At 48.4% G+C, this 62,586-nt stretch overlaps 1 protein-coding gene and 2 long non-coding RNA genes across 3 annotated transcripts; all 3 read right to left on the bottom strand.

The window, feature by feature from the left end:
• Positions 1-8,969: 8,969 nt before the first annotated feature.
• On the bottom strand, positions 8,970-41,157 carry LOC122383124. Its single transcript, XM_043369273.1, has 3 exons — positions 40,961-41,157; positions 35,866-35,981; positions 8,970-11,246 (listed from the first exon to the last, which is right to left on the bottom strand). The coding sequence occupies exons 2-3, from the start codon at positions 35,952-35,954 to the stop codon at positions 9,626-9,628; spliced, it is 1,710 nt and encodes a 569-aa protein (XP_043225208.1). The 5' UTR covers positions 35,955-35,981; positions 40,961-41,157; the 3' UTR covers positions 8,970-9,625.
• LOC122383126 lies at positions 17,764-22,851 on the bottom strand. The gene is made up of 2 exons (XR_006256785.1): positions 18,321-22,851; positions 17,764-18,074 (listed from the first exon to the last, which is right to left on the bottom strand). It is a non-coding gene; the product is annotated as an uncharacterized LOC122383126 (long non-coding RNA).
• Positions 25,481-26,366, bottom strand: LOC122383125. The gene is made up of 2 exons (XR_006256784.1): positions 26,038-26,366; positions 25,481-25,791 (listed from the first exon to the last, which is right to left on the bottom strand). It is a non-coding gene; the product is annotated as an uncharacterized LOC122383125 (long non-coding RNA).
• Positions 41,158-62,586: the final 21,429 nt, after the last annotated feature.

Genomic DNA, 62,586 nt, shown 5'->3' with positions numbered 1-62,586 from the left:
GGGAGAGAGAAGAGAGAGAGAGAGAGAGAGAGAGAGAGAGAGAGAGAGAGAGAGAGAGAGAGAGAGGAGAGAGAGAGAGAGAGAGAGAGAGAGAGAGAGAGAGAGAGAGAGAGAGAGAGAGAGAGAGAGAGAGAGAGAGAGAGAGAGAGAGAGAGAGAGAGAGAGAGAGAGAGAGAGAGAGAGAGAGAGAGAGAGAGAGAGAGAGAGAGAGAGAGAGAGAGAGAGAGTTGGCGTTTATGTTTATTTATGCATAGGTGAATGTGAGTGTGTGCGGACGGTGTAGGTACATATGTGTATGTAGTGTTTGTGTGACAATCTCCTCCTCTGTACCAGGCGCGTTGCAAATCAACTAAATTGGAATGTATTTTTATTTAAGTATTTTTGTAAGATTACCCCATCGCTTTTCAAACTCTGTAAGATTATTATTTCGCTTCGCTATGATGAACTCATTTTTCACTTCAACTTTAAGGCTGTAGGACATCATCTGCAAAGACGGTATTGTTGATTTTAGGCGTGATTTATGTATGCATTTTTTAATAAGTGTGATAATCATCACCTCTATACTATTCAAACCTGTTAGCAAAAACCAATTTACACTGTTAATATGCAAGGTAATATTGAATCTATTTTTCAAGTGTGATAGAACTTCTTTGATAAATACTTGTGTTATTCGGCATTGCCAGAATAGGTGAACTATTGTTTCCGTGGTGTTGTCACAAAATGAGCACTTATCGTTCTGGATAACTTCAATGTTTGACAAATATTTGTTGGTTGCATAAATTCTGTTAATTATCCTAAAATGAAGATAGATAAGAAATGTTGATCTTGTGGCTTTGGTAACTCGTTGCACCGTTCCTTGTTCAAATTCGTTTATATCAAGTTTCCACTTGGTTTCAAGATGTTTGTTAGTTTTTTTATTCTCATCTGTTAATTTTTCAACAAATGTGTGATATGCAACCTTGGGTAGCTTGCAATTGCCTACAAGCAAAATTTTGAATGGTATATTTGGATAATTTATTAATGCTTTGTCCACCTTTGCGCTTATTGTTGTTGGTAAGCTACGCAGTAAAGCCGTGTAACATAAACAAGTCATTTGTATTCCATAAACGGTTTCCAGCTCTTCTTTTGAATATATTTTCCCGGTCATATTATTGTATAAATCACATATAAATCTTATGCCACTGTTGTCCCACCTTTTGACAATTGTTGTATCGTATTTTGTCCAATTGGAGAACCATGCTTTCTGACAATATTTGTTCTACTGATGGGTTATATTCATGACTAAACTTTATGAACTCTAGTAATTGGTGGAGATTGGAATTTTGTGTTCGATGTCTCGGTAGATCGGCTAAGCACTGCACGTAGAGTTGTTAACATTAGCGTCGCCACGGGGGGGGGGGGCAAGCGGGGCAGCTTGCCCCCCCCCCCAACCTCGGACCAGGCACCCCCTGAGATCGATACAGATCCGATGAGATTTTGGAGTCGGGAAAAAATGGGGGTACCTTTCTGAGAATGCCTGTGAGGTCAGACTCGGTTGGAGCGTGCAGTTCAAACCAGAGTCTGACTCGCAGTCGCCAAAATCTTCAACAAGACTCGGAAATGTCACTGCTGTGATTCATTCCATGTTCCTAGTTCGTTCTTTATTACATTTTACAGCTGATTTTGATAAGTTTTGGAGTGCTGACACAATTTTCGTTCAAAGCGTGAAACGAAATCTTCGAGGCCTTTCTCAACTCTCGTCAAATGTCTGCGACAGGCTCAAGTACCGTACAAGTGTCGCAGGGCTCATGAGCTTGCTTTAAACAAAGGCTCCTAAGGAGCTCCACTGAGCTCCTTAGTAAGAATTCCGCTTTCAGAGGGCCCAAACCGGCCTCTGAGAGTCCCACAGGTGTCCATGTTCTCTGAGGGCCCATACAGGGATCTTTGAGCATTCGAACATTTCTGAGAACCTTAACTGGCCTCTGATAGTTCAGCCAAACTTTTGAGGCGACAGATTTTGCTAACCCCAAGCCGGCATCTGAGGGGTCACAGCTCACGTGTCCCTCTGAGGTCCGCAACACATGTTTATTATGTCCCTACGTAGGGTCCTTAGGGATTCGACAGAGACCCCGAGGGTTCACACTGTTATCCGAGGGCTCCAGGCTCACCCTGAGCCTAGTCTCTTAGCGCCCGCCGTCCACACTGGCTTCTGAGGGCCCCACCTTTGGCTCGGAAAGCCCTAAAGCACCACTTACACGTAAATATTTGAGGTGACCCACGCCGATCTCCGGGATCCTAAGCATGCTTCTGAGAGCACTGACCCTGAGTGGCCTGAAATGGCCTGGAAGTCTCAAACCTATCTCTAGGGGATCCCTTGCCGCTATGCCGTGTGTAACTTTTGGTTCCGTTTAACAGTTTTTGTTCGCGTTTGCAGCGTTTCCCTTCACACAAAAACGAGAAACTTTTGTTCACACTCGAGTGAACAAAACACTTCTCCCTGGAGCAAAGATATTACTTCCGATTCACACTTCCGACATTCACTCTCCGCCGAATGCCCAACTTAGCTACGATCGGCGGCTGGGATAAGTCCTATGCATTTCACGTAAAACCTTTGCATGCATGGAGGTTTTAGCAGGGTGATCCGATTAAATGGAGCGTTTTTCACCCTTTTCTGGGTAATGATCATGAGCGTCGAGCGTCTGCACAGGGGCCCTCTGCAGTGCGTCGGCAATCGCAGCCACTATATACCATAATTCTACCAGTGGTTTATGTCATGAAATTTAAAAATTTCGAATTTTTCTGTTAAAAAATTACATGTCATAGCTAGAAGGAAACCTTTGTCACCATCGGATTCCTCGCACCGTTGCGCGTCGAATGATATGTAAAACGAGTGAGTAAAGACTGGGGAAAGGCAAGTTTTAACACAAAAGTTGATTTTGCCCCCCCCCCCCCAACCGAAAATCTCTGGCGACGCCTATGGTTGTTAACAACAACAAGTGTCGAGACTTTGTCCTTCAATTTATGGAGCACAGAAACCTTGTAGACGTATGTAGAGTAAATAATCCCAATGTGCAGCAGTACACCTTCCATCGAGAGAACCCCCCGAGTAAATCTAGAATTGACTTCTTCTTGATAAGTTCAAGTTGCCTACATATTTCGAGTGGCTAAGCCAGAGGTAAAAATTTTAGACGGTTATTTAACAGATCATAGGAGACTTGAGATTCGTTTGCAACTAGGCGAAGATGCCGTAGGGAAATCTTACTGGAAATTTAATGACTCGCTTTTGCTGGACGTAGACTATGTTAACCGAATTAGGCAGCTTATTGTAGAGACAATACGTATAAACGATACGGATAATGTGAGTAAACATACGTTGCTCCAAACTGTTCTCTGCGTGGTAAGAGGTGAAACTATTAAATATGGGAGTTACAAAAAGAAAGAGAGATACAAGACACTTAAGGAAATTGATAAAAAGATAAGTGAAATGGATAACGACAGCTCATTAAGGGACAGCAACGAGTTAAGTGAGCTAAAAATGGAACGCGACGAATTGATCAAACAACGGACCGAAAGGAATATGTTCTATTCAAAAGCAAACTGGCGGCAAAATGCAGAACGAGGCACGAAATACTTCCATGATCTTATCCGACGTAATCGGGGTTGTTTGTCTTACGAATCGTTAGAGCTAGAACAGACGGCACCAGGAACTTATTCAAACAAAACAAAAGACATGTTAGAAGAGTGCGTTACGCACTTTGAAGATCGATATCGTTTCATTGCTTCACGCAGTGATAACAATCTAAATTATTTTGCCGATGTTGAACAACTTTCATCTGGGCTGAAGGAAAAGTGTGAGGGTGCTATCACGGAAGAGGAGTTGGGATCAACTCTGCTAACGGTGAAAAATGGTTCTAGCCCAGGACCGGATGGGTTTTCTGCAGCGTTCTATAAAATATTTTGGAACGAACTAAAAGGTATATTAGGGCAGGTAGCAACGGATTTTTTTTTTGTAAACGGGAGCGTACCAAAACTATTCAAGAGCAGCATCACAACATTTGTTCCAAAAAAGGGAAAGGATAAACGTCTGGTAAGAAATCTAAGACCAATAAGTCTATTGAATGTTGCTTACAAGCTCATCACAAAAAGTTTAGCCATAAGGCTTGGAAAGGTGATCCAGTGTCTGGTTAATGAAGACCAAACTGGTTTTCTAAAAGGACGATACATAGGCGAGAATGTAAGATTGGTTATTGATATCATGAGAGAATCGAGTGAACGTGACTTACCAGGGCTGTTCGTGTTCTGTGACTTTGAGCGGGCGTATGATTGTGTGAGCTGGGACTACTTGAAAATTGCTTTGCACAAATTTGGTTTCGGGGAGAACTTTATAAAATGGGTCTCAATGCTTTACACGCAATGTCCGAACAATCCGGTAAGTGCGCAGATAACAATGAACGGACACCTGTCAAGGTCATACAAGATTGAGAGGGGGTTAAGACAGGGATGTCCCCTGAGTTGTTTATTGTTCGTCATCTGTATGGAGCCGCTCCTTCAGTCAATTCGTAGGGATGAGCGTATTAAGGGTATGACATTTAATGGCACTGAGGTAAAAATTTCGAGCTATGCAGATGATACAACATTAATACTTGATGGGTCTCAGCAGTCCTTACGTGTGTGTATGGAAATGTTTGAAAGCTTTGGTGGATTATCTGGGTTACTGCTTAACAGGCACAAGTCAAATGCAATGTGGATTGGAAAACATAAGCATAGGACTGACAAGATCTGTGATGACCTGGAACTTTGTTGGACACAAGGTCCGATAGAATATTTAGGTGTGCGGGTCGACCCAGTGAAATCAGATTTAGCAAGCCTAAACTATCCTGAAAAAATAAAGAAGCTTAAAAAAACGCTAAACCCATGGCTCAAGTTTGGCTTAACGCCATACGGTAGAGTCCATCTAATCAAATCGGTTGCATTGTCACAGTTGGTATACACAATGTCAGTAATAGAGAAACCAGACAAACAGCAATTAAAAGAGATTGAAAAGATAATGTTCAATTTTATTTGGAACAAAGGCAAGGATAAGATAAAGAGAACAACAATGAAAAATGACTATCACTTTGGAGGACTTAAAGTGCCAGATCCGTCAGTGCAGGCCGACAGCCTTAGAATAACATGGGTCAAGAAATACCTTGACGATGATACCCGAGGGAAATGGAAAGACGTGATGAAAAGCAAACTCAGTGTTATGGATACCCTTAGTATTTTTGAATGCAACATAGCGAAGAAAGAGTTATGTGATGTAGTGCATAATCCTTTCTGGATAGAGACAGTACTTGCCTGGCAGACTATCTCACAGGGTACCAGTTTAACTGAGTTGTCGATCATAAACGAGTCCCTTTGGCTCAATCAGGCATTGCGATTAGATAACCATCCCAGCATTCCGAAAAGAAGGATGTTATCGAATGGCGTATTGAGAATCAAAGATTTGTATAATGCCAGCGCTAGGCGTATCATGAACTGTGATGAACTACAGAGGAAGTATAATTGTGGTCACTTCCTTACCTGGCACACTATTTTGGAACGAATTCCACGAGATTGGAAACGCAAACTGAACAGGCCCGAACAAACAATGAATCATCGTGAGGTTGATTTATACGAGGAATTAAACAATACTTACAAAACGGCAAAGTGGTCATACAAACAAATGATAAATCTCACTGTGACAACTACTCCTAATAAAGCTCAAGAAAAATGGGAACGCGAACTACAAATCCAAACAGGCTCATGGAAAGAAGTCTTTAAAAGTATTTATGAAAGCACAAATGACTTCAAAATTCGCTGGCTACAGTTACGTCTATTACATAGGATTTTACCTACAAACAGGCTCCTGTTTTTATACCGTATTAGGGACGACGAAAAATGTGATCGTTGTTCATGGCCCGTTGAAAGCATCTTGCATATTTTTTGGAGTTGCGAATCCAGTAAAACCTTTTGGTTTGAATTCAAAAGAATGTTCTCGCTTGCCACGCCTCTTGTGCCGTCGGTGATAGTGCTGGGCACGTGTGAGCGCAACGGACCATTGGCGGCGGCGCCGCTGCGGGTGGCGCTCCTGCTCGGTAAAGCTTACATATGGCAGTGTAGAAATTTGGGGAAAAGACCAGATGCACCCGGTTTTATCACGTTTATAACAAATTACTTAAATGTGGAGCGATATATAGCAGACTGTACTAATAGGGTAGATGTCTTCTGTCGTAAATATAGCCACCTGTTGACCATGCTCGGTGGAGTGGGAGCGAGGACGGACAGTCAGCGGAATATACTACCACGCGAAGGGGTTGGCTAAGCGTTCGCCGTTCTGTCCGCCAGGCAGCGACGGGCAGTGGGCCGACGAGTGCAGTGGTGCCGTTCCACCCGTCGGTCGCGGCGTTTCGATCGCACTGTGCATCGCTGTCACCGACGCAATGGTCACACGTGACCCCTGTAAACCAGTTTCCGCCGCTTGCAGGAAGCGGGATTGTGTAGACAATGTAAGCGCATGTTAACACATCCAAAGGTCTGTAAACGAATGCATTGAAAGATGTACAAATAAACAAGAAAGTGTCACAAAAAAATAAGCAGCTCGTCAAATTATAGACACCGGGACCGACTTCCCACCCCTTCTGCCTAGCTAGTCGGATATGCATAGGCTGACAGATACATCGACTTAGGTATGTTAGGTATGTACCTAGGTCCTTTAGTCCTGTAGGCCGGTAATGACGCCTGTCGCCGACAGGGCTGTCGCCACGGATCTTGTGGTGGTCCGCCACCCGGTGGACCTCAGCCTGATAAAAGTCGTACAGGTACGGCTCTCGCGAGATTAACCCGCTAGTTGCTGGGGGGGGGGGCGTTAAACGCCCCCACTTTTTTCGCCGGGCCATAGCATAAAAATGGCGCGCCGCAGGCGCGTTAAATTTTGGGTACCTGTAGGGAATTGATTGAAGTTTATTTTGACAAAGTTTCAAAAAAAAAAAAATCGGTCGGAAAATTTTTGGGATATCGAGGCTTTAGTGACGTCATGATTTCTGAGTTTTCGACCAAAAACGGCATATGTTCCAAAAATCATATAAAATCACAGAATAGACATACAGACATGCCGTAAACGCCATTAGACTGCCAATACCATGAACAATCAAATGGCTATCTTCGATTATTGATTATCGTTCCGCATTTTCCAGAATCTTGAACTGAATCTTGGCAGTTTCTCGTGTCTACTTCACGACCATGATACATGCATTTCTTAAATTGAACTTTTTGAGCCAAACAGGTACACATATGATAAAATGAATGCCACCATCGTGTTCTACGCCCCAAATTACCCATTAAACATGTGTCACAGGCTGCGAATATCAGTTTTGATTTTCGGGGATATGTGCCTACCCGGTTGACCTGACCTTGACCCTGACCTATGCTTGACTGACCCCTACATGGAGCTGACACTCCTGTAGGCCTTATATGATGGATTGTGCACCGTTTTGACAGAGTTACTGACGAGAGGCGCCCATTGCGAAGTCCTGAAGTCCATGCTACTGAAAGCCCGATTTTAGGTGTTTGACCTGACCTTGACCCGACCTGCGACCTCAAAATTCAACTTTAAAGTACTCATCTGAGGCGTCTCGTCGCGTTCTTTCGTTTGCCGCCTCGTGCGTTTCGCTGCGCCTATTGGTTCTCGAGTTATCGGCTGGGGGCGTTTAACGCCCCCCCCCCCCCCCCAGCAAACGGTGGGTGGCGAAATACCCCAGCAACTGCCGGGTTAAGCGGTAGGTTTTGCACTTTTACATTTCCGGTTATATCTCGGAAACTAATCGATCTACGATGAAGCCATTTTACACAATCGTGGCCGACTTGTTACCCAACAAGTCGATCGCATCTTCAACACTTAAAAGCTTAAGACGACGAAGATATAGCCTGAAGTACACTAAATTTTCTAGGTGTAAAACCTGCCGCTAAAATCCGCGAGACCTGTACTCGGTGAAAACGTCAACTTGTAAACATTTTCTACAGGTTTTGTGTATTGGAGTGACTGAGGCACGCACTGCATAAGTAGGTCCGATCGCAACACATTGAGAGCGCCAGTAGAGCTGTCTACAGAACTACAAAAAATAGTTACGGAGCGAGCGAAGCGAGCGGAGTCTTTCCTTAGATTAACGGAAATTTCTGAGTATGAGCGGCCGGCCGGCCGGCCGGCCGGCCGTGGTCACGGTTTTGCGACGCTTATATCTCAGCAACCACTTGACCGATTTACACGCGGTAATTTTTGTAGGGTAGCTTCATTCCTTCTACCAAGTATTGGACTATTCCCGATGCATGTGGGTGACCCCTTATGCACGTGCCACGTGCAAAACGAAGAGGTGTCACTTTTGCAATTGCTGCAATATCTCGGTAACTACTTGGCCGATTGCGCTGAAAGTTGGCATGTAGGTAGGCACCCACTAGGCAATACATGTCCATGTGCCAGAGTTGGGGTGCTGCTGCACGTGCGCACGTGCAGGGGTCGTTTCCAGATCTCGAGAACGGCTGGACCGATGGCGCTCAAATTTGGTACACGGTTAGGGACCAGTTAGTAGGGTGCCGTGCACAAGTCAGTTGGGACCCATTTAGCACGTGCGCACGTGCAGGGTGCCGCTCCCAGATCTCGAGAACGGCTGGGCCGATTGTGCTCAAATTTGGCACATCGCTAGAAACCGGTCAGTAGGGTGCAGTGCACAAGTCAGTTGGAGGTACCCCCTCGAAATTTCGCACGTGCAAGACTCACCCCCTCGCTCGCTCCGTTAGTCGCCCCAAAAGGCGCTATACTGGTAATACTCAAGATCGTCTATCCTCACCCAAAGCAGGTTTGCGGGGATGAAATGATCGTACTTATAAATGGTTTAGTCGCATCGATACCTATTTTGTCTTCATATGCTGAACTCTGTGTAGGTATCTGTTATACGAAACAAAAAATAAAAACGTCATGCAATTGAATAAGGTAAATTCCGAAAAACGTCCCTAAGCAACACATGGGTGCGAACAACCACAACTCAGGCTTCACAAAAAAAAAAAAACACGAGCAATACAAAGAGATGTCGTGTACCAAATGTGTACCTAACCCATCCAAACGTGTTATCATCATATCACATCGCCTGCACATTATAGGTATATCATTATAATATACATAATGGAGTTGCAAAAACATCAAATGGTATATCAAATACGACCTGTAGGCATACACCTACGCTCAGTCACATCCAGTTCTCTGCTTGCATGTCATAAGCGCCTGCCGCTTTGCCGGTCAACCGGCGTTTGTGGTATTTATTTCTAAGGTCATCAGTCAGCATACGATACTCTCGATGGATGATTTACAGAAATTCAGCACCGCAGTTTGATCTGTGAATATCGTGGGCGCTTACGCATTATAATCGTGTATCACCATTATCATTTAATGCAGGGTATCTTCGATGGAACCGCATGTATGACATAAAATAACATCGAGCTGCATTTCGGCTCGACAGCCCGGTCACACACCTACAGAGTCATGCACCGTGTCCTCATTATAAATCACAGACTGGACCTTCCCTATAGAGAGCACCAGAGATGAGCGATATCAGCGTCTGGCGGCGATCCCGGCTCGCTACCGCGCCACGATGGCCGCTGGCGCCGCGGAGCGTCCGCTGAGCAGCAGCTCGGTCAGCCGCTCCGACTCGGCCGGCAGGAAGCCGAGCTGCACCAGCGTGTGCGTGGCGCGCGCCGTCAGCGTCTGCTTGTAGCGCCAGATAGAGGTGTCGCGCACCGAGTCGCGCCGGAACTCGGTCTCGCACGTCTTCTGCAGCGGCCCCACGCAGTCGGCGCGGTAGTGCTGCAGCTGCGCGTCGCTGGTGCTGATGCTGTAGGACAGACAGCCGCCCAGACACGCCAGCGGGAAGTGGTTGTGCAGCGCCACCACCCGGTCAGTCCGGTGGAAGCACTTGATGTACTGGCCCGGCTTGGTGTAATTGCGGCTGCGCTGCACGTGCTGCAGCATGTGCATGTAGCGCGGGATGTCCGGCTGCCAGGTGTGCTCGTGGCCCTGCACGTCGAAGAAGTAGACGTTGCGCGCGTTGTACGAGGCGATCTCCCTGCCGCGGAGGTGCGCCTGGTGGTCGGCGCGCGGCACCACAGAGGCCATCAGCTCCGACCAGCTGTTGAACGCGGTCGGCATGATCACCTCGTCCGTGTCCAGCAGCGCCACGTACTCGTAGCGGTAGAGGTTGCGGTAGAAGCAGTCGTTGTAGGGCACCAGCTCGCTCTGGCGCCGGTTGGTGATCATCTTGCTGAGGTAGAGCCGCTGCAGGGGCGACAGGTTGGGCTGCTCACCGGCCAGTGTCAGCGGCGTCACCTCGACCAGGCCCTGGCGCTGGTAGTAGCGCAGCACCTTGGAGATGTTCGGGTGCACCTCCAGCTCGTACAGGAACACCTTCTTGGCGCCGAGCACGCGCAGCGTCTCCAGCCACTCCACCAGCCGGACGGAGAGGTCGTGGTCGGGGAACGACAGGCCCTTGACGCAGACGGCGAAGTCCTGGCGGCGCTGTCCGGGCAGCGGCCGGTTGTTGACCACCTTCAGCGCCACGGTGGACTTGTCGCACGGCCGCTCCACGACTGTGACGGCGCGCGGCACCATCTGGCGGAACTGGCGCGGCACCTGGCACGCCATCAGGTACGGCTGCAGGATGCCCTGCTCGTAGTTGCCCCACTTCTCGTACCACACGTACTTGTACTCGATGACGGGCGCGATGATCGGGAAGGGCAGCTGATCGAACCACATCTGGCAGTGCGTGAGCAGCGTCGGCTTCAGACGGTCGATCATGACCAGCAGCCGCACCAGCGGGCCGATCGCCAGCGCCGGCCGGTTGTCGTAGTACGCACCGTAAAAGTTGTACGTCCCATTGCTCGTCTCCAGCACCTGCCAGTAGATGTTGTTGAACTTGATGTCGTAGAGCGACGGCAAGCGCGCGCACGTGCTGTTGACGCGCGAGGTGCGCATCACGCGGCGCGCCCAAAAGTCCATGGGCAGGTTGGGCACGGTGCGTTTGACGGTCTCGAGCGCCTGCCGCTCGGACTGGGCCGGCGAGGTGTCCACCAGCGGCTCTAGCTCCAGCAGGCGCTCCAGTGGCACCGCGTCCGTCGTGGACTCGGGGACCTGCTGCAGGATCTGTCGGGACGGAGACGCCTGGCCCGGCGCCGCGGAGCGCGCCTGGCGCTCCGAGCCGGTGAACCTGCCGGCAGACGCGGGGGACGGCGGTCAGAGTCGGTGACATAAGCTAGGTTTATGGTTAGAGCGGGTGAACCTGCCGACAGACGAAAGGGAACACTGCAGTGTGGCAGGGTATAGGTTGTGGCAGAGAACAGAACCTACGACAGATAACAACAACGGCGGTCACAAATTAACATATGAAGAAGACGGGAATACGAGCTTGTGATAAAGTTTGGACGGTAATCCGTTTAACTTTTTATTCAGTCTTATTTTATTTTTGAGCGTGTCTGCACCATGCACAGTGTACGGTGCTAGCTTTCCACGCCACCCACAGTGCAGTTACACCGGCACTATCTGCTGATTTTCACCCGGTGACGTGAATTGACGATAACTTCTGCGGAGGCTACGCTGACGTTGCCGTTCAGGCTGAAGACAGGGCTCGGCCGCTTCATTGGCTTCGGCCGCTTCAGGTCTGTGATCGCTGAAGAGACGATAGCTAGTATTTTCGACGAACGGAGATGGTCCATGGCGTTGCTTTGTTGGGGACCTGGACATGAGAGGTAGGTATGACGTCCGTTTTACGTGAGGATATCGTTCATAAGGTGTTAAACCGCCTCAACGTTCCATTTAAAATATAATTGTATGCAAACGTCGAACGTGAGGATGTGTTGCAACGTTTTACCTGGCGATGTTCTTACGCATTAAATGAGATGATAACTCTCGGGCCCCACACGCACGGGTCAAGGCCACCGTTTGCCACTATAGTAGCGGTGATGAGTTTTACACCACCCGGCTGCTCCTGAATAACAGATTGTGCCGGCGAGGTCACCGGGTGGACCGGCCCCGGAGGACGTGGTCCTTCCTCTCTGTCCTGCCCTCCTGGTTCTCAGACCGGCCCCCGGAGGACGTGGTCCTCTCTGCACCCCTGCCCTCCTGGTTCTCAGACCGGCCCGGAGTCGAGGCCAGCGGGCCAGCATCCACAGGAAATACTCCGGCCGCCCTGCTCGGCGCGGCGGAAGGACGGCACGGAGACGACTGGAACTGCGGGAAGCCCGCGGCGGCGTCAGGGACCTCTCTCCCCGTCCCTCCCTCCCCGCCGTGTGTGCGTCGGTTTCAGGGTGCAGCTGGACACCGCACGTCCGCGCAGCTGGCGGGGATGTGACGGCCGAGCGGAAACTATCGCTAGTGCCAACGTGTGTGTGCGCTGAGCTGAGTCTGAATCAGACATTTCCGTTCTGTGGCAGAAAGGCCTCGAACCGATCTCCTGGTACGCAGCCTAAGATAGCTTCGGATAGACGGCACTCGTTTGCCGGCTCAGCCGATTATCGACTTGCTAGAGCCTGCCGTTTACGTGTGAGCGCCTTGCTTGGACAATGTCAAACAATACGTAACTAAGACTTTATAGGTACTTAAGTTTCGTCAAAAGCACAGTCATAACGAATGTTAGGCTAAAGGTGAACAAACTGATATATTGGTACGGCCCTCCAGCAAAAGAGTGGTTGGTTAGCCTATGTCCTTTTGGTGTAATAATATTAAATGACAGGGACACCTCTGTGAAATGACTCAATAGAAATGAGAAGAGGGTTCGTGCACACACTTCGGCAATGGTTTTCAACAGCCATTATACGTATTCATCAATGCAGATCGATTATTTTGATGTTGGCAACCAACCAGGCAACCACTAATACCTGGAGGGCCGTACCTAAACTCTATGAGTTGAGGTCGAGATTACAGCCAAGTCGATAGATGCAAAACAAAATTAGCTTGTTCATTGTTCGTGCGACCCGCCAATGATCTTGTTATTATCTCGGTGCAAAATACCTTTTAATTGGAAACACATTTTAACTGCTGATCGGCACGAGAAGTGCGTAGCTAGCTGCGAACAGCTGCGGAACATTCCTACCGCGGCAATCAACACATCTGTGACAAGGTCGCCAGCTGCCACAGTTTGTTCTCGCCTCTGTTGAGGAGCACAATGGAACTGGGCCGCCCTTTAGGTAAGGCCGCGATCCACCTGGGTTGCGGCACGCGAGAAGGCACCGACGGCGAGGCCGCGTGCCACCGGCGCCAGTTTTGCAACGGACGGCTGCTCTCAGGACAGGGCTGGGCGGGGAGAGCACAGGTGCTCTGCGGCTGCGAGAAGGGTCAATTAGATCCTCGATACCGCTGCAGGTCTTCCAAATCGTCTGCAAATGAGGACCAGTTACCTCATTGCGCTGCAGGTAGGCATAACCGAGTGTATGTGTGGATTCTGTTTGATTTCTTATTTTGCTTGCATGCGATACGAGCATTTGCTTTGAGTTTTCCAGCGGTGTTTCGGGCTGCGTCCTCGAGCGATATCTTTCTCCTTATGGACCAGCGAAATGAGAACTGAAAAAACAACATCCATCCATCAACCCTGTCGCATCGTTTGGTTTCCGGCTAATTTCAGTCCCATTGCTCCATCCTTCCGGCCTTGTTCTGACAGTGCAGCGCGGCAGTTATAGTCCTGTGTCGCCGGCGGCAGGGTCAGGCCGGTCTCCATCCGACCCTGGCAGCCCCGCGACGGCCACTGCAGGCCTCGGTCAGCACACCGCCCCCGGCGCGAACGAGGCGCATCGCCGCGCCGCCAGGAACGCACTTTCACTGTCGGGGTCGGCGGCAGGCAAATGATATACCCACCGAGTATATAGATAACCGGCCTGTGCCGATGGCCGGGACAGGCGGCGAGCGCTGCACATAGGCGCGGGAGCCGGGGGGGCAGTGGGGGCAGCTTGCCCCCCCAACTCTGGGGCCGTGGGGGCGGTGCCCCCACAGCTTTGAGACGGAATACCACACTTTTTTTGCAAATGTTTTCTTTTTTTGTTGAAAAAGCCGAGGGGTGAAAAATAAGTGGCCTAAAACCGGTGAGAAAACTAGATTTGGGGGTACCCTAGGTTAATCTCTATTATGGTGTGCCCCCACAGTCGGAAAGTAGTTCCCGCGCCCCTGGCGCTGCATCAATGTCGAACGCAGCCAAGGGCGGCATTGACACGTGTGAAAGATTCTCATCGAATTAAGAAAATTAATGGCTGTGACAGCCAGGAAACAAAGAGTTCGTAATGGAATAACAGCCACATAGTCGTACCTCATGCATAAAACAACCCAAGGATACCCAATGATAATTTATTTTGTCTACCAAAGCGAAACATGGATCAAGTGAATTTGAAAACAACGAAGGGTTTTCTACAAATCTTCCGATGAGAAACAATCAAACCCTTGTTGAGGCGGTGATTCAAGCCGACCTTACACCTGCGAAGCACACCTGTGTGCCTTGCGTCGCCGTCGTTCGACCACGCCTCAGCGCCGGTCGCCAGCCTGTTCCGCTCGTCAGCTCACATGTGCGCCCAAGGCGGGCGCAGGTCGGCAGTGGCTGGCCATAGGGCCTTGGGCTGGCCGGTGAGGCAGCAGTTCAGCAGGCGGTACGGCCCAGCGGCCGCGGCCCAGTCATCTGCGGGGAGGCCGGCGAAAACCAGCTCGAGCCAGACACGGCCGGAGCTCGGCCGAGGCCAGTGTTTATGACGAGCGCGATCGGCGGCGCCGGCGCAACTGGCGACGAATGGCGGAGGCGGCGGAGCCTTCACATCTCGCACGAAGGCCACCCAGGCACTCATATTGGCTGGTGTTAATCATGCAAACAACAGAGATCGTCGTGATGTTCGATCGTTTCGCCATTACGAAACGTTTTCAATGATTTGATGGTTGGTATGACCCAAATGCAGCTGCAACATATGACTGGACACCGGCAGTGGCGGCGGATTCGATTTTGGCGTGGGGGGGGGGGGGCAAGATCCCAGTCGAGATGATGTCATAGGCGGATCCAGAAAGACGTTTCCGACACTGTAGGGGACATACCCCCCGAAAAAGTGTCCCAAATCCAAAAACTCCTTGGATTCCGATTCCTTACGGATCTACTGCTGAACAGTATAAAGCAAAAAAATAAAAAATCCTGATAAAAGTGTTATTATTAGGAAACATAACGTACGCTTTGTCTATTTCGGGCGATGCAGGGGCCAGGGGAGGGAGAGTAAATATTTGCTTTAAATGCCCGCTCCCTGGATCCGCCAGTGGACGATGTAACGCTTTTCGTATTGCTGTATTAGAAAAAAAGTTTCAATGGGAAAAGTTGTGCCATAACCCGATCCCATATTAGATGTTGAAGAACGGTTTCAAACCTTTTGAAGTAGGCGAGCGCTTTCCTTCAACATGAGGTAACTCGTTAGCATTTCCTCTGTTCATTTTACGTTCGATTTCCGTTTAACCTTCCTTTAAAAAGTATTTCTGAGACAGATATCAACTAGCTCACAGCGGGAGGAGACCGCTCAAACATTCAGAGACAGTCGGTCGCATCTAAACCTATTGGGACAGCGATCCGCCAGAAACCCTCCCCAAGGCAGTAGCTCGCCAACTAAGCCCACCGAGACGGGCTGTCTCGATGGGTTTATACAGTTAGCCTACAGCAAGGCTTAACTAAGGCCCAAATGCTCGTCAAGCTGGGAACGGAGGGCTGAGGTGAGGGAGCGTGGCGGTGGGCTGGGGTGAAGGAACGATGGACTGAAACGAGAATCCAGAAGCTCTGGGTAGGGCGTTTCTTTTAGGGTGCGCTGACTGCGGTAAGGTCCAAATTATCACACCAAATTTTGCCACGACATCTACCGATTCAGGCACTCGAGAATCAGCGGCCAGTGATATCTGCAAGAGCATTTCCAACCCAGATTCAGCCTGGTGTCAGGGTGCCTCAGGTGGCTTTAATTAAAGTTGCACATACCTCAGTGCAGCCAGTCTGTCGCCGAAACCATTCGGAACAGACTTCAACAAAAAGTGAGACAAGGTTAGTGCTATCGTTATAAAAGTGCCATTATAGCCTTGGGCCCCGTTGGCTTGACCCACCGGAAGGTGGTAGTTATCGGACGCTGCGGGGCATACTCATTTTTCCAAAATGCCTCAGATTTCGCTTTCGTGTTCATAGGCGGCGGAACGGGGAGGGCACCGGGGCACCGTGCCCCCCTTTGATTTTGGCATTTTAACGTTAGCGCTATGGGCGTTGCATGGAAAGAATGGAACCAAAAGTCGGCAGGCCCTTAATTGAAGGTGTTCCGCCGCTACTGTTCGTGTTTGATGCTCTTTATTCTATAGTCAGCCTTTAGACAGAGGGGGGCCCACTAATGATCAGTGCCCTAACCCTCAAAAGTTTCCAACACTAATTTTTACTTTTTTATAGTGAAAATTGAAATAAAGCGGATACTGAACTGTGAACATCCAGTTTTTACACTGGCCCCACACAAGCCTCCGAATGCCCAAAGCAGATCTCTGATGACTGGCCTTTGGGTGTCATACCATACCGTGCATTGGTCAATGTCGTCAATGTGTACGACCTCGGCGTTTACCATTTTATGCGCTGGAAACTGTTGCGCTCGAAGAAATCAGGGGAGTGGCTTATTATGAGCGCTCATCAGTCCTAACTACCCGCAAGCGAATGGCTAGCCATTCCGTCTCCGCTCGCTTGCGATTTGGCATTTATGTAGGTACAAAATAGAGGCAAACGACCACTGAAGGTATGAGTTGCGTCTCTTGCACACATCTATAAATCGAATCTGAAAAGACAAAAACAAAATGATATAAAGCGGAAATGGTTAGCATTTACACATATTCAAAAGGCACCGTTGGACATGCTGTAGGAGCGCATAGCTGCAATATCAGGTTATGGAAATTTTCCTCATGTTTAGGGCACAATATGGAGGGGCAAGAATATACGTTTGCCCCTCCTCCAAAAGTTTCTTAGGGAACGATGCCTCCTCTGCCACCCCGTATCCGTCGCTCCTGAAGCGGTCACTGAAGGCCTGGGTTTCCGCTGCGTCACGTTGACGCTTATAAAGCCTCCAAAACTAGGTTGAAGATAGGAAAACTTCAATTGAACGTGAACGCTTGCCATTTAACCCGCGCGGGGCTGGGGGGGGTAACTTTTACCCCCCTCGCGAATTTTTGCGATATCTCAAAAACGGCGGCGCGCAGCGCCGCCAAACTTTCAGTACCTTTTCTTACATCAATTTGACACCTTCCCTGAAAATTTGAGCGAAATCCGTCGGAAAATTTTTGAGAAATTGACGTTTTAGTGACGTCATGTTCGCCATTTTCGCCTCAAAAACGGCAAAAGTTCAAACGCCGCTAACATCTTCATTTTTAAAGGAATCAAGACGTAACAAAAAAGGTTATACGTAATTTTACTTTGTCTATCAAATGGCTATCTCGGTTTTTTGAAAATTTTGGATTTTGGCCTAAATTTTTTTTTCAAAAAACTGATTTTTTTGGGAAAATCATTGTAATTTGAAAGTTGTCCCTTTGTATATGCTGCTATGCTGCATTGCTGTCTTATCGCTAGATATGTCTAGGGGATTGTGTCCTTCACTATATTAATCTATGTGTTGTCTAGGGATATTAACTACTGCACTGAAAACAAGATCGATGTATGTGTGTGTTTCCTCTTCTTCTAACACTATCCATTCCACCAGCACACAGACATGAACAAAAAGTAGATATATTGAAATGAGCCGAAAGATGAGGTCGAAACCAAAATGTCAAAAGGAAGCGATCGAGTCATTAAACGAGACAAGGCCGAAAATCAGTCCTGCACGAATAGCCGTTGCATTAGCACAGGCTGATATCGAAGAAGACGGAAGAGTGTCGAAAGAAGACCGAAAATCAGTCCCACTCGAGTTGCTATCGCACTCGAGTATGCCGATATTGTAGAGGCCGGAAGAGTGCCGAAAGAACAGCCTGCTGCCGCCAAGCCGAGCCAATCGGCTCCCTGGTCAGCGTCATGATGGCGGGCAGGCTGAAACACAAACAGCGCAGTGAGACCGGACAACGGCGGTCAACGGTCACCAAAAAAAAGGGCGAAAGAGATAACCGAATGGGTAGCCGAAAGACAAAACAAACAGTTCAACCATATACCGAATAGTTCGGCAAGTTAAACGGACTTCCTAGAAGACGTCACGTCACCTTGTCCCCACAGCACAGCTCCAAGAGAGCTGGCTGGGGCAGACCGTCCGGTCTGAGTCATTCTTACGTAGGTACTTACTTGTGCATGTTGAGTGGAGTGTTGGAGAGTGGATGTTGTTGAGTGTGGTGTGGACTGTGTGAGTGTCGCTGCTGCGTCTGGCGCCCGTTTTATACCTCTCCGACAGTCGTTTGCCCTTGGTGTGTCGTCAACCCATTTTTCACGATCTAACCCTCGCCGAGTGTTTTTTTGGTGTGGGCGAACGGTGGAGGTCAGCGAGATAGGAGCCGAGCGAGCCGCCGCCGGTTGGGCGGCCTTGGCCTCCGGGCCGACTGACGGGGCGCTTCCCGTCGCTGGAAATAATGAGTGTCGCCGATTAGCCGCTCAGAGCAGATGGAAACGATATTTCTCACATCCCTCCCATTTTTATGGCGAACGAAGAACTGTAACCTTAGGGGGTGAACGGGTATACGTACGTAATAATAGACTTACAGTCTGACTGGGTCAAACCGAGTTTGACTTGTAGACAATGGCAAATGCGGCGTCTTTAACTGTTTTAACTGTTTTGTGCCTTTCGACAAATATGACAATAGTGCAAAATACATAATCACTTAATAGCTTGATAGATAAGATCACACGACTTTAGCTTCAGCTTTAGCATTGCACCGTGGTAGTGCTGCTGGATACAAAATCTTGGAGAAAGGCAATCACTGCACCTTTACATTTATATTATTCTGGGAACCACATCTCCTTGCTACTGACCTGTGGACTGTTTCTGGGATGGGAATTTCGTGGTTTACCGGAAACGATTTACAAAGGAGCATGTCGTCATTCGTGCAATGTAAAGGGTACGCTTGTTAACGATTCCCAATACGGGCTTCGACTTTAAAAACTCACGAGTGATAACGTGATGGGTCCATCCGTCTGCTTTATGGCCGCCACACCTGGAGGAGATAAGTTACAACCGACGGGCAAGTGATCGTTTGCCTCCGTTAGAACAGAAGGATGCGTTTCCGACTTCTGGCAGCACTCAGCATCGAGATGTTGGTCCTAAGGGCTCGGGTGAGGTGTTGAGGCTGAAGTCAATCTGACATGCCGAGAGATTGGTGGTGCTTGTAGACCTTTTGGTATCTCAGATACCTGTGTAGGACGCACTCTGCTGCTGGCTCCAATGACCTGAGGACATTGGGAGGGACCAGACGATGCGAGCATCGCAGCACACGAGCAGTTTGTCCTATTGTCTATGCCGGTTCTATGCCCGCGCATCTTTTGGTCTGCACAGATCCATGTCGCTGGATCTAGTTTCAAGGCAATGCACAAGATTGTTGCTTCACCACAACTTATACCTCGAGCACCAACTGACCCTTATCACGACCTTCATGCATACGCTGAAGCAGATTGTAGCAAACTCGTCTGCTTGACTTTAACAAGTGAGCACATGCCCGTTGGCTTTGATCTTTTGATCTCAAGGGTTGTTCTTACTTTTGTTCGTGACCCGACATCACCGTCGCTGGTCACTCACGAGACGGTGGCGCTCCATGCAGGGTTGGATAAATCCATCAGGACCTCCACTCGGCAGCGCGGTGTCTGTTGCAGACAATACAACGAAAGTCAACCACAGTAACTGGTACACCTTCCATTCAATATGACGTTGACCCTTCGTTCAGCTTTGGGATTGCCAAATGATTCACATGAGTGCTGAACGAGTTCACATAGGATTGCAGGTTCTAACTACATAGGCTTTCGGGTTCATATTTAAATCGTTCCACAGGAAAAGGTGTGGTCAGTTTGCACAGTTGATGCTACTCCAGAATCTTGCTATAAAACATTAACGTAAGTGTTACTCGAAAGTCGAGACAACGAAATCAATCCAATATTTCGTAAATTTTGCATTGTCCCTTACCGTTGCGGTTCTGCTCGGTTTAGCTTTACCGGCAAGACCTTCCCTCGGGACGTCTCGTGCCTCGTACCTGCGCTGAAATCGAAACCTTTCGGCTTCAGTCAGCTCACTTGGTAACTGCTGACGGCCGAATTACTATTTTTCTTTGCCTTGTTATCTCAACTGCAAGACCCACGCAGTAATTCACGATGAAGCAGGACATGAAGCATTTATGTCTATCTTCCTACTCTGGAGATGAGCCACGGGATGGACTCCTGAAGAGTTTTGCACTTGCTATGACTTGCAAAGTGCAGCTAAGCAAGGATTCGAGTCGTACTACCTCCTGCCATGGAATGGAGATAAAACGAGACGAAAACCACTTTCCGTCTTAAACACTATCTTTCCCTCTGCAGTCACCTGAAGTCTACTCACATTTCAACTGTTTGTCGGGTTTGCTGTTTTTGCAACATCTGTGCAACGAAGCACAGCAACCAAGTCACCTTTCTTATCGACGCTGCGGTCATCTTCTGAAACAAGTTAACGTCGATCGGTTTCGCTGCTTCTGCAACACCTGTGCAAACGAAGCAAAGCAACCGAGTCATCTTCCTAAGACACCTGTCTTATCGACACTGTGGTCAATTATCCGACACTGGTCAATTCCTGAAGTACCATTCCTAAAGTAATTATGGTGTTGGTCGGGTTTGCTGCTTCTGCAACACCTGTGCAATAAAACAAGCAGCCAATTAATCATCTAACCATCTAACCTTGAATGTGAATCATACCTTTCCGATCGACTGCTGCGACTACCTTCCAAAGTCATTAAGCTGTAAGTCGGGTTGCTGCTCCAGCAACTCCTGAGCAGTGCCAAACAAGTCAACCGAGTCATCCTATCTCGGATATAAAACAACCCACCTTCCTTATCGATGCTGCGGTCACCTCCTGAAGCAAGTAAATTGTTGGTCGGGTCCGCTGCTGGCCTCATCTCTCCTGTAGTCGCCGGAGTGTTCGACTCTTTATACTCCGGTAGCAGTGTATTTGCGGTGGGGTTTGCCGCCTTACACGCTCAAATGGTTCCGTTTTTCACATGCCAGGAACACCTCCTCAGCATGGATTGTCGCCTGTGCCAGTGACCTGCTGCTCCCGTCACTGCACGCCCAGCCCTTATGCCTAGAGCGTAAGCTGACCGAGAATTCCACCCATACCCGGCCGGTGTATGTTCGGTGGGCATGGACCCCCAGAGGACCACCCTCTGCCATGCTACTCACTCTGGTAGATAGGTGGGGCAGGCCCTATCACCAGTTCTCCTCAGCTCCTACGCGTCCGGGCCGCGACTGCCGTCCTGCTCCCCGCGAGCAGACGGTCCGGTGACGTCCTCCTCCAAGAGACGTCTGTAGGCTGCACGTCCTACCTAGCACTCGCCCTTCTCTCAGGGACGTAGGCAGACGGCACGACCTACTCAATAAACGGAAACCACATTTCTGGCCCAGCACATCACCCGCCAAATAACAAATGCGTTTATCATTCTGTCAAATACTTCCCAACTGGACGGGAGTATCACCAATGTTGACTGGGATTATCTTCACAAATCACAACCCTCAACTGACTGATGAGATGACTGTCTGTTTGAACCGAAGCAAAGTTAAAAGTATATTGCCGTCCAATGTTAACCAAAATAATGACTAATTAATACAAAATTTACCTATCAACTAGGGCAAAGGGTCTAACACAGAGAGAATTACTTCACCTGAATTCGACTTACCGGAAACCTGCCACATGCTCTGAAATATTGAAATTCCTGTGTAAGAACTGAATAGATGTAAACGACGTTGTACTCTCACAAATAAATGACATCTCAAACTGTGAAACATTGAACCGATCTTGTACACTGAACCTTGTCAACAACTCAGCCATAATGCAACTCTACCAGTGACCAACCAGTTAAAAACCCAAAAGAATAACTAATCATGTCAGCGAGGCATCAATCCACTCAGTCACAATGACACTTCGGACTGTGTCAGGGCCATGTAAGGTTATGTCAACGGACCTCTGACAACGAACCTCTGAACTCCGGAACCTTGATCATGGGATACTTCCGCGATCTTGAAAGCTGATCGAATGGTATATCCGGTTTGGCGATCAGATGATCGAACTCGCGTTGTTTTTATCTGTGGATAGTTATTGCCCCGAACCAGCTAGCTGACCACTGCGCTGCAATGCACCTGGTCACTGCAGACATCCTATGGCAACTACCCCAGAGTTCAATGACACCAAGTCGGTGTCATCAGAACGTCCAATGACAACGAAGTCAGAGTTAGCTACCTAATGCCAAGTCAGTAACGTCTGAGCGTAAAAATTCATGAAAAAATAAGAACACAAAGCCGATGTTATCAGATCAAACAGATGGACCAGCTCAATAACACCAAGTCGGCATTATATGAGCGCCTTACGGGCAACTTCTTGATAAAGTTCAATTATACCAAGTAAGTATCATCCGAACACATATTCAAGTCAAAGGAATCGAATGGATGTAATCCATAATAGAGCATATCTGGACATTCTTTTATACCATGAGTTAAATAGCCATTTGCTGTCATGCCAACGATGCGAACGAATTGATTTGCGAGGTATACGACCGAGTAGCGTATCGCCAGAAGGCAAAGTAAGTAGACCCACAGAAGTAAGCAAGACTAACCTGAATCAATTGAACTTCAAGAGATGGTGACCTCGACGGTGCGTCCGATGTAGGTTGCCCATGCAGCATGCGGACCAACAATCATGGGTGGAGAACCTGCCCCGGCCACCCCGGCCGTGGCCGGGGTAACTTTCAGCCGACCCCGGCGCGGCCGGGGTATCTTTTTCCACTTTTGTAAATCCTAAATCTGTCTCCATACGAAAAAAACTGCCATATATAAAAGCGTCTCTCATTATTCTTATTTACCTTGAAAAGTTCTTGAAAATTAACTTTATTTTCATTTTGGAGCTTCTATGTTTTTAAGTCTTTTCATCGCGGAGCCCGACATGTTTCATCAAACAGAAGTAAATCATATTTAAGGGCCGTTATCGTAAGATGGCACTGTAATGATATCAAAAGACAGGACGAGGGTAATATCAGTGAGATAGACGGACGAGCTGCTGGGGCTCAAGGCTCCCCCAACTTAACCCGCGCCAGGGTGGTGGCCTTATCGTAACACGTTGAGTCGAGAGGTGGGCTTTCCACGCTCCTTCTAACGCGGCCACTGGGCTACGAGGCGAGAAGCGGAACGACGTTTGAAAGAGCGACAAACGTGATCAGAGAAATCTGGTCATGTTTTAGGCAAGCTCAATAATAAAATCACCATAGATAATCAAAAGTCAAATTTCTCTTATTTTAGCGTTCTCCGACAACTTTTCTCACAGTTCATGAACATAACGGAGCTTAAACACTGCAAACAAAACATTCGATTAGGTACTCGTTTAAGGCTTGGTCGCGAATAATATTTCAGGTGCGAGCTCAAATCAATAAGAGGGTCAAAACGGTCAAATTTGACATTTTGTTTTGTGTGGGAAGGTTGCAACTTCCACGGAATAGGCTTTGCAAAGGGCATGCTGGCATTTTTAGCACGATCATCTAGCAAATTTGACCTGATGACCTGACCTACAGGGTGTTTCACTAAAAGTGTCAAAAAGTAAAAGGCCGTAATGCACATAATAACAATGTTTTCTATGGACATTTGCACATCATTCCATCCGCGATTGTTGGACATTTGAATATATAAAAATGATATCACCGTCACTCAAACCTACTCCACATATCCGCCGCTTCTTTTGATGCACCGTTTCGGCACGTGTCCGGAGGTGCCTCACAGCCCGTTTTCATCTTCAGCATCCAGACTGTCGGCAAAGCCTTGCATTGTGCTCTTCAGCTCCAAAAGTGATGCGACTTAAGTCTTCCTCAGCTCTGCGAGAGCTACTGACCAAAACCAGAAGGCTAGCGGTGACAGATCGGGGCCTCGCGCTGGCCAGGGGCGGGCGGTGAGGCAGCTGATTATTCGGCCCGGGAACGGAACTTCTGGTCCAGCCAGTTCTTGGTGGCTACAGCCGTTACAGTGGTTGTTTCTGATAAATTGGGGGCTTGGCTATTTCTGATGTTGAAATAAGCTGCTTGTTATCTTAAAAGGCCCTAAAAAAGACCCTGACCTTTTCAACGATTTCCGCCGGGAGGTGGGGGCGACCCGCCTTTTTTTGTACTGGAACCGGCATCAAAGGAACCCTTTCAAACCTCTCAAGAAGCCCTTTGAAACTTTTATAATCTGGGTCGTAGCGAGGTGAGAGAGTGAAACGTTTCCTGAAAAGTCGGCGTGCGGTTTCAATGTTTCTGATAGCACCAAATGTAAGTGTAATCCACCGCTCCTGTTGCCGCGTGTAAATAACCTGTTCGTGTTCTGTATAAGGAAAAAAACGACTAGTAACTTTGGCCTCCTGCCCTCCCTCCGTATGAGTGTAAAATATATCTTAAGTGGCCAAAGCATAAATGTCCAAGAATTTGCAACGAAGCCACGTGCGCAACCACGTGCTTTGCATAATTTATATATCTTTAATAAGCATTTACTTTTTGACATTTTTAGTGAAACACCCTGTAGCACTAGGTGACATGCGTCCGAAATTTTAAGGCGTGTTGCAAAATTGTTGTTACAATTACGAAATCTTCCGCACCTGCGTGCAGCAGTCTTCCCTAAAAACGTACAAACGGCAGACATCCATTATTCTATGCCACAGAATAGGGGTTTGTTGATAACCGTTGACAAATATTTGAGCATCATCGTCTTTCTGACTTTCGGTCGCCGGCCGGGGTAACTTTTTCAAACATTCTCCACCCGTGCCAACAATTGGCCTGGCGAACCTAGTAGAGTCTGGAACTCGAGCCATTCGCCATCAAATAAAGGTAACTGGAACTGGAAATACACAAATTTGACCAGTCAATTCATGTTTCACGAACACGGTGAAACGGAAAGTTTACGAACCACGAGCAGCAAGCTACACCAACGAAGATCCACGAATCATTCTGGAACAACAAAGAACCTGAAAACTTTACAAGCAAGAACATGCAATGAATCAACGGCATATACAATCAGGGTCCTGTTCGAGCAGAACAGAGTTTGATATCCCGGCTGAGCCCCCAATGTATTTTGAAAGTTGTCCCTTTGTATATGCTGCTATGCTGCATTGCTGTCTTATCGCTAGATATGTCTAGGGGATTGTGTCCTTCACTATATTAATCTATGTGTTGTCTAGGGATATTAACTACTGCACTGAAAACAAGATCGATGTATGTGTGTGTTTCCTCTTCTTCTAACACTATCCATTCCACCAGCACACAGACATGAACAAAAAGTAGATATATTGAAATGAGCCGAAAGATGAGGTCGAAACCAAAATGTCAAAAGGAAGCGATCGAGTCATTAAACGAGACAAGGCCGAAAATCAGTCCTGCACGAATAGCCGTTGCATTAGCACAGGCTGATATCGAAGAAGACGGAAGAGTGTCGAAAGAAGACCGAAAATCAGTCCCACTCGAGTTGCTATCGCACTCGAGTATGCCGATATTGTAGAGGCCGGAAGAGTGCCGAAAGAACAGCCTGCTGCCGCCAAGCCGAGCCAATCGGCTCCCTGGTCAGCGTCATGATGGCGGGCAGGCTGAAACACAAACAGCGCAGTGAGACCGGACAACGGCGGTCAACGGTCACCAAAAAAAAGGGCGAAAGAGATAACCGAATGGGTAGCCGAAAGACAAAACAAACAGTTCAACCATATACCGAATAGTTCGGCAAGTTAAACGGACTTCCTAGAAGACGTCACGTCACCTTGTCCCCACAGCACAGCTCCAAGAGAGCTGGCTGGGGCAGACCGTCCGGTCTGAGTCATTCTTACGTAGGTACTTACTTGTGCATGTTGAGTGGAGTGTTGGAGAGTGGATGTTGTTGAGTGTGGTGTGGACTGTGTGAGTGTCGCTGCTGCGTCTGGCGCCCGTTTTATACCTCTCCGACAGTCGTTTGCCCTTGGTGTGTCGTCAACCCATTTTTCACGATCTAACCCTCGCCGAGTGTTTTTTTGGTGTGGGCGAACGGTGGAGGTCAGCGAGATAGGAGCCGAGCGAGCCGCCGCCGGTTGGGCGGCCTTGGCCTCCGGGCCGACTGACGGGGCGCTTCCCGTCGCTGGAAATAATGAGTGTCGCCGATTAGCCGCTCAGAGCAGATGGAAACGATATTTCTCACATCATTATAAAATCCAAAATTTTGAGTCTATCGAAAAAACCGGAATATATGTCAGAGAAGTCGTCTATGTACACCTACATACCAAATTTTAGAAGAATCGGTTCAAAAATGTGGGAGTTATTCAAAATTTTATGACGTCACGACACACATTTTTTTTAAATGACTTTTGGAAGTTCTAGACCTCGTACGGAAACAAAAATAGCACCATTCGATTCGCCGTGAAAAACTGCATCAGATAGACACCTTTTTAGGCCTTAACAACCAACTTCAAAATTTGACCTCACTTGACCTGACCTTGACCTGACCTCGACCTGAAATTCATCCAGAGGTGGTCCATATCACTAATTGAGTGTGCCTATTGAATTCTATGAGTAAAATGACCCATAAAACATGTGTCGCACATGCCCTTTTCTATATTTTGTTTTTGATGACCTGACCTGACCTGACCTGACCTTGACCTTGACCTCTGAATGATATTGTATGCAACTAATATTGTCTTGGTAGCCTAAGAACACGTTTTTGGCGATCAGTCTCAGTCCATGACTCCATTCTTCGGCAACTACGGTGCAAGGCCGATACTGTAGAAACTTGCAATTTGTACCCTTGACCTGACCTTGACCTTGACCTCAAACTTTAAATTAAGTACATGTTTTTAGTAGTTCGTGATGAGAGCTTTCGATTGGCGTTTGAATTTTCCAAATCGGACCATTAGTTCGGGAGATAACAGGGGGGGGGGGGTGGGTAAAATTTACCCCCCCCCCCAGCCCCGCGCGTTCGGCTGGAGACCCCAGCCCCGCGCGGGTTAAGAAAGGCAACGTATGATAAAGTTATGGGCATCTGGTTACATCTTCAGATGATCGAACAGAATAATCAGGTACATGGTTTCTTGTCTAAGCTTTGTCACAAATTATGGGGGGGGGGGGCAAAAAGATACTTTTGCCCCCCCCCACGAGTTTGCCAGAGGGGGCAGCTGCCCCCCTGCCCCCCCCCCCCCCGAATCCGCCGCCCCTGGACACCGGGGAAAGAAAATACGGAAGGCCGCCTTTCTCGTAGTTCAAACATTCAAGGGGTACACCCATTGTTTTCAGTTTTGTTTCTGTGCGCTTGTGCAAAGAAGTATAGGCTTCTTTGCGTACGTTCCAACTTCGGACTCTAAATTCTGGACTGCAGGAATTCGCCGATCGGAAAGTAGGTGTCTAAAGAGCAGGTCCAACGCAACAAGATCTGACGATCTGTTTAGCGGGGCTCTGTCCTTGTGAATCGTTCCATTCAAAATGTTCTGGACAAGCTTATGTCAAAATGCATTGCATCCACAGTTCAGCAATGTTAATTGTTAAACACAATACAATATAAGCATCTTCATTACAAATGCAGTCGATGTCGACACAGGAGCACAAGCACATCTCCTTCGCTATCACGATCTATTAGCGCGAGCGGCGATCTGCAGCATCAGCTACGAAGATCGCGCTGCTGTGCCAACTCGTCACAAGGCCGGGCTGGTGATATTGATAGACTGTTGCGCAATCAATGATCAGGTAGCTGTGCTAAATCAAGAGATCACCTTAGGGAACTGCAGTTTGGAGCTTGCAAGTCGCATGCACGCCTATTCAGATGCTTCTGCGATCCTTTATCACGATGCTAGGACGTCATCCAAGCTCTCATCATCGCTCATTAGGGCTGATAGTGACCTCAGAAGGCAACATTAGCCCATATCGACTGACGAACATCACCTCTGTCATGGTCGCTGCTCTGTTCACCGGGGCGTGTACATCCTACTGTATGCCGTATATCGTTTGGCAAGGCGGGAGACCACCGGCGCGAAGGACATCAGCAGCCAGCGGGGGTGCGGGATGGTGCAGGTGACCAATGATGGCTCATCTGTTCTGAGCTAACTAGAACAGCGTGCGACTAGCCGGGACCAGTTTTACAGGATCGGATTCGGGATCGCCCTGTAATGTCACCCGGCGTGCGGTCCTTTAATTAAGCTGTTACCTAATGTTACCTATCGTTAACAGATCTGTAACTGCCCTGTAATGTCACCCGGCGTACGGCCCTTCAGGCTGTTACCTAATGTTACCTATCGTTAACAGATCTGTAACTGCCCTGTAATGTCACCCGGCCCGGTCCTTGAGGCTGTTACATATCGTTAACAGGTCTGGGGTCGGTTAATTAGGACATGTGTCAAAACTCGGTAGCTGAAATTGCATGAAGACGGTATTTTGGTACGTAATGAGATGGAATGTTTTTGCACGTTGAGGTTTCGATGAAAATGTGCAAAAACGACAGTTGAGTTGTAGGTACTCGGGAATCGCAACAATTAGAACTAGAAGGTAGGTACATATTTTTGGGTGATAAGTTTCCAGTTCATGATGCAGTCTATTGTTAGCTCTTCGCTTCTAATGCCCCCGAGTGATCATGCATTTGTTGATCCCATTGTAAATATGCGCGTCAACAAACAAAGCCCTCGGCACAGCGAGGATCCGTGACTACGTCCGCCTAGTAACAGGGCAGCCCCCTCCCTCGCCCCCCCCCCCCGTGGTCTCTGCTCCGGCTGCGTCTGCGTCCCCGGTGTTTTTGCTGCAGTTGCGAGGCAAATCTCTGGCCCAGAGTCCAAAACATAAACAGAGGATGACGCGTCCCCCGTCTTTGATGCTTTCCACAGAGCGGCAGGGACGGACGGGCGGTACACTCACAGCGCCGCCGGCCAGCGCCCGCAGCTGGTTACCAGGCGAACTGGGGCCCTTTCACCACACCGAGGCGGCCCTCGGGGGGTGACGGTCTGTTTTGACCACGCTGCTCCATATACACGATACCGCCATTCCGTGGTTTCCCCACAAAAGTGTATCGCGATCACGGCCGACCAAATACTACTGGCATGTGACGGTGCGATCGCATGTCGTCGGCGATGTGTTGTTTGATTCACTATCTACCGGGGTACGAAGGCAGCTCTACCGAGCGAAACACAACGGTATCGGAGCTATATCCTGGACGGCTCGGGTCCCAGGGTCCACCGACACACGGCAAACATTATAAACTCAAGACAGCGTGCATGGAATTGGACACTTGGACAGCCCCCGGGCTGGCCGTTTGACCACCCGAACAAAAGCGTCGCGCTGATTCGGAGCTCAGCTGCAGCAGCTGGTGACATAACCAAGATGAATTGCTGATCTCTGATTTCTTGTGAAATGCGATCCATTGGCAAAAACAAGCTAATAATTCCGACCAGTCGCAACTCGCAATTGTGGTATCAATAGCAATTAGATCTTGCGATTCAGGGCACATGTACCGTCGTGTTAGCCCATTTCTCTAGCCACTCGTGTTTTGCTCCAAGTGTCGTTTATAAGGATCAGCTCTATCTGACCCGCACCGCGCACTGGCCAGTCACACAGCCCCCGCCTGCACGCTTCCCTTGCTCCTGCCGACGGCACCCACTATCCATCCAATTCCACGGCGCGGCGCGGCCTTCCGGTTTCGCGTGCCGCCGTCGCCGCGTCCCGTCCGTATTCCTCTGTATCCAGGTGATCGGAGCGACATGGCGTGCCTCAGTGGGACAGCCGGCCCACCCCGGTAGCAGCCGGCGGGACACGTGTGTATCCGACAGTCCGCCGCAGATTGCAGCCGCCGACCGACCCGGCAGTCCACGTCCTGATCATATAACGGAGCCGAGACCGTGCAGGAAAGTCGCCTCCCAACACCGGAATGCCTATCAGCTTCGACCGTTATAAATAACTCATTGACGTAATTAGGCCTTAGCTCTGCACGTCAAATTGCAAAAGTGGGCATTATTGCTTGCATTTTGCATATGCCATAGCCAAATACCCAACAGTCGGTCTATATCGGACACTTGCCCTTCAGTCAAAGACCATACAATTTGGCAAAGGTCGTTGACTAAAATTACCCCCCCCCCCCCCTCAGCAAAAAATTGATGACAGCAGCATTCAACAAGTATCACAGCGTCATGACATGCTGGGCAGCTGAAGCCTACCGCACCTTTTGTGACGCTTAGCAAAGCCGGCCGTCCTATATCTGTGTAATACTAAACGCCCGTGGGATAGGAAGACACTGCGCCGGCGGCTAAACGATAGCCAACACGAGTCCAGACACAAGTCAAAGACAGGCAGGCTTTACATTAGCCAAACGCCGGCCCTGCCTTGCATGACTTCTATACTCAAAGCTATTATTGTCCGGAGCTTTAGGTTATGAATTCAGAGACATAACCTGCCTGACTTGTTTTTCCGATTGCAATCTCTCCGTATCCGCATTTGACCGGCAGCAACAAACAGAAGCGACCGTCACGGCGCACGTCACGGTGGGTATATCGCTGTGTGACGTCAAGGGCGTCACGGTAGCGGTAGAAAACCGGGTGAAAACGGTCTGGAGCGGATCGTCTGCCGTCAGCGGAGCTCGGCGGCGTCATTAGGGCCGCCTGGAGCCGGGCGAGCGTGACCCGGTGCGCCAGCAGTTGCGTGATTCCCCGCTCCGGTGACGCTCAGAAGAGAGGAATGCAGCGCGCGCATAGGGGAGAGCTCATGCACGGCCCAGTCACGGGGAGAGTGAGACAGGGGTACTGCTCAGTGTATCCCGCTGCTTTCGCTGCATGCTGCCGCCTTAATCAAGGTCGGTGCAGAAGGAGACAGCATAATATGATGGTGCGGCAAAACTGATAGCTCCCACCTCTTATCCCATCGATCCTCTGGGTAGTCACTGGATATATCAGCTGAGCTGAGCGGCTGGCCGGTCCCGGCGGAGGACTGCAAGTGCTGAGCGGTAATTGGCGAGCCCCGGCGCGGCGGCGCGGGGAGTCACGCCTCGCAGGCCGACCGGTGCCGTAAGGAGCAGGGGCCACAGTGGAGCTGCTGGTTAATTAGCGGGCTCCCAGGACAGGGCCAGTGACCCCGCCCCGCTCCCCCTGCAGACCGCCGCTGCAAATATGCGCCGGTACAGGACGTGCCGTTATCCAGACATGGTCAGAATGATATGTAACTGATAGAAAGAATCTATGATATGTTCTGTTCGAATTCATCATGCTTCTATCTATGTAACCTTGGTTACTGATGTCAGCCAACCATGCCATGGAGCTGAATGTGCAGGAAAGTCCGCTACCCGACCGGCGGCTTCACATTTACATACGGTCGCCGAGCAGGCTCCCGAGGTCCGCAAGGTGGTGGAAATCAGACGGATATTTGTGGCAAGGAAACAGTTTATTCTCAGCTGCTCAGCATGGACGTGACAGAATGAAAATAACGTCAGATATCCTTCATATCAAGTCGACTTTCCTTCTTTTTGCATGCTTACAACACAGCGGCTACTAGCTGCAGTTCGTGCATATACGAAAGCGGAAAGTCTAGTTATAAGAAAATGGTGGCCTGCTGTTGGGAAAAACATGACGTCGACTAAGTTGCACTGGCAACACGAACTTTGTGAGTGCTATAAAAATGAATTTTGCAAAAATATTGAAGCACCTATTGGACAATGAAAATCAATGCAAGCTTCATAAGCCGTGAAAACTATTGAGTGGAGATCTAAAGCCGAGTGATGAACCGAGTGAATGAATGTATATCCAACTTATACAGTATTTTCACTTAAAAGTGGCAAAACGGGTACCTCCTTTTTTAGGAATTAAGTGTTAACACATGTCCATAGCGCAAAGTGGAGCCCCTCGAGTTTGTGGGAGCATTTGACCGTGTGGATGACATCACCGCGTGCCCGGCGGAGTCTCCTCATCGGTGACTGATGGCGATCATGAAACCGCGGTGCCACAGTAAAACAATTACGCCGCTATTTACGACAATAACGCGGAGAACAATGGCCGTTGATGGGTGGCCGGCTGTGTGTCCTCAGACCGCGACAGGCTCGTGCGGAGCGGTCGACGGCCGGTGGAGGAGCGGCGGTGGTCCCTCCCCCACAGTCAGCAGCGCACGACCATCCCGACGGTAATGACATCTTGCCGCTCCCCGCTAGGATATCGCACCTCCAGTGGCGGACCCGCGGGCACCTCCTCCTCCCCCTGAGGATACTTTACGCCTCCACCAAGGATGCTTCCCATCCTTATCGTCACCGAAGCGGAGCGGATGGTCCACCCCTCCCCTGAGCGCGGCGCCTGCCGGCGGAGGACGCGCCATGACCTCACAGCAGCCCCGCATTCTGGACCGAGGTCAGCGGGACGGACAGCGATCGGAGAATACTGAGAAATGACTCACGTCCGGTGCTACCGTACTGCCAGCCTGCCGTCCTCGGCGGTGAAGGAGGACCGGTACGGGACCTATGGGGATTCAGTGCCAAAGGATTGCTTATGATTAGCTCCCTATGGCCATCGGCGTTGATGCGCGAGCTCGAAGCTTATCTTCAGCAGGGAGGGGACTACACGTGTCGCACATATGTAGGCGAGGAGGGTTTTCAGACTTTTCATATAGTGCCTATAGTTTGTCAATATATAGTTTAACGAGTTGCCCTATGGTGACACAGCATCGTGCACGCATGTTTTTATAAGAGAAGTGCACATTGTACAACAAAACATCAGAATATGAGTCATCCATCGAATCGCGAGAGCACTTGATATAGGAAGCAGCACTGCGGGTGGATGCCAAACGACTGGGCAACTGACATACGAATAAACCAAATCGAAGTTCGAAATATTGACAAATCCGTCACGAAGCTAACAGAACTTATAAGATATTCCTAGAGAGCCATTGTGTCGCGCAAAACTACATAGAATTTCGAATGACACTGTGCGATCCGTTTCCTGAATAACATCTTATATCATAACGTCAAGTATGGCAAATCGTCTCCCATGCTACCTCAAGTGCATGTAATTAAATATCGGGCCTCCAAGGCTCGAGACACACCTGTGTCACAATGTCTGAGGTATCTCATTAACACTGCCCGTCCTTAGCTCAGTTAGCCGGGTAATGACAGTCTCCGAGCCAAGGATGGACCACGGCCTCAGTGAAAGGACGGCGGACACGCCAGGAGGCGACAAAAACGATTATAACTGCGTCTGGGCAGCAATGTTCCCTACCCTTCCGACCTTGGTTCCCTCATTAATAGCTATTTAACTCCATCGCTGGTCGCTGTCCACCGCGGCCGCTTTCCCAAATACCGCTTCATACCTCACTAGCGTCATCGCGTGACGGGTAATCAGCGTAATTAGCGTAGCGCGGAACTGCCGCCGGGCACAGACAGCCACAGTCTCTTCGACAACAGATGACGTCAGGCGGGGACACGGCTGTTTTTTTAGCTATGCGGTTGAACACAGCTGATGAACACGGCAGTGCAGATGAATCCGGGTATCATGGATCCAGGCGCACAATTATTGAACTTAAATCACATTATTGATCTTTCAAAGGTATTCCTTGGTAATTGGTAATTGGTATGCCAATAGGCATAAACTTTTAGTTTTGTCTCTGCTTACCGCCTGAGCCTCATTATTTTCAAGCCCTGTTCCCGCAATTTTAGTGGGTCTCATTAAGGTATCATGAGCTGGTAGAAAATAAGTGTTTTGGCAAAAAGCAGACTTTTGGATTGGAACGAATCCCATAACGCGCTGACGGATGAAATTATGCAGCGGAAGGACCCATGGTTCCCTGGTTCGCGGTAAGAACTCACTGGGAAGAGACGTCGCTATCCAGTATCCACCATGACCACGCTCCCTGCAGCTCCCTGGTCAGTCCCGAGCGGTACAGGTACGGCCGGCGCGGCGGGTCAAGGCGGATCCGTGCCCGTGTCCGCGCCAGGGCCGCCGGGTCCGGACAGGACACCGTGTCCGGTGTCCGCCGTCCGCCCGGTGATGGCGGGTATAGGGTGGGCTGTTGGGAAACAGGCGACGGATGACGCAATGGGCCGACTCAGGAGGCAGGGTCGAACGGTGCCCCGTTAGTCAAGAGATGTCCCCTGTCCTTCACATGGAGGGGTGTGGTGTCAGCGGGGCCAAATTGCCCATCGTCGGCGGACAAAGTCCATTTGCTCCGACTTGTAATCCATAAACCATAGTCCCATAAATGCAGTACCTATGCCTCAGACTGTCTAGTTTTTCGTCCTTTGGCGGCTCGGTTCAGGAATCACTCGGCACGTCGTTTACGGCCGTCTTCAAAGCGTGGCCTTGTGTCCGCCGTGACGCCGTCCACGGTGACATTAGCTGGCCGTGTTTTTCTATGTCTTACAATACGAGTCGTGACCATGTGCGGTTAGGTTACGTGCGAAGAATGTTTTCGACACGACTGGTTTCAGTGGCGCTGGGAGGCATGGTCTGCTTTTATGATTTATGGAGTATCTCTGGGCCTGCTATCAGCGTGAGGCGGGACAGGAATGGATTGGACCGGTGCCGATCGGGGACAATACGCAACTCTGACGGACTCCTGTTGGGAATTAGATGAAAATCGACCGGCGATAGTCGCCTTTGTTCTATTTCTTCAGCCGTACATCACCGTTCTGTGTTTCTTAACCGGTTTATTAGCTCAATATGGCGTTCTTTAATTCTTTATTCTTCATTAGCCGCCCTTTATCCATACATCCACACTCACTTTGGTCATTTGCTTTTTGCTTTTGGGTACTGATAGGTGTCCAAGCTTGACGTGTCCACTGTCCAGGTTAGCTGGCTGACCTGTCCAATGTCGTATCTAGACACGGACAGGCGACAGCTCTGTTGATTCCTTGAACTCGGAGAGACAGCTCTGCTTGTTCGCTTTAGGCTCTACTTGGTATTTTACCTCCTCATAGACTTCTAAGCCGTAGCTTATCATTGGTATGAACACCAAAGATGTGAATAAATGTAGGTCGAAGCGATCGTCACCTTCCCCGAGGCGCTGAGCGGGACTCCGTTCAGGTCTTCACTGTCAATGCGGTGATGTCTGATGAATGAACCTCTACCGAGCCCGTCATCACTGAGTGCTGCGGGATCTATTGTGAGGCGGAGTCGACATCCCATTTCAGAACTCACACATCTCAGAGCCGAGGTCGTCTGAAGACAGCCATCGGGAATCGGGATGACTTCCTTTCACCGCTCGTCTCTTAAATGACATGGTTTGCGGGTCTTTTAATCAGCATATTGGGTACGCCGGATTGTTGAAGCATTTTTCGTTAGGTATGTTACACGCACGCCCCTTTGAAACCGCTGATATTATCATGATAATTTCTTGCAAAATCAGCTAAATGAGGGAAATGCACAATAAATATCTAGCAAGATAGACCACACGGAAAGACGTCAATGCCACATTGAAGCAAAACAGGCGCATTCATTCATCAAATGTTGATCACGCCGCAATTTTATTCGTCGTGTAATGTAGTTGCACATTGCAAATGAAGCTCCAACTCGCTGAATCAGGAACTAACAAACTATAGATCAAATTGTTCCGAGGATGCAGCCGTTTCAGGTCCCCACCTCGCCCACGGCGTCAGTCAGTGACCCCAGTTCCGGCCGGCGGGCGCCGCGCCGGGTAACGGCGGAGGCGGTCCATGCACAGACGCCGTATACGCCTTCCGGTGGGGACTGGGGGCTCACCTGTATAGACCGTAGCAGGCCAGACTCCACACTACCAGCAGCACGAACTGGCGGCGCAGCAGCTTGGCCGACGGCAGACAGAGGGCCATCGCTGCGGCGGGCAGAGAGACGCGGACCTGGCACAGAGATAGTTGGTCACCAGAGAGACAGACAAACAGACAGCCAGTCAGACTGACAGACAGACAAACAGACCAGACAGACAAACACATAGATAGACAAACAGACTGTCAGACAGATAGACAACATGAACAGACAGACAGGCAGACAAACACATAGATAGACAGACAGACTGTCAGACAGATAGATAGACAGATTGACAGACAAACAGACCAGACAGACAAACACATAGATACAGACATACAGACTGTCAGACAGACAGACAGACATACATACAGACAGACAGACAGACAGACAGACAGACAGACAGACAGACAGACAGTCAGACAGACAGACAGACAGACAGACAGACAGACAAACTGATTGTCAAACAGTCAGACAGACGTGCGCTTAATCTGGGCGTGGGAGGATCATGACAGACTGGACATGAACCAGCATTTGCAAACGCTGATTTGGGTGATCAGGAAATAGCTTGCTTGGTGAGAAACAGATCTGTGAATTCTGATTTTGTTAGCTGGAACACATGACAGCGAAAATCTTAAAGAGGTTCCTAACGTTTCCGCATTCGTTCAGGTACTCAGGTACTTCGAGGTACTAAGAATTGTTTAGTATCGTCACTGGCTTGTGCCGGGTTGTTGCTCTGATGTGCAATCAATCGAGCAATCCTTCATCAAGATTTAGCTGATCTTTCGTGTATTAGCAATGTGGACATTGTATGCAATGTTATCAATGTTGTCCATGCTGATGGCATGGACTTAATCACGACTTTGCAAGTCGTAATTATCAAACAATTGTAGCTCTTGCGTCTCAACCAGCCAATCATCCGTGCCCCTCTGATCAGCTGAGCTCCCCGTGCCCCTCTGATCAGCTGATCGTCTCACGCAGCTCAGCCGGCGGTCACGCCTCTGTTAGCGGGTACCGGCGGTGTCGCGGTCGGTCGGTCGGTCGGTCGGCCGTGTATCACTCGGGTGGCGTGTGTCTGCCCTGAGCTGCACACTGCACAGTGCACACTGCAGACCCAGCCGTCCTGAACATGGTGCCGGTACTCCGGTATCTCGTGCACGCCATTTCGAGTGACTGGCGCGGGCCCAATAACGGCTCCTGTGCACAGCGAACGGGAGAGCTCGCTCTCTCCCGTATACGGCAGTGCACGAGCTCGTTGACTGTGTCACTAGTAAAGCAGAACCAGAAACCGCCACCGTTAGGCTACCTGCGCGAAATTAGTGCCATGTGACAATTTGAGTTGAGAGGGTTTCGCATAAATCATGGTAAAGTTCCCGGTGAAGTGCACTAAAAACGATCTGTAACCTAATAATATTCATGATCTATCGGCGTTTTAATGGGAACGTCGACATATTACGTTGCTATTGAACAATACGGTCGTCGATCACGTTTTTGTTTTTGTAATTGAAAATAACGCGTTTTTCCTCGAGTCGTGAGCTTCAGATATTGTCAGCTTTCACATATTTGGACAATTTACCTAATAAACAAAACAAATAAGAACACATTGGACTCGGAAGCCCTAAATCCGATGCTAGGAGGAACGTTAGGGAAAAAGCATCCCTTCTTAGTTCCTATGCCAACTAAGAGTGGCTTAGCTGGCCATCTGTTTAAGTCCAGTAAAAATTGCCTTTAACTAGCCAACTAAGCCATCGTATTCCTGAAACTCTTTTATGTGATTAAAGATATGCAATCATCGTTAACGTGCCCTTAAATCCAATGTCACAAGAGTGCGTGACCAAGCCGAACAAACGCAGGGTAATTAAAATACTATATTCATCAATAGAGAACTCAGTGTCCTCTTTCTAGTAACCTCAATTTATATCTTCTCCTAATTTATTTGTATGGGAACTGCAATAAGAAAAAGAAAATGCAGAAAATTGCGGGCCATTATCAATGCTGGAAATCTGATGGATACTGGAACTGATGTGACTTTAATTTCAAGAACTTGGCGTATCACTGTATCAGCATATAAACGAATAGGGATACAGCTCTCATACCGGGGCACGGATGTAGTGTAATTGTGATACCGGAACAAGGCACACGCTGCCAGCTGGGGCATTCCACGTCAAATCAAACACCGAAATCCGTCATCCCCTTCGATTTTTCTGAAAATTTGTAGGCAGACTGGGCATGGTTCAAAACTGAGTTACGTATAATATTTTCGAAATTTGATAACGTATCGCTGAGATACAGGTCATCGAATATAGCGAAAAATGCCACACATCAATTTTTTAAATGGCTATAACTCTGGTTCCTTTTCTGGTATCAAAATGATATTAACAAGGTCTTATAGGTAATTGATAAGGCTTTGATTTTAATTATAAAATTAAATTGAAGTGACCTTGAAATACTTTTGACCTTGAATTAAAACAGAAAAATTTAAATAGCAAAAAACACGTCACCTTCGATTTGGCTAATTTTTACATATTATGTCCGTCACAATGTTCCTAACCATCTGTGAAAGAATTGGAGTGGGCCATTCATAACTTTCGCGGCAAACGCCGTTTTCATGCATCAACATCACGCAACCGCGCGTGACCTTGAAAGACAGAGTCAAGACATGCTTGCTTGTGTACACTTTCTGAAATGAATAATTGCTGATTAGTGATATCCCAAACTCTGCGAGCATGGAAATGCATAGTCATCGTAGTCAAGCATTCACGTTCCATAGTAAAAGTGTCTCAGGCAAACGGTATTTTGCGGTGAAATTTGAGCCGTGTGGAAATGCATCATGAAGTAAATTCAACGAAAACATTATCACGCAACGATATCTTCACGTCTTTTGATCTTCACTATACGAAAGAACATACATTTTTTAGTATGTATGGGGAATTTCTAGTTAATCCAATAATAAATATGGCAGTTAAAGGCCTGCTAAAAACATGTCGCCGGCTGCAAGGCGGGCTCGGCCGATGCGGGAAACGCAGCAATCACAATTTTGTGTTTACACGTTCATATTTCAATTGTTTACCAACTGATTTTCAAACTTCTTTCACCATAAGATTGCCTGTACATTTCTTAGTCTTCTCACAAAATTGGACGCGAATCGAACGTAATCAGCGGTAGGGAGCGCGATGTAAAGACGGAACCGTTCCGTTCCGTCCCGGCACAGTCTACAATTCAGGCGGCGCGTAGCGGTCGGCGCCGGCTGCCGAGTCGCCGCGTCGCTGCGGCGACAGGATGTTCACTTTACACCGCTATTACTAGAACAGTTGTGAACCGATTTTCTTATTGCTTGCACGATGAGATGTCCAATTCAATTCTTGACAGGTAGCCATAATTAATTTCGCATTAATCTCATGAGATATTGGCGAAAAACAGGAGGGGTGGGCGAAATTCGCTCTTCCTCCTCCACTGCGCGTGCTAACATACGTTTGCATATGTGCAATTTTCTTCAAAACTTATGAATGGCCCACTCTAATTTTTTCACAGGTTGTTATGAATATGGTAGGCAATACAATATATGAAAATGAGCCAAATCGAAGGTGACGTGTTTTTTGCTATTTCGATATTTGTACTTAAGAACAGAGTTAAGCAAATTTCAAGGTCATATATTTAAGTAGGTGCAATTCTAAACAAATGCTTAAGAAATTACCTAAACAGTAAGGGTTATTTCATTCAAATCAAACAAGTACAACCAAAGTTATGGTCGTTCAAAATATAAAGATGCAACATTTTGTAAAAATTTGATGCCCTATATCTAGAAGACCTGTGGTCAGAATGTGCAAAAAACATCAATGTAATGTCCGGGGCCACACAGGAACTCGCTCACAAATTTATAATGAAATCGCTGATGGTAAGGTGCAAAACAGCCGATTTTTGTTCCATTTGACGTGGAATGCCCCAGCTATAAGGCGGGCGGGAGAAGCGGTGGCGGGCGGGAGAAACGGTGGCGGGCGGGAAGAACGGTGTGCGGAATACGGGATCGACAACAAACGCGGCACAAGCACGCAAAACACCTCACGACCATTCCAAACAAACCAGTCATCCGCTTTTGGTAAATGTGGCGAAAAATGGTCTTTGTGATGGGATTATTGTTATGTTTTGTGACTCTGCACTTACATATGGAATTTGGAAATAGCTCCTGCCTTGAACAATAATTGAATTAGGCACATAACAGCGAAACTCAGGAGCTCTATCGACTCAATTCGCTTATATCAAGTGCTGTTTTCCTAGACGTTTTGGTAACGTCTTTGATGAAAGGTAATCTCTTCATTTATCACCGGATCAAGTACTCGAAATATTTATTGCTCAAGCTGTAAAAGTACCTAAAGAATGACAGATGATACTGCATTTCTCCCTTATAGTTATAAGGGCAATTGGATTCTGCTGCAGTGCTTACCTACCACTCAGATCGAGTTCGACTTGAGCAAAGGCGTGACATTAATTCGGAACATTCAACGACTCTAGCAAATACTCTCGTTAACCAGAAAACATCCTTTCACTTTACGTTACCTCACAAAGTTAAAAACAGCTTAATTAAAAAAGATGTCCAATGATGCAATGATGCAGCTTTTGCTCGATTTACCGGCTAAGTCAAAAATCGACTCGAGTGAGGGCATTTTTCTTAAATGTCAATCATAGGCTGTGCTGGTTATGTATTTTTTGCTACACGCTGATGTCCTCAAAATATTTTGATATTTTATGTTTTTATTTTCATTTTGCTAATCATTGACTAAAATTGTTAAGCTTACCTATTTTTCGGTTCTTATGGATAGCTAATAAAAATTTACAATATAAACAATTTTCACTTCACCCTTAGTATGTAACTCTTTGCCCGTGCCCGATTTCCTTATGCTGATTTTAGTACTCCCTAGTTTGCGTATATGAATACATAGGTTAGTCATGCAATTGGTTGGAAACATTGTGCGTACCTATACTACACAAAACAAGCACTGCCAATACAATTGAAGCATAAATTAGAATAACTCCGCTAGAAAAAAGTCTAGTAGACCCAAACCTCCGGCATTCTTACCTGTTGCGGAGACTACAATCCAAGCACAAGCCGCTAACTTCTTGTATCGAGAACGTCTGTAGGGTGCGGGCGCCTTCCTCACAGTGTCACCGTGCAACCCATGCAATCTCCACACGAGCTGTCACGTGCGGACTGGCCAGGCTCGCCCGCTGCCTACCTCGCTCAGGAGTCGAGCCCGCTCGACTGACTGCCTCCGCGGCCCGTCCGCGCACCGTCTGCCGACGTACGCTTCTGTGACGTCACTGACTGACCGGGACACGGCGTCACGGTCAAGGTCGTCTTATGGGGCGGTGAGAGTGGTCCAGACCGACTATACCAGTCGTGAAGGGCAGGGGTAGGCGGACGAGACGGACAGGCGAGGTGACATTGACGGTATGGGCATGAGGGAGGACGGATGACAGGTAATGCGTACGAGACAGGACGCAGGACGCGGAATGACGGCATGGAACGGGAGGGACGGAACAGGACCGGACGGGAGGGGTGGAACAGGGACGGGACGGGAGGGTGGAACAGGACGGGACGGGAGGGACGGGACAGGACGGGACGGACGAACAGGGTGAACGACTAGACGGAGAGACGTGTCGCGGACGGGCGGATAGGCACACAGACGGATGGTATACACTACAGTAGTGATGTCAATTACGGAAAATCGGAATACCGATACCAAACCAAAAACCAACCAAAACCACGGGAAAATACCGAAACCAAACCAACTTGGGAAACTGAGGGAAATACCAACTACCGATTTATTAGCCTCCTATACATTAGCGAGGGCTTATGATACCAACAAAATACCAAACAAATTACGATTGAAATACCAAATACCAAGTTGGTATCGGTTTGGTATCGGTATACCAAAAAGTTGGTATCCGATTGACATCTCTACACTACAGTCACAGGTAGACGGGACGAGGTAGGAGACAGAGACGAGATGGGAGGGCGGGACGGTATACTGAAGGAAGGGATGATACTGGAGGAAGGGACGATACTGGAGACAGGGACGATATACTGGAGGAAGGGACGGGACGGGAGGAAGGGACGAGACGGGAGGAAGGGACGAGACTGGAGGAAGGGACGAGGTAGGAGACAGGGACGAGACGGGAGGACGGGACGAGACGGGAGGGCGGGAGGAGACGGGAGGCAGGGACGAGGTAGGAGGAAGGGACGAGACGGGAGGCAGGGATGGGAAAATAACTAGCCGAATGAAGCGGGCTAGGAAGGACAGCTGGGAAAATTGAGCTGGAATCGACCTGCGACCGTATAGTCATGATAGCTGGACAACAAACATTCCAATATGAATGAATACAGAGAAAATAGCCAGGCAGGGCTCTGTTACGAGAAGTATGTCGATTGGCGTTGAGATAACACATTATCAATAATGTATGAAACAGTTTCTAAATTTGACAGCGGGCTGTGGAATAAAAAATCTGCTATATCTTTAACTTTTATCTGTGTCTATCTCTTGACCTGAGCTCAGACCCGCCCGAACGCTAGCTGAAAGGTTCCTGATAATTGCGCGTATGTACATAGGGGAAGCGGGGGTAGCACCGCCATGTGGGAAACACCGCCATCCTCTCTATCGGCAAAACTCTGAATTGTAAATGCAGACACCCGCCATTTCGGTGTCCGAACGGAAACGGGACGCCGCGTGAGGTAGGTTTCGCTAAGATTTATTTGATTTTGAGATCGCAATTGCCCATTTTGTGAATTTCAAACCACCGTTGTAATCATTTGGCATGTTTGAGCAGCAAGTAAGTGGTCATTTCAAGTCAAAATGCCTTGATTTTTACGTTAACCCGCGCGGGGCTGGGGTCTCCAGCCGAACGCGCGGGGCTGGGGGGGGGGGGTAAATTTTACCCCCCCCCCCCCTGTTTTCTCCCGAAGTAATGGTCCGATTTGGAAAATTCAAACGCCAATCGAAAGATCTCATCACGAACAACTAAAAACATGTACTTAATTTCAAGTTTGAGGTCAAGGTCAAGGTCAGGTCAAGGGTACAAATTGCAAGTTCCTACAGTATCGGCCTTGCACCGTAGTTGCCGAAGAATGGAGTCATGGACTGAGACTGATCGCCCAAAACGTGTTCTTAGGCTACCAAGACAATATTCGTTGCATACAATATCATTCAGAGGTCAAGGTCAAGGTCAGGTCAGGTCAGGTCAGGTCACCAAAAACAAAATATAGAAAAGGGCATGTGCGACACATGTTTTATGGGTCATTTTACTCATAGAATTCAATAGGCACACTCAATAAGTGATATGGACCACCTCTGGATGAATTTCAGGTCGAGGTCAGGTCAAGGTCAGGTCAAGTGAGGTCAAATTTTGAAGTTGGTTGTTAAGGCCTAAAAAGGTGTCTATCTGATGCAGTTTTTCACGGCGAATCGAATGGTGCTATTTTTGTTTCCGTACGAGGTCCAGAACTTCCAAAAAAGTCATTTTTCAATTTTTTTTGTGTGTCGTGACGTCATACAATTTTGAATACCTCCCACATTTTTGAACCGATTCTTCTAAAACTTGGTGTGTAGGTGCACATAGACCACTTCTCTGACATATATTCCGGTTTTTTCGATACACTCAAAATTTTAGATTTTATAGCTATTTTCCCAAAAAAGTCAGTTTTTTTGAAAAAAATTGGGCCAAAATCCAAAATTTTCAAAAAACCGAGATGGCCATTTGATAGACAAAGTAGAATTACGTATATCCTTTTTTGTTACGTCCTGATTCCTTTAAAAATGAAGATGTTAGCGGCGTTTGAACTTTTGCCGTTTTTGAGGCGAAAATGGCGAACATGACGTCACTAAAACGTCAATTTCTCAAAAAAAATTCCGACGGATTTCGCTCAAATTTTCAGGGAACGTGTCAAATTGATGTAAGAAAAGGTACTAAAAGTTTGGCGGCGCTGCGCGCCGCCGTTTTTGAGATATTGCAAAAATTCGCGAGGGGGGGGGGGGTAAATTTACCCCCCCCCCCAGCCCCGCGCGGGTTAAATTTGAGGGCATGAAGTGCTCTTTGTTGAGAAAGGAATTACAGAAGAATCGCGTCCCGGCTTGTTTTGCTGTCGGGGCGTTGTCGGTCCATGACTGTGAGTGGGGTAACACCGCCATGCTCGGCGGTGCTACCCCAAGGGGTGGCAAAATGGATAAAGCCGCAATGATGATTCACTCAGCTCGGAGAAGAGCTTTAGTTAGGCCGCAAACGTCGTCTGTTTTTTAACCTCACGTTTGACTTCACTGGATGTTTCGAAATAAACGTGAATTTGTCATGCTTTGTATGCATATTGTCTGCAACAAACAGTCTGATCTGTGACAAACTAACAACCAATTCTTGTGTGTCTTATATGAGTTTGAGTTACTTTTTCAGACAGCAGTAACGCTTCCAAGGGTGGCTGTCACCTTAAGGCCGATCTGTGGATAACATCGCCATCAGTGGCGGTGCTACCCGCACATTTTTTGGAGGACGAAAAATGCAGGACTTGTTTTCGACGTCTGTAAAGTAGCGAAATTTTATAATGGAGCGCTGGAAACTATGCCAACATGTAGGAAAACATTCCTACTTTCACATGAATGCAAAAGAGCTTCGTTTTTACTACGCATATCAGCTCGGTGAGCAGAAATGCTTAAGGTGGCGGTGCTCCCCCCGCTTCCCCTACGAGAAGGTATATATTCTGAAATGAATGGCTTCTGTCGCACGCACGTATGTCCCAGCTGACAAGAGAAATGCAATGCGCACCACGACATTATGTCATCATTTTTATACGACAGAGCTCGCTCTGAACAAGTTTATTACGCATCAAGTGTGCAACGCTCAGTCATTTTGATGAGCCACCAGACAATACAAAGAGGACGCAAGAACAGTGAAACGCGCAGCTGTGAGTGAGCAGTTAACGTTGGTCCTGACGACCACTGCCCGCCAGTGAGTGTCTTTGCACCAATTGACATTCATTGGCCATTAAAATGCTCCAAGTCCAACTCCCCTTTACCCATCAATGTCATTTCAACACAAATGTACATACATTACTTACCCACACAGTAAAACATCACCATTACGAGCCCATTGAAACACCTGTCCGCTGATATTTACTTGCGCCATTACGAGTTGCATTGTCTAATGGCTGCTCGGGTCAAACCATTGTCGTCCCGTGGCACGCAACTGGCGGGCTCCATACCGCCGCTGGCGGGGCTCGCTCGCTCTACATGGGAACATCGTCCGTGTGCCGAAACTGGGCGAGAACAGACCCTGGGAGCGAGAACGGCACGCGTGACCAGCGTTCCCGGCCGGGGGCGGAGCTGTGGCGGTGGGTTCGGTGGCGCTGTGTCGGTACATACAGCCGTCTTCGGCCGTCTGTGGTGGCCGCGGTGCCGACAGACGTCCGACGCAGCTCCGTCCAGCAGCCGGGTGACCTACAGCCCCGGGCCAGGGAAGTCGGACGGCGGCGGTCAGGCCCAGTCCAGCGCTGACGCTCCGCTCCCATCCTCGCGGCTGGAGGGCAGCGGGGGCGGCGGCGGTCAGCGGGGGGGGGGGACACACTTTGTCGCAAGAACACCACCCATAGAGACAGCATGGTCAGCCCCAGTTCGAGCCCCCCATGCAGCGGGTAGTTGCGAAATGCGGCGTGAATCTCGCGGCGCGGCGAGTTGTGATGGTCAGATCCAGTTCAGGGTCGGGACGGCCGGTCTGATCGTCCCAGGGGCGTGGTGAGATGATGGGCACAAACGGCCCTGCACGGCTACCGAGCAGCAGGGCGATACACCCGATCACAGCAGATCAGCCCGACCTCTGCACGGCCGGCGGCGGCTACCTATCAGCAGGCAGATACACCCGATCACAGCAGATCAGCCCGACCTCTGCACGGCCGGCGGCGGCTACCGATCAGCAGGGTGATACACCCGATCACAGCAGATCAGCCCGACCTCTGCACGGCCGGCGGCGGCTACCGACCAGCAGGAAGATACGCACGAGCACAGCAAATCAGTCCGGCTGCGGACGGTAACGGGCTGTGTAAATATCAGACGGTCGGCGTGGCGTAACCCCTGTAGATTGTTAACTGATCGAGTACGTAGACGGATAAGACGATTAGCGCCTCATGACTTGCCGCTGGTTACTGAATGCAGACTGTAAGGCCCACGCCCAAGCCAGCTCTGTTAAACGTCTGAAGAAGTTAAACAAATGTCACCGTTAGGTATTACTAGTGAAATGCTGAATTATTCCGGTTATTAATCTATGAATTTAGTCCGGTGCTAAGCAGGGGTTGCTGCACATCACCAGAGACCACCCACCCGATCACTTTGCCCGCGCGCTTTTCAGCGGTGTTATTTAGGTCGTAAATATTAACGGCACGGTTCTATTGGACTCTTATTCAATAAAGCCGGGCCTAAGAAATCACCTTTATTTACAACCGTGTAAGTACACCCACCATAGGCGTAGGAACAGGGGGCTGCGGAGTGCGGGGGCCATGACCCCCAGTTTTGCCATTTTTAAAGTAAATCTTTATTTTGATTTTGAATACAAAGAGCAGTAAACGGTTCAGCAAGGTGAGATGAGCACAAAACTGCAAAGAATTTCTTCATAGGGGTAATGGGGCTTCCACAAAGTGACATTCAAGTTTCGCTGTCCCCCTCCCCAATTTTTTCCGGAGGTTTCTACACCCATGACAACCACGCTTAAAGGGACCCTCCCACCTTCAAAAAAGTTAATGAACTGGCATGAAAGTGATGTCGCTCGGTTCAGAAAGAGCAAAAACGAATATCTACCAAATTTCATCGAAAAATATTCACCGGTTTTCAAGATATTAGACTTTTACTTTTGTTTACTTTTTGGGATCTCCGCTGTTCCTATAGCGACTTTATTTGAAAGTGCGGCATTTGTTGCGCGCAAAGCAGCATATACCACCGCGTGCTACAAAACGTTTTAGTCAAACATTTAAAAATCGTTAGATACCTGCGCTGACGTCACACATTCAGAGGGGTATTCCTATGCATTAGACCCTCTGAATCAAAATGCTGCAATTTTGAAATTCAATATTTCAGATTTAAGGCATTTCTCGATGTTGTGAGTGCCGAAACCGGTAATTGTGAGCCAGGGACCCCATTTTGGCTATCTCAACTCAAATCTAATGTTAAGGTGGGAGGGTCCCTTTAAACTCTAGGTTTTCTATCAACAGCAAACGATCAGGGGCGCGGGAACTACCTTCAGACTGGGGGGGGGGGCACACCGTAAAAGAGATCAACCTGGGAACCCCCAGGCCCCAAATCTAGTTTTCTCACCGGTTTTAGGCCACTTATTTTTCATCCCTTGACTATAATTTTCAACAAAAAAAAAAAAGAAAGCATTTTCAAAAAGTGCGATATTCCGTCTCAAAGTTGTGGGGCACCGCCCCCACGGCCCCAGAAAGGGGGAGGCAAGCGGCCCCCACTGCCCTCCTCCCCCCCTGGTTCCCACGCCTATGCAAACGATACGACATGCGGTCATGGTTTACTACATGTCCAGTGTATAACTGAAGGCTGCGTCATGCTTATTTTATGGTCTGCGATGATTTATAATTAAGTCATCTGGTTGACCAAGAACTACAAATTCATTAAAACCAAAGCTCACTAAATCATTCTTACTTCATCTAAAACGACGAAGAGCCATTATTGTTTATTCGCGCCCTTTTAATTCGTTCTCTTGGTGCGGTAGAGAAGACTGAGGGTCACTCTAGTTCTCCTCGGTCCTCGACCATCTCAGCAAAAGGCATTCATTATTCACCTAAAAACATTGTTTATGTTTTCATTAAGAAAGGAAAACGGCGGAGTGTATAACATTTTTTTTCTGGGACAAGTTAACTGGGCAGAGGAGCCGCCCACGACATTACCGTATGGAAACTGTCACAGCACCGAGTGCGAAACTCTTCAACAGACACGTGTGAATCATTACACGCGCAACAGTGCCAGTGGGGTAATAACTGTTGCAGTCGCGCTTGCACGCCGGGCATTGCGTGCGACTATTGCTTGCTTGTGTTTACATGTGAACTAAATGTCTGATGCCCGCGCGAAGTCGCTGCATCACGGTCACACGAGTCACAGTGATGCAAATGGGGTTCACGAGTGGCCATAAATACCCAAAAGCCAAGTTTACCAAATCGAGTTAATTGCGATATGGCCGAGTAGACAAATGGTTGGGGCATCTGAAATCACATGGTTTTCATGTTTTTTGTCAAAACCGGCCTCGTGTATAATCGTCAGAAGTCGTGACATTTTCTAGGTCGTAAAATGACGGTCAGACACTCGCAAGTTCAAACGTCGCTGGTTTGTGTTCATTTCGTACAAATTGAAAAATTATGCACGGGAATGATCCCCAAAGCCTTCTTCTTCTAATGCCGGGTCACAAAAAGCCGTATCTCATTCGCTTTGGCGGTAATCTGACTATTTATCATCATGTTGCAATCGCAGTTTTTTACTAAGAAAAAAATGCTTTCGTTTCACCTACAGCACTCAACACAGTGTGTGCCCGTTAGTCCACCATACCATAGCCTTCCCTAATCATTTCTGAGTCGCATCGTGAAAGAATTAACCCGCGCACCGACGGGGGTCTGCGCCAACTTAGTACCGACGGGGGGGGGGCGGATGACCGCCCCCCCCCCCTGAGATCTCGAGAACGAAGCAAGATAGCGACAAGCGGTAAACGGCATCGGATACGCACGGACAAGATCTACAATTTTTACTAAGGTCATTTTCAGGTCAGGTCAAAGATGACGTCACAGGGGTCGAAAAAGTCAAAATGGCGGCGCTAGATATGGAGAGGGTTTTTCTCGAATAACTTTCGAAGTAGTCAAGATAGGAACAAACTAATGGCATCATCGTGATCCTCTCGTCAATCCGCATCGAATGATATATATGTTGACCTCGAAAGGTCAAGGTCAAAGGTTGACCTCAGGTCACGTGACCTCGAGGTCATCATGTATATCATTCGATGCGTCTTGACGAGCTGAACACAATGAGACCATCCGCGCGGCTGTATCTTGTTCCTGTAAGGAGTTATTGGAAAAAACCTTTGGTGACCTTTGATGACGTCACATGACCTTACAGCTGCCCAACAGCAAAACAGACCTCAAGGTAGTGAAGGTTGATCGTATGTGAAGTCATGTATGGTATATGGGGCCATTCCGACCCGTTTTAGTGGTAAAAACAGGGAGTTGATTTTGCCCCCATTGACTTATAATGGGGAGGTCGCGAAATTGACCTGACCTTAGGTCACCGACATCAAAATTCCGAGATATACAAATTGTAGCTACTAATGACCTAATAACATCCTGCGACTTTCAAAGGCCTCCGACATCTACTGTAGCTCTGGCACGGTGACAAAGTTGCAAAAAAGTGACTTGAGGTTGGGTCATTCAAAGTGACCTGGTGACCTGACCTTAAAAGTTAGGAGGTTCAAACTTGCACACCATGTGTAAAATTGATGAGGGAATAGTCATACCAAATTTCGCGGCGCTACGCGCCGCGGTTTTCCCGCTATCCGCGAAAAACCTCAGGGGGGGCGGATATCCGCCCCCCCCCCCGTCGGTGCGCGGGTTAACCCGCGCCCCGTAGGGCTACCGGCGGACCCTACCACCCGTAGGGGGGGGGCCGTTTCGGCCCCCCCCCTAAGATCTCGGAAAGTTACCGGCCGATTTTCAAAATTCAAACGGGGTTTGATAGCCCTACACGGGAACTACCTTGTGACCAAATTTCATTGACCTAGGTCAAACCGATGACGTCACAGGTCAGGTCAAAGGTCAGATTTTCACCGTTCACAGGCAATTCAAGAAATGTGCTGTGAAATCGAGTAAATTGGTAATTTATTGAAAACCATCGATGGCATATTGTTCATCAAACACATACTTTGCTATCTGAGGTCACTGATACCAGGTCAGGTCACAGCGAGGTCAGGTCACCCCAGCCAGCAATTCGCTTGGGCTGAACTGTGGCAAACGTCGGGCAGCTTGGGCTTAGCTTGGGTTTGCCCACTTTGATCAAAACCAATGCATTTTTCACTAGGGCTGAGCTGGGGCATGCCGCAGCTATGCCCACGTGCGGATAGAAGTAGTTCAGCCCGACATCTGCCCGCGCATCCAAAACAGGCTTAACTTGGGCGGAGCGCGAGCTGATCAAGCTGGCTGTGTCCTTCGGCTAACTGGAGTAAAGCCGGAGCTTAGCCATACTTGTTCGGCTGTTCGCGCATGCGCAGTTCTGCGCCAATCATGTGCAGCGTTTGTGACAGTCTGTGCGCTGTGCGACGAAACGACACACCGGTGTTGGGGCATTTGGTGGTTGATGTTTGGGCGCGTGTGACAGCGCGAAGAAGGGATAGTGCTCACTGCTCTTATCAAGTGGACTGGCATGGAGTTTTACGGTAGGTAAGTGTATTGAATGGAGCGCTTGATCGTATGTAAACGTCATGATTTTGACTGAGTTTCACGCCATCAAACATGAAGCTGAATAGCTGTTCAGCCTGGCGACTTATACCCTCGCTCAGAAAAGCCGCATTCCGTGCCTTTATATCTTTGTGAATTACCAGCACTTCTAAACCAGGAAAATCAAATACAAAACACAAATATTTATCTACTTATCACCGAGCACGCTCATTCTCTGTCCGCGTTGAAAATCGAATGATCATTTTATACGGATCAATGAGAAGTGCTTTTACAGTATTAATGCAACAATAAGTTATTTTTCAAGCAAACATGCAATGTAAATTAAACCAATTAATCTCTTTTTCAGGTACGTACCATTAGAGCAAATGGTTCCAAAAAATGGAATAGTTATACAAACCAGGACCGGGTGGACGCCGCAGTCGCCCTCGCCAAGTGGTTTAGCGGAAACTGCCTGCTTATAATTAAGTAGGTATACCTACATATACGGAAACTGCGCCGAAAGCTGGCCGACCACCTACTGCAGATGTGTGTGTGTGTGTGGAGGAGCCAGACGCCTCCAAAGCTCCCATTCACCAGAGTGAAGTTCCTTATAAACGATTGTTTGCTAATTGCTTTATGTCTTATGAGCGATTACTTGCTGTCCTTACTTTATGCTTTCGGTTGAGTGTTCAACCAAGTATTATGAACGGGGAGGGAGGCTAGCGGGCCTTTGATTGTTTTATAGTTTTGGTGGCGCTTTTCATGACTCATGCCATATTATTGCTGCAGTTTGCAGTCCACTGTTTCATGTATTTGTGTTTCATTTGAGTGTCTGTAGTCGTTTGAAATATACATTCAATCAAAGTCAACCACTACTTTCCTTTCGCAATGCTCGATGACCGGTTAACAGAGCATATGAGTGACCGTAACAATTTTAAATATGCATTGAAACCGCACAACCTGCTGAAAGTGCATTGGCTGCTCCTTGCTACTTGATCCCGTGTGAAGCAAAAGCAAGATGAAGTCAAGTCGAGACTTGAGAAAACAGGAGCCGTCACTCGAGCCGAACCCGAGCAAAGCCACAGCAGTTTGCAATGTATAAACCCCATTCACTTCTATGGCTTAAGTCGGGATAGACAGGGCACACAGAGTGGGCTTGCCGGAGTTCAGCCCGCTCGGGCCCAGAGTAATCTCCATTATATAAATGGATTCACTGCTCGGGCTTAAATCGGGCTAACGCCAATCGTCGCTCAACTAGGGCTAAACTACGGCTGTCCGGAGCTCGCAGAGCGGGCATACCTCCGGCAGAGCATGGGCTTTAGTCGGCGTTTTTGTGTCATACGCCGACTTTAGCCCAAGCCCTAGCCGACTTTAGCCCCACTAAAAATCTCGGGCAATCCGCACTTGAGCCTGCTTGGGCCCGGAGCAAAATTGCTGGCTGGGACCGGGGGTCACAATATGAATGTGTCGTGTGATACATGTTTTATGGTCCATTTTACATGACAAATGCGATTATGTGGGTTAGGCAGCCTTTGGGGCCAGCCTAGGTCACGTTTTGGTGAAGGTCAGGTCAAATTAGGTCAAATTTCAAAGTTGATATTTTTGCATAAAATGGGTATCCATTCGATGCAGCTCGTCACGGGGAGTCTAATGGTGGTCTTTGGTTTGCTCTACGAGTTCTAGAATTGCCAAAAATTGAGTTTGAAAATTTGACGTCATCATTTTTGAACAGTTTTTTCGCTATAACTTGGCCAAAAAACGAGGTATCGATCTGAAATTTGGTATGTAGATAGAAGACGGTAGGTACTATCACATATATTCCGGTTTTTTCGAAACTCAAAAAACTTTTTGGATTTTTTGGCTAATATATCCAAAAAAATGCTTTTTTGATTTTTGGGGATCAAAACTCAAAAATTTCAAAAATCCGAGATAGCAGTTTTGTAGCCCTGTCAATTGTACACCTTTTATGTCTTGATCATTTTTCTGTATCTTCAAAGCTGTAGGCCTGACAGGTCTTCTCGCGAAGGTCTTTTTTCGGTCGAAAATGACAGAACATGACGTCACTCCGACGTCATTTGTGGCCAACCTATCACAGCCTCTGGAAAAATTTTTGGTCACAATGTGTAAAATGGATGCCCGGAGGGGTCCTGAAAGTTTGGTGGCGATATCTCCAGCCGTTTAGGAGATATCGACCGAAAAGGACAGGGGGGGGGCCGACCCCTACGGGGCGCGGGTTAAGGCGCTAGCACAGGGCTGACCGGCGCTACAGAGGTTTTTGTCCGGGCGGTCGGGTGTCGCAGTGGGCGCGCAGTGGGCGGGTGGGTGCCGCCGCGCGGCGTCCGGGCGGCGCGGCGGCGCGGCCGCCCGGGCTGCCCGCTGCGCCGCGGCACCCGACCGTGCCGGACGAAAACTTCTGTAGCGCCGGTCAGCCCTATGCTAGCGCCTTAATTATTTCACGATGCGACTCAGAAATGATTAGGGAATGCTATGATATGGTGCACTAACGGGCACACACTGTGTGAAGTGCTGTAGGTGAATTGAAAGCAAATATTTTTGGTAAAAAAACTGCGGTTCCAACATGATTACAAATAGTTAGCTCACCGCCAAACCAAAATTGATACGGCTTTTTATGGCATGGCATTAGAAGCAGCAGGTTACGGGAATCATTTTCATGTACCTATAATTTTCGCAGTTCGTATGACATGAACTCACGCTAGCAGCACTTGAATTTCAAGTACCTGACAGTCATTTTACGACATCGAAAATGTCTCGACTTCTGACAATCCTACACGAGGCCGGTTTTGACAAAAACATTAAAACCAGTAAAACGCCTTTTGGGCGAAGAACGAGCGAGCGAGATAGTGAGCCCTGCACGTGCAGAAGGGCGAGAGGGTACTTCCAACGGGCTTGTGCAAAGCACCCTTCTAACCGGTCGCTAGCGGTGTACCAAATTTGAACGCAATCGGCCCAGCCGTTCCTGAGATCCGGAAGCGGCATTCTGCACGTGCGCACGTGCAAACGGGGTCCAAAATGACTTTTGCACGGCACCCTACTAACCGGTTCCCAACCGTGTACCAAATTTGAGCGCAATCGGCCCAGCCGTTCTCGAGATCTGGAAACGCCCCCTGCACGTGCGCACGTGCAGTAGCACCCTAACCGCAACACATGGGAATGCATTGCCTGGTGGGTGCCTACCTGTATGCCAAGTTTCAGCGAAATCGCCCCAGTAATTACCGAGTTACTGAAATGGGAACAAATTTGGCACCTCTTATTGTTGTATTTTGCACGTGCAGTGAGGGTCACTCACATAGATGAAGAGTATCCGACCTTTGGTAGAAGGGATGCAGCTACCCTATAAAAATGACCGCAAGACAATCGTTCAAGCCGCTGCTGAGATATGGGCCTCTCAAAATCATTACTTTTGCAAAACTGCTTGAACACCCTTGACTTTTCACGTGGCACGTGCCACGGCGGTCACTGAGATGTATCAAAAGTAGTCAATTACGGGGTAGAAGGGATGGGGCTACCCAGCAAAAAAGACCGCAGGCCATTCGGTCCAGCGGTTGCTGAGATATAAGCCTCTCAAAAGCGTTACAGGCCGGGCCGGGCTGGGCCGGGCCGGGCCGGGCCGCTCATACTGAGATTTTTCCGTTATATTGAAAAGACTTCGCTTCGCTCGCTGCGCTCGCTCGCTCGTAATCATACTTTTTCAGACACCCCAAACATTTGCCTGACTGACCATATTACGATTTATTAGATTAAGTGAACTTGAATTTTGGGCCTTTTCCTATTTATGGCCACTCGTGAACCCCATTTGCATCACTGTGCGAGTGTGTCAGCGCCCGGGATTTCAGCTCATCGGCTTGTCAGTCATCCTGCGCAAAACGGCTATGATATGACAGAGATTGACGGACGCCCAAGTCGCCCATGTAGCATTCTTCTAGTGGCAAGGGAGCGTAATGTCCCCTAAATGCCCATGTTGGTCAGCATTCCAATCAACTGAGAGATTGTGAGGGATCATTGGACATCCATTCGACAATTGCTTTTCCAAACCATGTAATGTAAGAAACACAGGTGATTCATGTGCTCGTCTGAGGATCCTACTTTCAGCCGTTTTTTTTTCTTATATTTAGCCCGGAGCTAAATATAAGAAGTGGTGGCCTGCGAACTGTTCCTATTTGACCGATTCCCAGGGAGCGCTGCTGTGCGGCTCTACATATATTTCATGACCGCGACCGCTCCTACAGCAGCCGTACTACCTCAGTCCTCAGGGCACACGACAGGCAGGCGAGCCGAGGGCGCCACGGCTGGGGGCGCCCTCTCAGCACCTCGTGCTAATACAGTGCACCATGGGGTGGACCAGAGGGCGCCACTAGGAGCGTCTCCCAACGTATCAACTACCAGGCTATCGCAGCCCCTACAGGGTGGACCAGAGGGCGCCACAGCTGGGGGCGCCCACTGAGCACCTCGTGCTCTCACATCCTACAGGGTGGACTAGAGGGCGCCACTGTCCGGGCACTCACTGTCACTAGCTGAGCCACACTGCAAGGCCGGCAGGCAGAGCTCCACAGGTTGACACATCCTCTCAGACAGTCACGGAGCCCACACAGGACGCAGGTCAGAGGGCGCCAAGGGGCAGGCGCGGATACAAGGGGGGGGGGCCATGGGGGCCATGGCCCCGCCCTTGGCCGATTTTTTTCAAAAATAAAATAAAAAGTTAAAAAGTTAAAAAGCTGAAAATAAAGTGGCCGAAATCCGATGAGTTTTTTTTTTTAACCTACCCACTTAGTTATTTCTTAGAAGACTAGCTGAGAAGACTTCTTTGTTAGAAGATTGGTAAAGCTTTTCATAACTTGGAGGTCTCTTATACTCACAGAGATGACCACTTTTACAGGGCCTCCTAACCTGCACAGAGGGCCTCCAAGCCTGCACAGATGTTGAGATGTTGCCTGAACAGCTAGATAAGCTAAATAGACGCAGTTTTTTTTTGGGGGGGGGCCAACAAGTGGGAAGATGGGGCCTCCAACAGGTGGGATTATGGGGGGGGGGCCTCCTGGTTTCTAATGGCCCCTCCCTTGGAGATTTTCTGGATCCGCCCCTGCCAAGGGGTGATCTCCCAGCACCTGATCCTGCAGCAGGCACGCGTGGAGGGGCCCACGGCGCCCAGGGAGCGCCCCGGGAGCTGCCAGCACACCGGGGCGCCACCTGCACCATCACACCGCTCAGACGGCTGCGGCTGCGCTCAGCAACAGTTCAGCTGTGGCAGACCTCGGTGACATCTACTGAGGGAAGCTGCTGATTTCAAACCCAGTTACCTGAGAAAATGACGCTGCCGGTGCCAGTGCTGGCACACATGGAGGCAGGTAAAGGTAGGCGTCAGGTGAGGCGCAGAATCGAGTGGGTGCAGACTGCATTCGACACCTTGGCTTCAACTACTACACCAAAGCGCAGCTCCCCACCAGGGTCTTTGTCTGACGTTGTACAAGTGCCTCAGAGGACGCCACTGAGGCTTCGCTCGTACCGTATGTTGTGCAGACTGCAGACTTCATTCGCAAGATGGCTTACGATAGACGTTTGCCATCAAATTGCCGTTATCATAACGCACCAATTACCGACCATACCTACAATCTGCAAAACTGTAAAAAGAAAAAAAATATTTAGGTCTAACAGTGCCAAAAATAAATGTAGAAAGAAGTGACATTGCACGAGTACGCCCACGGTCTAAGCCATCTTTTTATGGGTGGAAACTAAGTCGTACGACTCAACGAATTCGATTTAGACGAAGGTCTGCGACCGAAATATCATCAATTCGCCAGTAAATAATCATTTTCATTCATTTCGTCATTTTCCGAGGAGAAGATCATATATTCTAATGATACTTCATTTTATCATGCGCCTCGCAGCAGCTCTGAACGATTTTATTACTTTAAAGGGACCCTCCCACCTTCAAAAAAGTTTATGAATTGACATGAAAGTGATGTCGCTCGGTTCAGAAAGAGCGAAAACGAATATCTACCAAATTTCACCGAAAAATATTCACCGGTTTTCAAGATATTAGACTTTTACTTTTGTTTACTTTTTGGAATCTCCGCTGTTCCTAGCACTTTATTTGGAAGCAATAGTTTGGCAGCTGAAAGTGCGGCACTTGTTGCGCGCAAAGCAGCATATACCACCGCGTGCTACAAAACGTTTTAGTCAAACATTTACAAATCGTTAGATATCTGCGCTGACGTCACACATTCAGAGGGGTATTCTTATGCATTAGCCCCTCTGAATCAAAATGCTGCAATTTTGAAATTCAATATTTCCGATTTAAGGCATTTCTCGATGTTGTGAGTGCCGAAACCGGTAATTGTGAGCCAGGGACCCATTTTGGCTATCTCAACTCAAATCTAATGTTAAGGTGGGAGGGTCCCTTTAAGTTCACTTAATTTTTAAGAAAATTTTAACTTCTTTTTAATTGGTAACGATGTATATCATTCGATGCGCACGAACGTCCTGAGTTCATTAGTGCTTTTATTTTTGCTCTATCTTTACTAGGTTAAAAGTTATAAGCGAAAAAAATGACATGTTTTAGCGAATTTTTTTGCACTTTTACCCCTCCCCAAAAAGCCTATATATTGACTTAGTCACCAAATTTTCACGGGGGCGAGATCTCCTATGAACCCACCTACCCTGTAAATTTGACGTTTTTAAGCGCCATAGGAGCCAATCGCCGGGGGTTCGTACCAACCCTCCCCCCTCGCCGTCCGTGTTATGGAAAAGGCCCTCGCCTGGCGAAGGTTAATAAATCTGATGAGGCAGCGCTCAGATCCTCACTCCTCAGCTCATAACTGTGTCAATCATTATGAACAATTGGACAAGGACAAAGACATGTCTTTGAGAAGGTTCCGAGGTCATCACGTCATATTTCAATGGTCACAAACGTGGATACTTTACTTGGTATTGAGAGAGCTAGCGCGCGAGCCGCCTGATCCTGATAATTTGATGAGACAGTAGATATTTTTGTGAGAAGAGTTTTTAAATTGGATTCAGTTCATACCACTCTCCGAGAGCTGAGAGCGGTGGTAAAAGAGAGAACCTCAGCGGCACCACAAGAGAGGAGGGGTACCTTGTGGTTTTGACCCCTGGCGGAGAACAGCTGCCCCATCAACGGACGGTCACGAAAGACGGGCATTTTACGATGCCACTACACTGAAAACAATTCAAACCAAGGCCCGCGAGTAAACCGGTGTTTTGCAGGTACCCCTATCCGCAACCATTTTTAACCACCCTCCCAGGAGTACAGTAAGGTCCCATTGCAGTGTAGTCGTCCCTGCTCTCAGCGGACTTGTTCGCTGACAGCGGTTATATCCGGTCAGAGCAAGTACGACTACACCGCAATGGGACCTAGCACTGCTCCTGGGAGGGTGGTTAAAAATGGTTGCGGATAGGGGTACCCGTAAAACACCGGTTTACTCGCCAGCCTTGGGTTAAATTGTTTTCAGTGTATGCATATTAAAAAGGCGGCGGAAGATGAAGATAGTCACAGTGCATTTAACGTTGTTCAAATGATATCTAATATATTTATTTTCGTCATGTTGTGGTGAGTCAATACCTGGTATTAAAAAGTGTGAATGTACACCTACCCACATTCCGAAAATTTAAAAATTTATCAACTGCCAAATGCATTCATCGCATAAATGCCATGGTAACTACGGGAAGGTATATTGAGTCAAATGCACTTCAAAATCACCTAGATGATTACATTCACATTTATCACTACCCACAACGCCAGTATGTTTTAGGGCCTTGGCCGGTGCCAATGAATGCATGCTGACATGTGATTTACCTAAGCACCAATCTGTTTTGCTCGTATGCTCGTATCGCTCGGCGCTCGCACTCAGCTCGTGGATAGGAAGTCCACAGCAGAAGTAATGTGGGGTTTCAGCCATGGGTATGCCCGGCTTCTGAAGCTTAGCAACGATTAGCCCTTGGATTTGCCAGACTACAATGAAACTGCGAATGTAGCTTACATGTATCGTCACCATTGCAGCTATAATTTTGTCTATTGGCGCCTTCTTTTCGATCAATCCGCATTGAAAAATCGCCAGTTAAAGCTATTTCCGTTGAGTAAAGGAAAGAACAAACTTTGGTAGAAATTTCTAGTATAACTTCTAGAAAACCTACCATATGTAGTCTGGTTTATCAGCCGGAATTCAGTTCTAACTAGAATATGGTAGCACTTATGGTTATGATAGGCGCGCCCGTTACATCTCTAAAATTTCTTCAAAAACAACTAGCAAGAGGTCGACAGGCAGGTAAATATATTTCAGTAGCTATTAATTGTTGTTAGCATAAATAGTTAAGCCATCATACTTCAGTCCCGATAAAACACGCGGCGCTTGCGGGATGCGAACCCACGACCTACGGATCCGATCCGAGACTACCGACAGCGCTAATGGGGACCGGGCGCCGCCGCCCGTTGAGACGAGGCGCAGCTGCTGGTTCTCCGGATCTGCAGATAAATCTTTACCCTATACGCGGTAGAAGATCGGCCGGGTTTCGTGATAAATGGTAGAGAAATTTTCGAAAGACAAAGACAATTCTTCGGTCTATCATCTGAGACCAAGAACCGTAAATGTCTTCAAATGTTTATCGATCGATATGGCTCACCGAAAACAGGCCATTCAACACGTAAACCCTAAGGCTAGTAGGAAATATACGCTGCGGAGCAGCATTGCCGCCAACGAAGTCCGGTGGGGCTCCATCTTCAGGTACACGTGTTAGCTATATGTCTCGTCTGGTTTCGTCCCCCCATTCAGATGCAGGGATGGAGCGACAAAGGGAGAGTAGCGGAGGGGCCACCTGGAGAGGAGGGGATGAGGACGGGAGCGGCAGGTGCCCACCGGCCGATCGGGGCGGGGGGGAGGGGCTCTGACGTCATAGACATAGGGAGGGGACAGATAGAGAGGAGGGAGGGAGAGAGGGAACGTTGTTGATTTGGTGCACTAAATTTTTTGGATCGTGTTCCCCTGCAGAACCATGCTCTGAAAATGCTTGCGGTAGAAGTGGGGAGTTTCGCTAACAAGCAGCACGAATCTGGGAGTGGTTTCGGAATATTCCGCCGGCGCGGGAGTGCAGGAGTTGCAATATGTCTTAGTCGCTGTCCCTTACAGACTGGGTGGACGGGTGTGCAATGTGCATGGTCCGCCGCCGCTGTTCGTAACGCTCCCCGCGCCAGGGCGAGGTTTCGGGCGGGCCCCCGACGTCCGACCGACGCTGCGCTACTGCTGTCATTCTCCCGCAGCCGATATTTCGGCTCGTGTCTGGTTCGCATGCATCTGAAGGTCGGCTTTTGTTATGCGGAATGCCTTGCAGCTTGTCAACGATATCGTTGCAACACGCGTTTCGCCTACCTACATGCAGCATCTCTTCGTGACTTATTTCGTGTTCAAGACCGTCTGTTGCATATGATGCCTTGGCCCTTGTTGGTATGAGCGTTTAATGATAAACCCTGCTAGAATATCTAGAATATCGGCATTGAACCGTCAACTCGTGACTAATCTGACTAATCAGATATAAGTCAACCACCAATCACCAAGCATCACAACGTATGTACTTACATTGTACAGTATATCTAAAAAGTATGTCCCCTGGTTTGGCTCTCCCACAGGAGGCGAATCGGTAACTTGGCTGAATCCCAGTTGCGGCATCCGGCCGCCAGGGTCGCTGCCGCGCGAGCGGCCTTGACCGCTCGCATGTCATTGGCAGTTCGGTCCCTCCCCATCTATACCGAGGTGGGGAGGGGAGAAGAGGGGAAGAGAGGGGAGGGAGCGGCATCCGCTCGGCACTTGGCGATACCTGGCTGACCCCGCGCTCCCTCGCTGACCTTTGTCCTGCCCTCAGGCGAAGACCGACTTCCTGGCCTGTAGCGGCCCAGCGGAAAACCGAGCTCGCGGGGCGCGACTCCATTGGCCCAATCTTATAAATGGAATGCTGTCGTATTCACGGCATTAGATAATATTAATAGTGATACCAGCAGTGGATGTGGTAAAATACAGTCCAAAATAAACGAAAGCACTCGATTCGTGCATAATGCGCCCTCCCATTCAAATAAGCCCGCCCACTTCGATAGATGGTGTAGTTTCTTAGGGCGTAAAAGATGCAAAACACTACCGATTTTTTTAGCTCGGCCACTGGGACCGACAATATACAATTGACTGAAATGCATGAAAACCATTTTGCATTTAGGTAATAGCCGTTTTCTGCACCCAAACTTTAGCCAGTGACGCCCTGTCCATTCTAAAGCGTTTATAAGATTGGTCCCAGCACCCGATTTTATGAGGAAGTCGTTTAAAAAGCATCTTATTTCTAACGAATTTATTATTATGGCCACTTTTACAGGACGTCTATAGAGCTTTGACTTTTACATTTCTTCCTCGTTCAGGAGAAACGTTTTAACCCTCACCGGACCTTCAGGTTTTCTGAATACCGAGGGACGTTGGGGGTTGGAAGTGAGGAAACAACCCCCTTCGCCGATTCGCCCCTAATTGAGCTAGAGCCTCACGAAAGAAACGATCGTGTGTGTCGTTACGAAATGCAGCGATTGGTCTCCGATTTAAGGACCAGGGTCAGCCGATGACTTCGGAGGTCAGGTCAAGTGGCCCAAGGCACAGGTTCGGTTTTTGGTAAATAACTTCGCTAAAAATGATCGCAGATCCGCGATTTTAGCAGCATCGTGTTTGTCTAGCTCAGGCGTGTCGAATGGTATACTTTTTCTTCGGGTGAGATCAACTTAACCCTCGCCCGTATAGAGGGGGGTCGAACGGACCCCCCTCCCTCGGTTTTTCGCGAATAACTCGCGTAAAAAGCGGCCGATCGCGACGAAACTTTCGTTACCCTCACTTTAACCCTATTAGTGGCAGGCTCCTGGCTACCCCATATTAGTGGCAGGGGGGGGGGGCTGTTTACGACCCCCCCCCTTGATATCTCGAGATCTAACCGGCCGATTTTCAAAATTCAAACGGCATTCGATTTGGCTAAACGAGATCTACATTTCTAAAAAAAAAATTAAAAAATGTCAATAGGGGGGTAGAGGGGGGTAAAAACGGGCAAATTGCAGATACATTTTATACTGTTTATCACGGCCAGGTTTCTGAACCAATCTTAACGCAACTTTTGCCGATCGATAGAGAATGAACCAGGAATTCACATGGATCCTAAAAATATGCATTTTCAAAAATCATAGGCGGATACAGATCATTGAGATTGGGGGTACACAAAAAGTATAGTAAATAAGGTTTTTGTTGGTACTGTTTCTAAAAAGGGTGGCAATGGTCTTGTTATGTTACAATTTCTTATGAGAGAACGACTAAAATTGTGTTGGTCATGCATAGGCGGTGTCAGGACACCTATGTTGGGAGGTAAAAAATAACCCCCCTTTTTGGACGCCTGGATCCGCCTATTATAGCAAAAACGTGTCAAAAGAGGATGCACAATAACTTTGTATATGTTATCACATGATACCTTTCATTCACTGTTCGTAAAACTGGTGCAGCATCGTGATCTTCGCCGATATGATGTTGCTTCCATGCATTAGGGTGGGTGTCAAGGTCACCGGAAAGTCAGGTCAGGTCATTGACCTTTGATGACCTCGGTTCACTTTTCGAGTTTTACATGTTTCTAGGCCAGTTTTAGGAGCTGAATTCGAATTTAGCAGCCATATGAACATTTACGAAGTAGTTTTGGTGCCCTCGTAACATGTTGCGAAGCTGTCAGAGGCGGTTGCCACCTGCTACGAATACCCTTACTGGTTGACCTGACCTGACCTGACCCGACCTGGCCTAAATGCATGAAGACATCATCTGTGATCAAAACTAGCATGATATTCGTGATCAGCACCCCGAAAACCCCATAGCAGCCACGCTTTACGACTTTCTAACAGGCCCGATTTTCCCGACTTTTGGGTCATTGACCTGACCTGGAAAGTCAACCGATGACCTAGGACCTTAAAATTGGGTATCATCGACTTCCTCTCGTCACGGCCAACACGCTCGTTTTTTCCGCGAAGCTCTAGCTCGATCAGGGGCGAAACGGCAAGGGAGGGTCCAACGGACCCCCCCCTTATACGTTTGCGGCTGGAAAAACACCAATATGGGCGAGAGTTAAGGTGTTAACCTCGGGTCAAGGTCAGGTCACGGCCCGTCAGGTCTCGAAGCTGGTCAAAGGAGGTCATATTGCATATCAATCGATTCGGCAGGTCTTTTCAT

Source organism: Amphibalanus amphitrite, unplaced genomic scaffold (genome assembly GCF_019059575.1).
Source record: "Amphibalanus amphitrite isolate SeventyFive unplaced genomic scaffold, NRLGWU_Aamphi_draft 000155F_arrow, whole genome shotgun sequence".
NCBI classification, from domain to species: domain Eukaryota; kingdom Metazoa; phylum Arthropoda; class Thecostraca; order Balanomorpha; family Balanidae; genus Amphibalanus; species Amphibalanus amphitrite.
This window is presented reverse-complemented; position numbering and strand designations above follow the sequence as displayed.

Bases quoted from the DNA above. Each gene is read 5' to 3' on its own strand.
- LOC122383124 (XM_043369273.1), bottom strand. From the start codon at position 35,954: ATGGCCCTCTGTCTGCCGTCGGCCAAGCTGCTGCGCCGCCAGTTCGTG. The intron at 11,247-35,865 runs GTGAGCCCCCAG...GTCTGCCGGCAG, and splicing joins GCCTGCTACGGTCTATACAG to GTTCACCGGCTCGGAGCGCC.